Raw genomic sequence first — 72,089 nt, 5'->3', positions numbered from 1 at the left:
TCCGCTGTAGCATATGGACAAGTATGTCGTTGGTTTCTACTCATAGTATTCATGGCGAAGTTTCTCCTTCGTTAAATTGTTATATGGTTGGAATTGGAAAATGATACATGTAGTAATTGCTATAAATGTCTTGGGTAATGTGATACTTGGCAATTGTTGTGCTCATGGTTAAGCTCTTGCATCATATGCTTTGCACCCATTAATGAAGAAATACATAGAGCATGCTAAAATTTGGTTTGCATATTTGGTTTCTCTAAGGTCTAGATAATTTCTAGTATTGAGTTTGAACAACAAGGAAGACGGTGTAGAGTCTTATAATGTTTTCAATATGTCTTTTATGTGAGTTTTGCTGCACCGGTTCATCCTTGTGTTTGTTTCAAATAAGCCTTGCTAGCCTAAACCTTGTATCGAGAGGGAATACTTCTCATGCATCCAAAATACTTGAGCCAACCACTATGCCATTTGTGTCCACCATACCTACCTACTACATGGTATTTTCCGCCATTCCAAAGTAAATTGCTTGAGTGCTACCTTTAAAATTCCATCATTCACCTTTGCAATATATAGCTCATGGGACAAATAGCTTAAAAACTATTGTGGTATTGAATATGTAATTATGCACTTTATCTCTTATTAAGTTGCTTGTTGTGCGATAACCATGTTCACTGGGGACGCCATCAACTATTCATTGTTGAATTTCATGTGAGTTGCTATGCATGTCCGTCTTGTCTGAAGTAAGAGAGATCTACCACCTTATGGTTAAGCATGCATAATGTTAGAGAAGAACATTGGGCCGCTAACTAAAGCCATGATCCATGGTGGAAGTTTCAGTTTTGGACATATATCCTCAATCTCAAATGAGAAAATTATTAATTGTTGTTACATGCTTATGCATAAAAGAGGAGTCCATTATCTGTTGTCTATGTTGTCCCGGTATGGATGTCTAAGTTGAAGAATAATCAATAGCGAGAAATCCAATGCGAGCTTTCTCCTTAGACCTTTGTACGGGCGGCATAGAGGTACCCCTTTGTGACACTTGGTAAAAACATGTGCATTGTGATGATCCGGTAGTCCAAGCTAATTAGGACAAGGTGCGGGCACTATTAGTACACTATGCATGAGGCTTGCAACTTATAAGATATAATTTACATGATGCATATGCTTTATTACTACCGTTGACAAAATTGTTTCATGTTTTCAAAATCAAAGCTCTAGCACAAATATAGCAATCGATGCTTTTCCTCTATGGAGGACCATTCTTTTACTTTCAATGTTGAGTCAGTTCACCTATTTCTCTCCACCTCAAGAAGCAAACACTTGTGTGAACTGTGCATTGATTCCTACATACTTGCTTATTACACTTATTATATTACTCTATGTTGACAATTTCCATGAGATATACATGTTACAAGTTGAAAGCAACCGCTGAAACTTAATCTTCTTTTGTGTTGCTTCAATACCTTTACTTTGAATTATTGCTTTATGAGTTAACTCTTATGCAAGACTTAATTGATGCTTGTCTTGAAGTGCTATTCATGAAAAGTCTTTGCTTTATGATTCACTTGTTTACTCATGTCATATACATTGTTTTGATCGCTGCATTCACTACATATGCTTTACAAATAGTATGATCAAGATTATGATGGCATGTCACTCCGGAAATTATCCGTGTTATCGTTTTACCCGCTCGGGACGAGCAGAACTAAGCTTAGGGATGTTGATACGTCTCCGACGTATCGATAATTTCTTATGTTCCATGCCACATTATTGATGTTATCTACATGTTTTATGCACACTTTATGTCATATTCGTGCATTTTACGGAACTAACCTATTAACAAGATGCCGAAGTGCCGATTCTTTGTTTTACGCTGTTTTTGGTTTCGAAATCCTAGTAAGAAAATATTCTCGGAATTGGACGAAATCAAAGCCCAGGGGCCTATTTTTCCACGAAGCTTCCGGAAGTCCGAAGACGAAACGAAGAGGGGCCACGGGGTGGCCAAACCCTAGGGCGGCGCGGCCCCACCCCGGCCGCGCCGGCCTGTGGTTTGGGCCCCCGTGCCGCCTCTTGACTTGCCCTTCCGCCTACTTAAAGCCTCCGTGACGAAACCCCCGATGCCGAGAGCCACGATACGGAAAACCTTCCGGAGACGCCGCCAACGCCGATCCCATCTCGGGGGATCCAGGAGATCGCCTCCGGCACCCTGCCGGAGAGGGGAATCATCTCCCGGAGGACTCTACGCCGCCATGGTCGCCTCCGGAGTGATGTGTGAGTACTCTACCCCTGGACTATGGGTCCATAGCAGTAGCTAGATGGTTGTCTTCTCCCCATTGTGCTATCATTGTCGGATCTTGTGAGCTGCCTAACATGATCAAGATCATCTATACGTAATTCTATATGTTGCGTTTGTTGGGATCCGATGAATAGAGAATACTTGTTATGTTGATTATCAAAGTTATATCTACGTGTTGTTTATGATCTTGCATGCTTTCCGTTACTAGTAGATGCTCCGGCCAAGTAGATGCTTGTAACTCCAAGAGGGAGTACTTATGCTCGATAGTGGGTTCATGCTCGCATTGACACACGGGACGGTGACAGAAAGTTCTAAGGTTGTGTTGTGCTGTTGCCACTAGGGATAAAACATTGATGCTATGTCTAAGGATGTAGTTGTTGATTACATTACGCACCATACTTAATGCAATTGTCTCGTTGCTTTGCAACTTAATACTGGAGGGGTTCGGATGATAACTCGAAGGTGGACTTTTTAGGCATAGATGCGGTTGGATGGCGGTCTATGTACTTTGTCGTAATGCCCAATTAAATCTCACTATACTCATCATGATATGTATGTGCATGGTCATGCTCTCTTTATTTGTCAATTGCCCAACTGTAATTTGTTCACCCAACATGCTTGTTTATCTTATGGGAGAGACACCTCTAGTGAGCTGTGGACCCCGGTCCAATTCTCTTTACTGAAATACAATCTACTGCAATACTTGTTCTACTGTTTTCTACGCAAACAATCATCTTCCACACAATACGGTTAATCCTTTGTTACAGCAAGCCGGTGAGATTGACAACCTCATCTGTTTCGTTGGGGCAAAGTACTTTGATTGTGTTGTGCAGGTTCCACGTTGGCGCCGGAATCCCTGGTGTTGCGCCGCACTACATCCCGCCGCCATCAACCTTCAACGTGCTTCTTGACTCCTACTGGTTCGATAAACCTTGGTTTCTTACTGAGGGAAACTTGCTGCTGTACGCATCACACCTTCCACTTGGGGTTCCCAACAAGCGTGTGCTTTACGCGTCATCATTGATCACCTCCCACATCTGATCTTTGGACCAAGTCAAAGTGGGGAACCAGACTACAACAAATCTCTGCTGGAGGACACCAAATGCACGCTCGACGTCCTTTCGGCAACCTTCTTGTTCCTTGACAAACTCCACCTTCTTTGGGAGGGTTGGGCTTGAGATAGTGTTATCACCAGAATTTGACCGAGTCAGAGGTGGGCCGCGATCAAGATGGATTTGAAGGATATACATGGAAGAAATATGTGGATCGGCCTTTATATGCAAAATATGGGCTAGTTGGCCCGTGTATCTGTAACATAGTAGATTACGTGTCGTTTTAGTTAGAATTGGCCTCGTGCACGGTTGGGATTATTCCCACGTTAGAAAGTCCCCTGGACTATAAATATGTATCTAGGGTTTATGAAATAAACAACAACCAACGTTCAACCAACCAATCAATCTCGGCGCATCGCCAACTCCTTCGTCACGAGGGTTTCTACCGGTAAGCATCATGCTGCCTAGATCGCATCTTGCGATCTAGGCAGCAGAAGCTTCATGTTGTTCATGCGTTGCTCGTATCGAAGCCTTTTTGATGGCGAGCAACGTAGTTATCATAGATGTGTTAGGGTTAGCATAGTTCTTCGTGTAACATGCTATCGTAGTGCAACCCTTGCATGTCTAGCCGCCCTTACACCTATCTTAGGTGTAGGGGCGACACCGCTTGATCATTATTTAGTAGATCTGATCCGTTACGGTTGCTCCTTGTTCTACAAGGATTAGTTTAATATCTGCAATAGTTAGGCCTTACAAAGGGTTGGAGGATCCAGCGGCACGTAGGGTGTCGTTCGCTAGTCCTAGACAGGATGTTCCGGGATCAACCTCGTGTTGGTTTTTAGGCCCTATCTAGGATCGGCTTACGATCACCATGCGTGGCCGCGAGGCCCAATCGTGAGTAGGATGATCCGATTATGCGGTGAAAACCCTAAATCGTCGTAGATCGTATTAGCTTTATCTTGATCAAGCGGGACCACCATATATTCGTGCACCTCGTACGAATCATGGGTGGATCGGCTCCCCGAGCCGATTCACAGGATAACCTCGAGAGCCGATCGAGGCTCGTATTTAATGTTTACGTGTATGCCATGCAGGAAACTAAGCGAGGCATCTCCATCACCTTCCCGACCGGGTATAGGTCAGGTGGCACGCCCTTGCATCAGCATCGGACGTGTGTACCAGAGGCTTTGCGGGCCGTCGCTCGGAGGGACCTCGGCCAGCCGCAGCCCTAGGTTGTTCCCGGCTCTACTGTGTTGCCCGTCGCTGCCCGCCGGTGGGTTTTGGCAGCAACACATAGTCTTCACAAATGTTGCTCACTTTGGGTAGATACCATCTTCAAGATAGTATCCCTTGTTGTAGTGTCGGGCATTGATCACAAAGTTAACCGGGGGAGAATGACCCTCAACAAGCTTGTTGAGAATGACCCTCAACAAGCTTGGGTAGATACCTAAGAAGGTGTGCTAAATCCAGAGATCATGGGTAGAAACTGCCTCAAGTATCACAGTGCAGCATTTTTTGTGACCCTTGTACATTCCCTGTTAGGCAAACGGATAGTTCTTTCATTCCCAATGCATGCAGTCAATGCTTCCAAGGATCCCTGGAAATCCTCGAGTTTCATTCAAAGCGAGGATCTGAGTAGTGTCTTCGACAGTGGGTGATCTCAAGTAGATGTGCCCGAACACTGCTATCACCACCATGCATAATCGGTAGAAACAATCAAGGGCGGTGGACTCCGCCATCCGAAAATAGTCATTGGCAGAATCACCAGGAGCTCCATATGCCAGCACCCGCATAGCCACCGTGCACTTTTGGAGGGCGGAAAACCCTGCCATGCCGGTGCAATCCAACTTGCATCTGAAATAGGAGTCGTACTCTCGAAGGGCGTACACAATTCTCAACAAGAGCTTCCGGCTCATCCTGAAACGACGTCTAAAAACAGCCTCACCGTGCAATTGATTATCGGCGAAGTAGTCGGCGTAGAGCATGCAGTAGCCCTCCATTCGCTGCCTCAGCTTGCACTTCCGGCGACCTGGTGCCGACCCACCACGGCGACCAATGGCCTTCTCGATGTACAAGACGGACATGCAAGTTAGGATCAACATGTGCTCCTCGTCTTGGGCGGCGCCTGCCATCTCTTCTTCAAAAAGCTCGGCGTTGGAGTCCATGTCCGGCCAGACAATTGGACGAACAACTACCGGGCGTGTCGACGAGGCGCGACGCGAGGGAGTTTCCCGACGGCGGAAAATAGGCAGACGACACCACGGACGGCGGAATATAGGATGCTGGGTGGAGGGACGACGAAGTTCAGGCAGACCGACAGATTGACGAGGGGTGGTGCCGGTGGCGACGGAGCAATGAGAGGGGAGGAGGGATTTGCAATGTGAAAGTGGTGGGGTTCGTGTGTTCTCTCGCCGATAGAGCGGGCCCGTCCCCGCTTTTCTCTCGTCCGGAGACCCAGAATACAACCTATTTTTTTATAAAAAAATTTAAACCTGAGGAAATACAAAGTAATGTTACTTAATATTACCTCTCCATTTCAAACAGAACTTCACATGAGTATTTCGAACATGTGTATGTCAGGTAAAAAAAAACATGTGTATGTCTACACCGAATAAATTTTATGAGTTTCTGAAACATATAAGTAAAATTTTCAAGTATTTCGAAAACTAGGAGCACTGGTACCACCAAATAAACCTGCTCTCCTAAACTTCAGAGGTACTATACACTTGCATACATTTTCTATACATGCGTGATTTATATCGTTATATCTTTTGAAACTTAGAAATATATTTTTTACTCTCTCAAAACAGTTGGCTCAGATGTTCCCCGTTCTAAATATTCCTCCACATCGGGCATCGTGCACTCGTGCTTATCCACTGCCTTGCGCGTTCCCGTCAATTGGTCATCACTCCATCACGAATTGTTTCCCTCCCGGCACATGCTGCCTATGCATGCATGTCCTCTCCAATCACCTCAATCGAATCGTAGGGTTGTGTCACTTTGTCTCTCTGTAGACGGCACCTGTGAGCCTGTGACTGGCCAAAGGCGTAGGCGCCGGGGTTAAATATACCAACAGGCGGCGCCACCTCCCACGGGCCGGAGTCCAGCATATTCCTCTTCTACCCACCACAGCAACTTTGGCCTGACCTAGACACCGCTGAGCTCCGATCGAAATGGCGACCATCAGCACCACGAGCACCGCTCTGAGCATGAAGCTCCTGGTGGACACCAGGGCGCAGCGGGTGCTGTTCGCGGAGGCAAGCAAGGACGTGGTGGACTTCCTCTTCTCCCTCCTCGCCCTCCCGTTCGGTACCGCCGTGAAGCTGCTCGGGAAGGAGTCCATGGTCGGCTGCCTCGGCAGCCTCTACGGCAGCGTGGAGAAGCTCGACGGCACCTACGTCCAGCCCGGCGCCGCCAAGGACGCGCTCCTCCACCCGACCGTCCTTTCCCCGGCCTTCAGCAACAAAAGCTCCCTCCTCGGCTTGCCGGCGGCGGCGCTGTCCCCTGGGGCGACAAAGCCAAAGATGTTCTACAGATGCAACAAGGGATGCGGCCCGGTTGGCGGGTTCGGCGCTATTAGTACTTGCGGCAGCTGCCGTGGCTACATCACGGACGCTTACGCCACCGAGTGTCCCTCGTGCCGCAGCCAGATGACCACGAAGTTGACGCTCGTACCGGCCGAGTCGGAAGACCAGGTGGTGGCTCAGGCGGCGGCCGTCGTCAGCGGGAAGGGGTTCGTGCAGGGCATCGTGACGTACACGGTGATGGACGACCTCGCCGTGGCGCCCATGTCGTCTATCTCCAGCATCACGTTGCTCAACACCTTCGCCGTCAAGGACATCGGCGCGCTCCAGGAGAAGACGGTGCATCTCGGCTACAAGGAGGTGATCCATCATCACTTATCTCTTTCATCCACCTTTCTCTTTTCCATTTCTGTTGTCAAGCATCTGCAACAGCTTTCTCAGGCTGCAAATAACAACGTTTGCAGGGTTTGGAGATTCTGAAGGCGTCGCTGCAGTCCCAGACCGTCCTCACCGATGTCTTCCTTGGGAAGAAGATCAACAGTGGGGCTTGAAGTATAGGAGCTCGATCCATGAACATGTAGGCTTGATTAGGGTCCTTTTGGACGCAAAGGGGTGGGCTCGATTCATGTAGGCTAAGTAAGTTGCTCCTTTTGTGTGGGCGCAAAGGGGTGCTATCTCGGTCCATCTACTAGCTTATTCAGGTTGGTCTTCTGTGCGCGTGTGCTCGTGCCGGGGTACGTGTAAGCATCACGATCAGAACTATCTCTTGCAGACCTTGTTACGTTTCTTCGTGTACTTTCTCCGTTTCCAAAAAAAAAAAAACTGCTCAAATTTATCTAAATATAATTATATTTAGACATACTTCTAGTGTGTAGATATATCCATATCTTTTTTTTAGAGGGATATGTCCATATCTTAAAAAAGCTGAGCAGCTTTTTTAAAAAAAATGGGAGTAAGTATTGTATACGTACTCCCTTTGTTCAGTAACAAATGTGGCAATTTTTTCTAGATTGTGTTTTAGTGTTGAGATAAACTTAAGATTTTAATTTGTCAATGTGTGCACTAGGAGAATACTGTTTGAATACCTTGAATACTCACCTGTGTTCTTTGTGGAGTTGTGTCCTAACTTTGTGTGAAGGTTGGCCGCCTCAATCAGTCTTACTTAGTGGAGAAGGTGGGTATGTCTTTGTGGTGTGCTCAGAATAAGTAACGTCTTTGTGCCAGTTGGCATTTTTATGGTGTCACACCTCCTACACTTAGACGTACTTCCTCTTGTGAAAGAAACTACAGGAAACATATCACGACTTGTCTCTGCTTGCTCCCGGTTGTACTGCTTCCCTTTTCTCACACTTTTTTATTTTGTTTCCTTTTCCTTGTTTGCATCGCATATAGGTTCATCAATTACTTCAAGCTATCACTTTTACATTCCTGCTTCCGTTATAAAAATTGAAAAGGTAACAATTTGTGTAGCTCCTATTCAACCGCCCTTTTAGTCGATAGACTCACCCTTTCAGTATGGATCACGGCTCACATCTAGGTTATAACTCTTGCCGCTCTATCACAGAGGGTCGCGAGTTCGATTTCATTTCCCAACCAAGTATTGTTTGGCAAGTTTACTCTCTCTGCATGTGAAATTTTTGCTAAAAGTCGAAAAAACGGATGTCTGCGAGCGGAGTTCCAGCCCTTATTGGTCGTGGTTCCCAATCAGGTCGGCCGTTACCGTACGCCGCACACCCCCCACGCTCGGTATGAGCCTGCCTGGTCGGCCTAATTTGTGTTTTTCTTGTTTTTTTGTTTCGTTTTTTCTTTCCTTTTCGTTTTTCTTTATGTTTCTGTTTTTTTGTTTCTTTTTTACTTTCTCTCGATTTGGTAAATATTAAGATTACAAAATGTTGAGATTTTGAAAATGTTTGAATTGTTTAAAAATGTTCAATTTTAAAAGATGTTTAAATCTCAAAAAATGTTCAATCTCAAAAAGTGTTCATCTTTAAAAAATGTTCAAATCTCATAAATGTTCAGATTTTAAAATGTTTAGATTTTGAAAATGTTCAATTTTTAAAAAAATATTTAAATTTTAAAATATTCATATTTTATAAAATTTCACTTCATGATTTTTCTAAATAATCAGATTTTAAAAATTAATAATAAAATAATAAATAAAATAAAAATAGGGAATTAAGAAAACTACCCTATCGTGTTGGGCTGCGGCCCAACAGACCGCCACTGAGGCACCTCTGGGTGTGCGGTAGCACACAACTGCCACACGGGTCGGCGCATAGGAGCTCCCCTTGTTGGGTGTGAGCGTAAACCTCTAGCTACTGTGATGTGCAAGTGTTACATCATACTAGGATACTAGCAGGTGGCTGACTAATTTTTTTTGACTTGGCAGGTGGCTGACTAATCACTGGCGTGTATGTGTAATCTGGTGGTATTGCAGATGCTGCCGTTTGTAGTTGCCGGGATAATGCTAGCTAGCTTCTGCGCGCGCGTGCGTAATTTGGTCACTAGATTACTTTTGCGTTTTGCGAATCAGAAGAATACTTGGTTCGATGTGGCCAGTGGCCGCGATTGGATAATCCATCACCGTCTTTGATTCTCTACATACTGATGTTAATACATACGATGTTTCCGTTCCAGTGATCGATTAATAAAAAACAGGGTTGCTGCTCCCAACTGGATATGCAGAAATTCACAATAACAATTTAGTAAGTGCTCCATGTGCTAAATTAAGGTTCCATCACTTCTGAGATTCTCTTTAAAGGGGACTATTATTAGTACTTACTATTGTGTAATATTGTGGAACGATCATTGATATTTTCACAAAATGTTGTAAAATACTCATGCCATTATTCATTGAGAAAGGAAGTCCATGCTATAAATGACCGGCATGTCTGTTGTAAAATAGATATTCGCATCATTTTTCGCGAAAACGCAAAAACTTTGCGTTCGATTCATTGATAGAAAAAAGAGTTTACATTATAAGCCTAAGAGCATCTCTAGCAGATCCCCTGTTGTGGGTATACTTCATGAGTGTACCATCGACAGTGCCTAGACCCGGCAAACCCGGCCCATAGATGGTGATGGTGGCATATAGCCCATCGGACGGCCCAGTTGCTGTTGATCAAGATGGAGGAAGTCCAGCCAAGGAACATGGAGGCGGATCCCACCGACTTAACCTGGAAGTCGGATCCGGCCTGGCCCATCAGGGGTAGCCGAATCCAGTATGGCGTATAAGGGAAGTCGGATCCTTAACGTGCACGGCAGTGTAATATTCTGTAGTTAGGCAAGATTGTATTCCGGTTAGGACTCACCGTGGAAACCCTAGATCCTGGCGTCTTTATAAGCCGGATCCTGGGAGCCCTAGAGGCGAACAACCACAACTCATTGTAACAACGCGAAATCGCCCAGATCCGCATAATAACCGCCGATTTCCGGTTTGGATGGTAAAAAAGGACTGTTCAGATCCCGCATCAGACCCCCATTTACAAAAAAATCCGGGCTGCCTCGATTCGCGCCGCACGACCCCCAAGTTCCCGGGTCGGAGAGGCTGTGCGAGGGCGGCCTCCATCCATTTCCCCATCTTGGCGCGAAGGAAGTTTTAACTCGTCCCTTTCCCGCTTCCGCTTCACCCGCCGCTCCTGATTCCACCGCCCCCACCCATCTCCGGCCACCGGAGCCCCCGCGTCCGCCCAGACATGGACGCAATCGCCCCTCTGCTGCTCCCGAGCCAGGCCGCACCGTGCTCCCACTGGCCCCTGCGCTCCTGATGCAGTTGACCCTGCCGTCCCGACAAAGCAGGTGAAGTGGCCGAGCAGCAAGGTGGCGGCCGCGGCGCCGAAGAAGGCGGCCCCAGAGAAGGTTGCGAAGAAGCCACCGGTGGCAAAGATGGCTTCGCTGACTGCCTTGACAGCGGCGTTGGTGCCTAGACCGACGGAGCGCGCAAGGTGGTCGATGAAAGTCCCGCGGTTGATGACGCGCCGGAGTCGTACGTTGACATGCTCAACGATGCTGCCATGTACATTGACTCGTCGCCTCTTGCGGACTACGGTGACCGCAACGACGGATTGGAGGAGGGGTTTGAAGGCGAAGAGTTCGACGAAGAAGAAGACGCCGGCGGCGAGGGACAAGACGAATTGGAAGAGATCGAGGAGGGGGCGTTCGATGGGGCGTTGGCCAAGGCGAAGGGGAGAGCGATCCGTACCGGCAACTACTCCTAATTCGAAGACATGATCTTGATCCGTGCTTGGTAGGCGGTTTCGATGGATGCCGTGACCGGCACCGACCAAACCGGCAAGAGGTATTGGCAATGCATTGAGGATAAATTCTTCCAATTGATGCCGCCTCTCTCTACTACTCCGATCCGCTCCTACCGCTCGCTCCAAGGACGATGGGACACCATCAAGTTGAGGGACACCCTTCTTGAGCACAATCCGAAATGGAAGTTGAGGGAACAAGAGGAGTCACCGCCAAAGCACAAGCTTATCGAGTTTGGAGGATGCGGAGGATGATAGAAGTGGACAGGATGGAGAAGTTCGTGGACCAATTGCTGTTCTTGCGTGATAAGACTGCTTCCTTGGATGAGGCCCGGATCTTCATCAGCCATAGTGACAAAGGCAAGTCTTTCGCATGGATTCATCATGCCTTGAAGCAGAATGCTCGCATGCTTCATGTTTATGATGCCCATAGCCCTGTCAGGTTGGATAGCATACTATGTGTCCTGCTCAGCATCTTAAAAGAGTAAGGCTTGAATCTATCTCTTTGGTCGATGGGATCTTTGGGCCACTGAATTGCAACTTTCCTATGCTCGAACATTTAGAGATGGAGCTTTGCATTGTGTGGACAACAGTCTTTGGTCGATGGGATCTTTGGGCCACTGAATTGCAACTTTCCTATGCTCGAACATTTAGAGATGGAGCTTTGCATTGTGTGGACAACAGCTGAGATCATATCGAGGTCACTAAAGACTCTGTTAAAGAGATCGGTCTGTACACGTATCTGTATAGTAATCCTACGTGAATACAACTTGTTGTAATCTGTTGTGCTGCTATATAAACCACCCCGAAAACCCTAAACACGTTTCTCAACTTGGTATCAGAGCGATCGAGCGCCGTCGCGAGCTTTCTCCGCGCCGCCGCCGCACGATCCGATCTTCTCCGCGCGAAGTCCTCCACCGCGCAGAGCCATCTCGCCCGTAACGTCGCCGTAGTCCCCTGCCGTCGCCGCGTTCCCTCGCCTCGCTGCCGCGATGACGTCCGGAGCGATTCAAACCTCGCAGACATCGGGAGCGCTCGTCTCCTCCCCGATCTCGTCTGTCCCTGCTGGGGTCGTGCCCACCGTCCCGGTCCGCCTCGACTCCACCAACTTCATGCTGTGGAAAGGACTGGCTCTTCCCAACCTCTCCGGTGCTAGTCTCCGTGGTCACCTCGATGGAACCGAGGTCGAGCCCCCGATGACGATCAAGCAAGGCACCGGTGATGAGCAGATCGATGTGCCTAACCCTGACTATACTCGCTGGTGGATCGTTGATCAGCGGGTGGTTGGCGCACTCCTCGGCTCCATGGAGCCTGATATCGCATGCCAGCTGATTGGCTGCAAAAACACCGCTGCTGTTTGGGTGGCGGTTCACACCATGTCGGCGCCCAAAGCCGCGCCAGTGTTCGCCACATCCGTCGCCAGTTGCAGACGCTGCGCAAGGACGATCTGTCCGCGTCGCAGTACATGCACAAGATGAAGGCATTGGCCGATACCATGGCTGTGGCGGGCGCCCCTATTTCCAATGACGAGCTCGTGGACTACATCATCACCGGCCTTGGGAAGGCGTATAATTCCATTGCCGGGAACCTCACCATGAACAACCGATCCGTGCCCTACTCGGAGTTTTACTCCTCGGTGCTCTCTTTTGAGTCCCTTCAAGCGGCACAGGCACAGGAGGATGTTGACTTCATCTCCTCCGCTAATGCGGCTGCGCGCCCCAGCTCCTACAACAACCCTAGCCGGCCGCGTTCGTCGGATTTTGCTCCTGTTCAATACAGCGGGGGCTCCTCGGGTGGTTCCAATGCCTACTCGCAGCAAGGCCAAGGTCGTTCGTACAACGGCGGCAACCACCAAGGCGGCAATGACCGCCAGCAATCTCAATCTAGCGGGTATGGTGGTGGCAATGAGCGCCAACACAATGGCGGCAATGGTGGTGGTGGTCGCAACAAGAGGCAGCGCCCTCGCTGCCAAATCTGCAACTACTGGGGGCACCAGGCGTATCAATGCAAGAACCGCTTCAACCCCGACTTCCGCGCCGACAACAACTCCAACCAGCGTTCAGGCAATGGCGTCACCACCTCCCACAACCCTCCTCATTGGTTGATGGACTCTGGCGCGTCGGACCACTTCACCAACGACCTCGAGCGCCTCCACATTCATGAGCCCTACAATGGGAAGGACAATGTTCAAGTTGCCAATGGGACAGGTTTGTCTATTTCGCATATTGGTCATTCGACTTTAGCCGGTTCATCTCTTCACTTGAAAAACATTCTCCATGTTCCTGATATTAGTCAGCATCTTTTGTCCGTCTATCGCCTTGTCTGTGATAATTACGTGTTTGTTGAATTTCACCGTGATTTTTTCTGTGTTAAGGACAAGGCAACCCGGAGAATTCTTCTTCTCAGTAGGAGTCAAGATGGCCTTTATCCGATCCCATACACTCGAGCATCTCCCTCTTCACGTCGCCATGCTAGTTCCAGTGTCAAGGTGTCGTCGTCACGGTGGCATCAGCGTCTTGGTCATCCCTCAAATAAAGTAGTGCAGAGTCTTGTTCAGCACCATAGTTTGCCTTGTTTACCTTCAGACAATTTAGTTTGTGATGCTTGTCAACGTGCTAAAAGTCATCATTTATCTTATAATGCTTCTGAACGTGTTTCCACTATGCCTCTTGAATTGATCCACTCAGATGTTTGGGCTCCGGCTATCTCTTCGTCGGGTGGTTATAAATATTATGTTAGCTTCATTGATGACTATTCGCGTTTTTGTTGGATCTATCTTCTCAAACATAAATCTGATGTTGAACAAGTTTTCTACAACTTTCAGGCCCATGTTGAGCGCCTCTTAGACACAAAAATAAAGCTGTTCAGTCCGATTGGGGTGGTGAGTATCATCGGTTGCATCGCTATTTTCAGCGCATCGGTATCTCTCATCGGATGTCGTGTCCTCACACCTCCCAGCAGAACGGCATTGCTGAACGCAAGCATCGCCATCTTGTCAAAACAGGCCTGGCTCTTCTGGCCCATTCCTCTGTTCCCCTTCGCTTTTGGGATGAGGCTTTCCTCACTGCGTGTTATCTTATTAATAGGATGCCTACACCAGTGTTAGACCGTGATACTCCTATTCATCGTCTCTTGAAAATCCAGCCGAACTTTGATTTTCTTCGTACGTTTGGTTGTGCATGCTGGCCTAGTCTCCGCAAATATAATGCTCGCAAGCTAGCCTTCCGGTCGACTCAGTGCGTGTTCTTAGGCTATAGTTCCATGCATAAGGGCTACAAGTGTTTGGATCGCTCCACGGGTCGCATCTATGTCTCGCGTGATGCCATCTTTGACGAGTCGGTGTTTCCATGTGCCACTCCCGGTGTTAAAGTTGATCTCCCCACTCTTTCAAAGGCTATCACTTTCCCTTCCTCTGAACCGGCTACGAGTACCAATTTGCGTAAATATGACCTGTCTTATTTGTCGGCTGATCCTTTTCCTGTAGCTGGTGATGTTTCTGTGCAGGATACCGCCCCTGTGATCGACGTAGCTGCCTCCACGATCGACGTGCATGGCGCAGTGCCTGATCTGCATGGCTCGGGTGCGGCTCCCGAGGCTCCTGGCGCTGCGTCTGCGGGCGCGTCTGGCGCTGCGGGTGCTCCTTCGGAGGTTTCGGCCCACGGCCCATCTATGCCACCCTCGCCGTGCACGCCTCCTTCATCGACATCGTCGCCCTCGCCATCGCTCGGGATTTCTCCTGCGCAGTCCGTGTCGCCCGCTGCTGAGGCGTCCTCCGCCGCGACACCTTCGACTGATGCTCCTCCTGGTCACCAGATGGTTACTCGTCAGCGTGATCACACCCGTCGAGATAAGGTCTATACTGGTGGAACGGTGCGCTATAATCCTGCCCGGCGTGCGTTTTTTGCTGAACCCGTGTTGCACCGTGAAGCTCTCCATGAACCGGCCTGGCGGGCTGCTATGGCCGATGAATTTTCTGCTCTTTGCAAGACACAGACTTGGGTTCTTGTTCCACGTCCGCCTGGTGTTAATGTTGTGAGCTGCAAATGGGTGTTCAAGACCAAACATAAGCCTGATGGTTCAGTGGACAAGCATAAGGCTCGCCTGGTTGCCCGGGGTTTCACACAGCAGTATGGTATCGATTATGGAGACACTTTTAGTCCGGTTGTCAAACCTGCGACTGTGCGACTGGTTCTTTCTCTGGCTATGTCTCGAGGCTGGGCCCTACGGCAGATTGATGTCAGCAATGCATTTCTTCATGGATTTCTGACTGAGGAGGTTTATATGCAACAGCCCCCTGGGTTTGAAGATGCTCGTTATCCCTCTCATGTTTGTCGCCTGCAACGTGCTATCTATGGGCTCAAGCAGTCTCCTCGCGCTTGGTACGCGCGGCTTAGTGCTCTCTTATATCAGCTTGGCTTTGTTTCCTCTCGGGCGGATACGTCTTTGTTCATCTTCTCTCAAGCTGGCGTTCATATATACATGCTTGTTTACGTTGATGATATTGTCATTGCTGGCTCTAGTTCCCTGGCAGTTGATCGGCTGGTCAAGTCTCTCTCTCACACCTTTCCCATCAAAGATTTCGGTGTGTTGTCATATTTTCTTGGACTTGAAGCAACTTACAATTCCGGGGGCATGCAGCTGACACAACGCAAGTATGCACTTGATTTGCTTCATCGTGTCAGTATGGAGAATTGCAAGTCTACTTCTACTCCCCTTGTAGTTACAGAGAGGCTTGCCCGGGATACTGGTTCACCACTTGGTCCTGAAGATTCTTCCCGGTACCGCAGCATAGTTGGTGGTCTTCAGTATTTGACTCTTACTCGCCCGGATATCTCCTTTGCTATTAATAAAGTGTGTCAGTTTCTGTCTCAGCCCACTGAAGCTCATTGGGAAGCTGTTAAGCGTATTTTGCGCTATGTCAAGGGAACCTTGCATACAGGGTTGAAGTTCCATAAGTCGACATCTATGGGAATCAGCATATTTACAGATCGTCGCTCCACTGGAGGTTTTGCAATCTTTGTTGGACCAAACCTTGTGTCTTGGAGTTCTAAGAAGCAGCCTACAGTCTCTAGATCCAGTACAGAGGCTGAATATAAGGCGTTGGCTAATGGCGCTGCTGAAGCTATATGGGTTGAATCTTTACTCAAGGAACTAGGAGTTCCTCGGCGGCGAGTCCCAGTTTTATGGTGTGATAATTTGGGGGCCACCTATCTAACAGCAAATCCGGTGTTTCATGCTTGTACTAAGCACATAGAGATTGATTTTCATTTTGTGCGTGAGAGAGTTGCTGCTGGAGCGTTGGAGGTGAGATTTATCTCTTCAGGTGATCAACTGGCTGATGTTTTTACTAAACCAGCCACACGACAAATGTTGGACCGATTTTGTACCAATCTAAACCTTGTATGTAACCGTAGTTTAGATTGAGGGGGCGTGTTAAAGAGATCGGTCTGTACACGTATCTGTATAGTAATCCTACGTGTATACAACTTGTTGTAATCTGTTGTGCTGCTATATAAAGAGAGATACGGGTGGTCTGTATACCACACCGAAAACCCTAAACACGCTTCTCAACTGACTCTACATATCACCCGCTGCCGTTTTCTCAGGATCTCCTGATATGTGCCACAAACCTTACCCATCTCTCTATCCTTGATCCATTATGTTGTGGTGCTGTAGTAACCAGAGATCTGCCTTCTCTAATATCAGCTTCGATTACTCTATCTAATATCTTTCATGGCTATGGAGACAGAATAGTGGATCATCGCATACATGGCCTTTCACATGCCACAAAACTGGAGCACGCACCATTACCCGAGGTACGGTGGGTTCTTCTTTCACATCCTTACAAGTTTATGTGAATACTCGTTGCTTCTTGCTTGTTTAGTTAGTTGCTTCTCTGTTTTAAATCAAGACGCTATCTACTTCTTGAACTGATTGTTTTCTCTCCTACATGTTTTTTTACTCGCCTAGTTAGTTGTTTTTCACATGCCTCCCTTACGATGTTATTTTGCTCTCTCCTATATGTTGGCAAGCTAGTATGGAAACATTATATCATGAACTAGCTTGGTCTCTTGAAACTACTTAACATGACCGTTGTTGCCTCATTTCTGTTGAATATGAAGCTTGTGTTTGAGAGAAGTCTGCAAACATGCTCGATGTTCAGCAACCTGACTAGGTTGCGCTGGGTGATTGGTGCATGTCTGCTGGCTTTTACCCGTTGTTCCGCATTCTCCACCACTCGCCCAAGCTAAAGGAGCTAAGAGTTAAGCTCGAGATGGTAAGTATACTTACGCCTGGCCCCCTCCCAGATGTGTATGTCTAATTGGCAATGGTCTGCTGCAACAGCTGCAAAACCATCGATAGTTTGACACCCTGCAATGCAGGAACACTGTCAAACATGCAATGAGGCCGAGTCCTCTGCACTTATGTTGGTGCAGGCGTTACTACCGATCTTCATCCCAGATGGGAAAATCAGTATCGAGAGTTATTGATACTGGCTATGACATGTGGAAAACCATTAATATTGAGCTATTTGGTTCAAATAGACTTTTGATATGTGCCTCTCTTGCTGGCTATGTAATTATTGTTCACCAAGTCAAGGCATGTAGACCTTTCTTGTTATTTATGATACTACAATCTACAGAACCTAGTGAAATTGAAGGAATGTTCAGGGCCACCTGGAAATTTCCAAGCAACAGCCTTGTTCGTGTAGATTCCTGGAAACCAATTGAAAGTTTGGTTTGCAATCCATTAGTAAATACTGTCCTCATTAGTGTTAAATAGACACAGCGTCTGGTCTCAGGTTTTCACAAAGGGACCTTGCGTCAAGTGTCCTAGGAAGCCCAAATCCTGTGACGACCTCACTTGAAGGCAGAGAAGAGGCTGCCGGCGGGCAAGACCGCCTCCAAAGAGGGTGACGAGGGGAAGAAAGGGAAGAAGACTATGAGATCTACATCTTCAAGGTGCCGAAGCAAGTTCATCACGACATCGACATCTTCTCTAAGGCCATGTCCATCATGAACTCCTTCATCAATGAAATCTTTGAGAAGCTCGCCGGCGAGTCTGCAAAGCTGGCCCGGTACACCAAGAAGCCCACCATCACCTCCCGAGAGATCCAGACTTGTGTTCATCTCGTGGTACCAGGGAAGCTTGGCAAACACGCCGTCTCCCAGGGCACCAAGGCTGTCACCAAGTTCACATCTTCCTATACTATTCACTGTCAGTTTCAGGTTTCAGTCGTACGCTGTAGTTAGCTGTTCGTGTTTTTTTTCGAATTTGGTCAAATGTAAGAAGTGTGCTAGACTGCTAGTTGTGGGAACATCACTGTTATTTCAGTCTTGATCTGATTTTTTTGTGGTCGATTGTATCCTGGGTTGAACTGTAATTCTGCCTCCACCGCCAACTCCTACCTCACCGTGTTCAGTTCGTTCCGCTCTGTATCATCTTTACCAGACGCACGAGGCCACCATCCCCAGTTCCCTACCCAAATCGGCCCAAAGCCGCAGCCTGAGGCGACATCGCTACCCACCCCAGCTCTTCCCGCCGCCGACTCCTTGTCACAGGGCCACCACACCTCGTCGGCGCCCAAGGATGTGAGTCAGTTCCCTCCCTGCCTCCTTCTCAGGTACCACCTCTGGCTCGTCCGCGTCAAGCACCATCCCTGCCCCGACACCACTCTTCGGCTTCACATCATCATCAGTAAGCACAGCGACAAGTACCACCTCTTCCCGATGCTCATTTGATCCCCTCAAAATCCCCCAGTACTGCTACTGCTTCTGTCGCCCCACAGATGTTTGGTGGAATGCCAACACCACCATCTGACTATGAGAATTACGACTATGGGCATACAAACCCAGGTTCAGAGTTCATGCGTGCATGGTGAAAGCACAAATCTCTGTGAGCAACATGTTGATCAAGTGTCACAGTCTTATGGTTTTACCAGTCTCATTAGCCACAGTGTGTTCCTAGCAGATGGTGCCGAGCGTAGCAGCTACTATGCGCTACCAGAAAATTATGCCTTAGAGCGAGTTGTTTATGACCCGGTGTTCCCTGTCTATGATGATGAGGTAGAGGGTTGTTTCGGGTGTTCGCTAGCCATCCTGAGCACCCATATAAAGAGCAACAAGAAAGTGGACAGTTTCTCGTGGGTAACAATCGAGTGCTTATCTGAATTACACCTCTGGTGTCCTTGATTATACTCTTGATCAGCAACAAAAAGATGATGAGAAGGCACTAGTGAATCTACAGCAGCAGAGAGCCCCACCATTGCATATATTGGCAATTCGTGAGAGAAGACAAGTCTGGCATCCAGGAGCTACAAAATTCCCTATCATGTTCATGACTGCTCTTGGTGCTACAAAATTGCAGCGTGTAGATGGCTACAAGCCTGCAATGGTACAGATACTAGATGTGCAATTTGCTGCAAGAAGGACACCCATTTCTGAATCCGGTATCCTGTATTCATATGTTTTATTGTCTGGGATGAACAGAAATAAATGTACAGCAGCTAAGAGACCCACCGTTGAAGGTGTTGATAATTAATGAGAGAAGAAAAGAATGGGACCCAGGAGCTACACAATTACCTATCATGTACATGGCTGTTGCTGGTGCTACAAAATTGCAGCACGCAGATGCTTAACAGTCTGCAATGGTACAGATACTACCTCTACCTGTGTAGTGCGGTGCAAAAAGAGCACCCAATTTTGCTTCTGCTCTCATGTGTTACTGTGATTTTGATTTGCGATGGACAGAAGCTGCTCTTAATCTGGCTGTTCCATGTTCTAAAGTCACAAAAGTGCAAGTGACAGAACAAATGCATTGGCGGACCCAGAATTTTACCACGGGGTATGCCGCATAAAAAAATTGACGAGCGGTTCGGTAAATTCAGAAGCGATGGTAGAATGGGCTTCATGGAAAATTACAATGCACCTTGCATGCGGATTTCGCAGGGTGGCATCGATTGTTCAGGCTTCGTGGTTGTGAGCTGCCGGTGGCCGGTGAAGGGCGAAGTAGCAATCAACCTCGCGATGTTACGGCACACCGGCGCAAGTCAGTCGTCCCGACGTGCATCATCACTAGCGTCCAGGTGCCCTGATCAGCCAATCTTCTTCTCCTCCTAACCTGGTTGGGTGTGGCGGCGTGGTCCCTGGTAGTTTTTTTTTTTCTCGGCCGAGATGTTGGAATCTCGCCGAAATTAATGTTGCCTGTGTATCAGTCTGAGAATGCGAAAGACTTGTGCCATTTAATTTCTCAAATATCTAAAACTTGCTATAGGGCTATTGCAGAACACCACGCTTTTTTTAGATCAATAGTACTCCAAAAAGGAGAACCCCAGTTCCATTACTCCAATGAAACCCAGGCAGGCTGATATATGATTCAGTACAGGTTCCGGAAAAGTAAAGACTGAGAAAAATAAGCCACCATGGTTTTTGCCTTTTGCATTTGTTTGATACATATAAATTTTATTGTTGCAGGATCATATCTTGCGCCAGCATGTTTATTCAATGCCGCTCCGAATGGCTTGAGTCCAGGCTTCTCTTCCTGCTCTGCATTTCACTATGAGTTAGCAACAAAGGTAATGTATGCATCTCTGATTGCATGCATCTCTGCCGCTGCATCTCTTGTCAATGTTCTGTCTCGGGGCTGTTGCTTTGAACAGGATATGCCAAGCCTGAAGACAGAAACCAAACACTCATGGATTCTAGTAGTAACGTTATCACATTGTTCTCCGTGCAGCCATATTGATGGGTCAGCTATCTCCAACGTTCTATCTTGAAGAGCATCCTCACAAAACTTGTGCAGACCCAATGAATCTCTAAATGTGTCATCTGTTGGGCTTCTTCCGGCGAACATCTCAAGCAGCAATATGCCAAGACTGTAAATATCACCAGGAGGTGAGACCGCAGAGCCTTCTCCATACTCTACAATTATGCAACATTTTTTTATTAGCAAGCCAAATTTGTTTGAATTTAAAAAAAATCACACATATATGGAGAAGAAAACGAAAATAAAAGGATGAAACTAGAAGAATTTCAGTCACCTGGAGCAACATAGCCTATGGAACCTCTAATTCCCATTGAGCTATACGAGTTTTGCATCATCTCACTTGTATTTTCTTGAATGATCCTTGATATGCCAAAGTCTCATGTCGTCAGCAAGAAGAATGTTGCTTGGCTTCAGATCACAATGGATTACCAATGGTTGACAGTAGTTGTGGAGATATTCTACTGCGTCCACAATATTGACAGCAATCTCAAGCCTCTGGACAAAGCTGACTGTGTTATTTGCACTTGGCTCTTGAGATTTTGGGTGAAGCCAACCATCCAAATTGCCATTGGGCATGAACTCAAAAACTAATGCCTTGAACTCTTGACCTTGGTGGTTGATGCTTGAACAAGAAGTAATGATCTTTAGGAGATAATGGTGTCGTATCCTTCTCACGGCCTCGCATTCAGCCTCAAAGCTCTTGGAATACCTGGATTGACCAAGGTCAAACACCTTGACAGCCAGGGTTCTTCCCTCATTGTCCAAGACACATTTATAAACTGTACCATAACTTCCTTTGCCAAGGAAATTATCATCTGAAAAACCGTTAGTTCCTCGCAATAGTGCATGATAGGAGATTCTCTCGTAATGGTCCTCACCGATTGAATATTGCACTATCGTCTTATGGCCTTGTTTGAGCTTCTTGTGAAATATCCAAACAAGAAGAATAACTGAAAGTGACAAGAAGATTGCTCCAATTGCTGCTAGAGAAACTACAAGAGACTTTCGCATCCTTTTTTTGTCCTTGCTTAAGGGGCCTGTGAGGCATGGAGCCAAGTGAAGTTGAGGTACACCACCGCACAGATTAATATTGCCAGCAACTGCTATGTAAGTGATGTTTCTGAAAACGCCTCCATCTGGCACCCCGCCTTGCAAACCATTGAAGGATACATCCAGTTTGGATAACGATGTCAAATTCTGTAGAACTAATGGGATTGATCCTGACAAGTTGTTGTGTGCTAGGTATAATTCCTGAAGGTTTCCAATACTTCCAAGGGCATCAGGAATATTGCCAGAGAACTTATTCATGGTCAGGTTAAGTTTACCGAGCCCCTTTATATTCTTCAGTGACTGAGGTATGCTTCCGTCAAAGGAGTTATTGTCTAACAAAAGCCATTCCAACACAACGCAGTTCTGAATACTATCGGGTATCTTGCCAGACAACTGGTTTCCTGATAGAATCAGTTGGTTAAGGTTTGCCAAGCTACCAACTTCATGAGAAAGGGGTCCAGTTAAGGAATTGTATGACAAATCCAAGTACCAAGAAAGTCCAGGTAATCTCAAAATCTCACTAGGTATTGAACCATTAAGTCTGTAATTTGTTGACAAATCAAGTACATAGAGTTTTTTCAACTCCCCCAAGCTTGCCGGAATGGGTCCTTCCAAGTTGTCACAGAATGCTAGAAGCTTGTTTAACTGTGAAAGGTTCAATAGTGATGACGGTATGTGGCCAGACAAGCTACTGTTATACAAGGCTAGCTCAATCAAGTTTTCTAGTTTACCAATACTCTCTGGAATCACTCCGGATATGGAAGTATTTGCTATGGCAAGCATGTTGAGACCAACCAAATTGCCAATGTCTGCAGGAATTCCCCCAGAGACCCTACTATCTATTATGTATAACTTCTGGAGAGTTGTTGAGAGGTTCACAATTGAACCCGGTAGTTGTCCTCCAAAAGAGGAGCCACCAAGTACCAAGTACCTCAGCTGGCTGCAGTTTGCCAAAGAAGTAATGAATTCCCACCCTTTGTTGTCATTCACTTCAAGCCTATTGTATGCCAAGTCCAGAATTTGAAGGGTTCCAAGCATCCCCAAAGTGGGAGGCACATACCCACTAAATTCATTGGTCCCGAGTAGAAGTTCTCTTATATAAGATAGATTGGATACTGAGGATGGGACAGCTCCCGTGAAGTAGTTAGCATTCAAGTTAAGAATTTGCATCTTTGGAAACTTGTTGCTGATATCAGCAGGAATTGTTCCAAACAACATATTTCCCCGCAATTGAAGCTTTTCCAGCGACGACAAGTTGTAGAGAGAAGGTGGAAGCATACCAGATAGGTCATTCATGTAAAGTATGATCCGCTTCATGCTCTGGATGCTGCCGATCCCTTGTGGGATTGAGCCCATGAGCTGGTTATTGGAGAGATCAAGGTTTTGCAGATGGGACAAATTGGTCAGGGATGCAGGGATGGGCCCTGTGAGGCTGTTGTTACTCAGCGAGATCTCTTTCAGTGACGTGAGCCTTTCGCCAAGCTCAGCCGGAATGCCCCCATCAAGATTGTTGCTGTCTAGTGCCATGATGGTCATTCCGACGCAAGAGCTCAGGTTCAGAGGAAGCATACCAGAGAAGGAGTTGTAACCCAGGTCGAGCGTCTGCAAGTGTTGGAGCCGGCCGAGGCTCGCTGGAATCTCCCCACGGAGCCAGTTGAAGCTCAGGTTGAGTGTCCTTAGGAACGTGAGGTTCCCAAGGGCTGTGGAGAGTGCTCCAGCGAGGGCCCTGCTGTGCAAGATCAGCGCCACCACCCGCGTGGGCCTTCGATGACTGCATGTCACTCCTTCCCAGCTGCAGAAGTCGGCACTGCTGTTCCAAGAGACCAGCGAGCCACTGTCACTGACCTGTTCTTTGAAAGCAAGCAGTGTGGTCTCGTCCTGAGCCCTCGCCATGGCGATCATCAGGACGGCTACAAGTGACCCCTGCAAGATCATGACCCCCATTGCCATGTTTCTCTAGGTTTGGTTGGCAAGTAGTAGCGTCTGATTCCCTTGTGGCTCCAAGAAGCAATTTATACCCTATCCTCTTTTTAACAGCTTTACACTGTTTCAGCAGCCCTACTAAGTTTGCAGCGACTACAACACTGCGTCTATGGAAGACTGGGGTTAATGCTTCTTGTTCTCTTTGCGGTGACAATGACATTGTAACCCACTGGAAGAACCTTTAGACATGTTGATAATGGAGTATCGCTTGGGTGGATCTTCTTTTCTCTTAGTTGGTGATGTGTCACAACGCACCTGTGGTGACACTGTATCTTCGTTGTGACTGCGAAAACAAGAAAGTTCCCAATTGCTATAAAGAGTCCATGCGCTCTCTGTCGCCAGCGCACTCGCTAATGTCTGTAGCTACCAAGTTTGACTGGTTGCATATTATGTGCACATTGCCAACTGAATATTTCGTAATTGCCCAAATAATTTAACGTCAGTGAGTTCAGAAATCAATAAATCTATACAAAATTTGAAATTATAATTGCTTATATTTTTTGAACCGAGCTTCAAATGTTTGGTCTGTTATGAACCATTTTCCTTTGAAAGAGCGTTTCAAACCAGGCTAATATTGCTTTATTCATCTCAAAACATATTGGTTATATTCTACTTCATTTTGATGATGCATGTTCTGAAACATTTAAATCCATAAAATAGTATTGTTGTTTTGGGAGATGTTTTCTTTTTCTACTGTATTTCTTGTGTTCAGCTTGTCTGATAGTAATAATGATGCAAGCACGTTATGCTTCATCATTGCTTGAATTTCCAAATCAACCCGAGGAAAAATATGAACTTGTGACCCCAAATACTGGTCCATATATATTTTTTCAAAAGGGAGGATATCGCCTGAGCCTCTAAATTAATTGATGCACACAACCACACATTATCCATTATTCAAAAGCTAGAAAAGGTGGAAAGTATGAAGTAAATTGGGACACAGTTTGTCGACCAAAAAGGCTTGGTGGCCTTAGGGTTCTTGATATGGACAAATTCATGCGCTTCGTTTCTGATTGTCATGGCTAGAGTGGAAAGATCCTGACAAAATTTAAATGTGTTTGGCAAACCCTTGTACCGAGACTGGAAATGTGAAAATAACTCGGGAAATTTCTGTTTGCATGCCGTGTCACGATATTCTACACATGGTACATGGAGAATGCTTCATGTGAAATCTGAACTGTTATCTTCTGATTTACTTTAAGCAATGAAATAATGTTGCCAGCATGTGTACCGTTTTGAGAACTTGAAATACTTGTACCACTTGATCTATGAAATCTCTAGGACTTGCTATAATGCTATAGTGCTATTTCAGAATATCAGCATTCTGCAGTTAAATTTATTTGATACACTTGTAAAGAAACATAACTCTCAAAAGTGAGTATAACTGCTAACTGAAATGATACATACAAATTTGTTATTTCAGGATCCTGTTCAATGCCATTTTGAATGGCTTCAGTCAAGGCTTCTCTTTCTGCTCTGTGTTCCACTACAAGCTAGCAACAAACGCGATGTATGCGTCTCTGCCGCTGCATCTCTTGCCAATGTTCGGTCTCGGGGCTGTTGCTTTGAGCAGGATATCCCAAGCCTGAAGACAGAAACCAAACACTCCTGGATTCTACTAGTAACATTATCATGTGCTTCTCCATGTAGCCAGATTTTTGGGTCAACTATCTCCAAGGTTCTATCTGGAAGAGCATCCGCGGCAAACTTGTGCAGACCCAATGAATCTCTAAACGTGTCATCTGTTGGGTTCTTACCGGTAAACATCTCAAGCAGCAATATGCCAAGACTGTAAATATCACCAGGAGGTGAGACCACTGAGCTTTCTCCACACTCTACAATTATGCAACAATTTTTTGGTTAGTATATCATATTTGTGTGGAAATGGAAAAGGTGAATGTGGTAGAATTTTAGTCACCTGGAGCAACATATCCTATGGAACCTCTAATTCCCATTGAGCTATATGAGTTTTGCACCCCCCCCCCGCTTGTATTTTCTTGAATTATCCTTGATATGCCAAAGTCTCCAACTCGGGCGCTCATGTCGTCAGCAAGAAGGATGTTGCTTGGCTTAAGATCACAATGGATTACCAATGGTTGACAGTAGTTGTGGAGATATTCTACCGCGTCCAAAATATTGACAGCAGTCTCAAGCCTCTGGACAAGGCTGAGCGTGTTGTTTGCACTTGGCTCTTGATATTTTGGGTGAATCCAACCATCCAAATTGCCATTGGGCATGAACTCAAAAACCATTGCCTTGAACTCTTGACCTTGGTGGTTGACACTTGAACAAGAAGTAATGATCTTTATGAGATAACGGTGACGTATCGTTCTCATGGCCTCACATTCAGCCTCAAAGCTCTTGGAATACCTGGATTGACCAAGGTTAAAAACCTTGACAGCCAAGGTTCTTTCCTCGTTTTGGCCAAAATACACTTGTAAACTGCATCATAACTTCCCCTCCCGAGCAAATTATCATCTGAAAATCCATTAGTTCCTCTCAATAATGCATGATAGGGAATTCTCTCATAATGGTCCTCGGCGATTGAACATTGCACTATTGTCTTCTGGCCCTTTTTGAGATTCTTGCGAAGTATCCAAACAAGAAGAATGACTGAAAATGATGATAGGATTGCTCCTGTTGTTGCTAGAGAAATTACAAAAGACTTTGACATCTTTCTCCTTTTCTTGTTCCAGGAGCTTGTGGAGCACGGAGCCAAGTGAAGTTTAGGTGTACCACCACACAGATTGATATTCCCAGCAACTGATGTATAACTGATGTTTCTGAAAACACCTACATCTGGCACCTCGCCTTGCAAATTATTGAAGGATACATCCAATTTGGACAATGATGTCAAATTCTTCAGAACTGCTGGGATTGATCCGGACAATTTGTTGTGTGCTAAGTATATCTCCTGCAGGTTTTCAATGCTACCAAGGAACTCAGGAATATTACCAGAGAACTTATTCATGGTCAAGTTCAGTTTATTGAGCCCCTTTAGATTCTTAAATGATTGGGGTATGCTTCCCTCAAACGAATTATCGTCTAATAATAACCATTCCAACACTACACATTTCTGAATGCTGTCAGGTATCTTGCCAGACAACTGGTTTCCTGATAGAATCAGCTGGTTAAGATTGGCCAAAGTACCAACTTCATCAGGAAGGGGTCCAGAAAACGAATTGTATGACAAGTCCAAGTACCAAGAGAGGTCAGGCAATCTCAAAATCTCTCTGGGTATTGAACCGTTAAGTTTATAATTTGTTGACAAATCCAGTACAAAAAGGTTTTTCAACTCCCCTAGGCTTGCTGGAATTGGTCCCTCCAAGTTGCCATAGTATGCATAAAGCCTGTTCAACTGCGTGAGGTTTCCTAGTGATGCAGGTATCAGGCCGGACAAGCTATTGTTGTACAAGCCTAGCTCGATCATGTTCGATAGCTTACCAATGCTCTCCGGAATCTCTCCGGATATGAAAGTATTTGTTATCTGAAGCCTGTTGAGACCAATCAAATTGCCGATGTCTGCAGGAATACTCCCAGATACCCTATTGTCGGCAATGGTTAATTGCTGAAGAGTTGTTGAGAGGTTTGTAATGGAAGCAGGTAATTGTCCTCCAAAAGAGTAGCCACCGAGTACCAAGTTCTGCAGCTGGCTGCAGTTTGCCAAAGAAGTGATGAATTCCCAACCCTTGTTGTCATTCACTTCAAGCTTGTTGTCACTCAGGCTCAGAGACTGGAGAGCTCCCAGCCTCCCCAAAGTGGTAGGCACATACCCACTAAATTTATTTCCGCTGAGGCCAAGTACAGTGAGAGAAGATAGATTGGATATTGAGGAAGGGATGGGTCCAGTGAATTGATTACCACCCAAGCCAAAACCAGACATCTTGGGGAACTTGTTGCCAATATCATCTGGAATGCTTCCGTACAACATATTTATCCCTACGTCAAATGATTTGATCGATGACCAGTTGTAGAGAGAAGGTGGAATCGTACCAGAGAGATTGTTGTTGAAGAGACTGAATTGCTGCGTTCTCCGTATGCTGCCAAGCCCTGCTGGGATTGAGCCCACAAGCTGGTTATTGTTGAGTTGAAGGTCTTGCAGATAGGACAGGTTACCTAGTGATGCCGGGATTGGCCCTGTGAAGCTGTTGTTACGCAGCCAGAGTGCTGCCAGGGACATGAGCTTTTCACCGAGCTCAGCTGGGATGCGTCCACCAAGCTTGTTGTCGTGCAATCCCATGGTGGTCATGCTGATGCAGGAGCTCAGGTTCACGGGTAACGTGCCAGACAAGGAGTTTTCATACAAGTCGAGTCTCTGCAGGCGGCGGAGGCGACCAAGGCTCGCGGGAATCTCCCCATGGAGCCAGTTGTAGCTCAGGTCGAGCTTCCGCAGGAACGTGAGATTCCCAAGGGCCGGGGAGAGTGCTCCTGCGAGACCGCTGCCATTCAAGCTCAGCGCAACCACTCGTGCGATCCTCCGGTGGCTGCATGGCACACCTTCCCAGCTGCAGAAGGTGGTACTGCTGTTCTTGCTTGTGTTCCGGCTGTAAGCTGTTTGTAATATGCACGTTGTATCTGCCGTTGTGGCGTTATTAATTTAACGCAGGGCTAAGGCCTTATGTTTAAAAGGAGGCCAGCGAGCCGCCATTACTGAGTTGTGCTTTGAAAGCAACCAACTCAGCCTCGTCACTAGCACTCACCACGGTGATCATCAGGACGGCGAAGTGAGCATAGCAAGCTCATGGCTATGACCCCCATTGCGGTGCCCCTCTTGGTTTGATGGCCGAGTAGTATTTTGTTGGCTATGCGTGCTTGCCTTGTGGCGTCTAAGACATGCTTTATACTTTCCCTTTTTGGCAACTTGGCATGATCATCGGTTGGATGTCAAAGCTGCATACTGCTGAACGAGAAGTATCAGACTATCCGTCAGCAATAGCTGCTGAGTGTAGGGATATGGATCGGCAAAACGGCAAATATGGTAGCAGGTCGTAAGTGTAGTCCTCTTTCTCTGACTTTGGATTCTCTGTCTGAACTCCAATGAGCAGAACGATGGATCCACTGGTTCCTGGCGTCCCTGGCAAGTCCCGGGATATATGCAATGCGTTCACACTGGATTTTCAGCTGCTGAAAGCCTGCAACAGCCTACAGCCGGTGCATGAATGTTACTATGTTTGTTTGCAAGGGAATATGTAGTTTTGTTGACGACGCTATCTGTAGGATTTGCCGAGCACTGAAACTTTCTGGATATTACTGTCAGTAATGAAGCATTGCATTGTGCCCGGGAGTATATGCTTCCGGTTTTTTTAATAACTTTTAAACACAGTATAAAATGTCAGAAAATTCCGAACAAAAAATTGAGGTGTGCATTACATAATCCGTGCTCCTGAAGTCGTTTCAAAGAAAACTGACATTTTATGTGTCATGTGTAAAGATAAATTTTGGTGTTCAAAAAAAGCTTTTCACGAGACATTTTTTTAATCCTTTTTTACACACGACACAAAGAACTTTATTTTTTTTCACAAAACTTAGTGTGCGCGCATATAATGTTAACATATAAATGCCAATTTTTTGTTCAGATCGTTTTAACATTTAAAAATGTTTTTCTCGGGTAGCAGGAGCATATGCTCCCAAGTTCAAAAGTGAATTTCTACATTGTATTGATCTTGCTTTCTTTAAGTACTCGAGTTTCAAATTAGTTTCCTATTTTCGATAGGCCCCAAGCGTGTTCATCAGCAATTTAGCGAGATTCATGGATTTGTCTGATCGTCTCTGCAGTTCTACGGTTTTTGTAGGCACTTGCGCTCCCCTCTAATAAACTAGCAAAGAAGGCGCGGCGGCACGCCGCGCCGGATCGTGGTAATTATCTAGTTAATTTTGTTACTTAGTAAGAATCGTTTCTATGTTTATGCTGGAAGTTGTGACTATGCACACACGAATCTAGTCGTCTTCTGAGAACTTTCTTCGACTTAGGGTTTTTGCTGGCGCGAAATTCTTGCGTTTTGTTCTTCTAGATGATTGGAGACAACCTGGAATTATAAGAATACATGATTCGTCAGAAAGCCAACGAAAGATGTTTTATTAGGACAACCCAAGTCTACCTCATCGATTGTAGAACCTGATGATGGTACACTTCATGGTGTAGGATTCATAGACGGCGGCAGAGTTGAAGGTTCACCAGTGCCTGAACCTGGTTTCGAGCTTGAGGAATGGGGGGACTCTCATTGTTTTGACTTGCTGCAGGATCAGTCTTGCCTTGTCGCATGGTTACATTGGCCTCGATAATTGGTTCAGCAATCTGCATTTAAAGGTGACTGCACAACAAGTCTAATGATTCACGCCTTGGGGTGACAGTGACATTGAACTCTTTTTCCACAACAGCAAGCAAATCCCGGGGCACTGCGTTGGATTGTCCTCTCTTTTCCAAGGACAATAGCTCCTCGGGGACCCAACAAATATAAGTCAGCCAATTTTGCAGTCTGAATATCTGCTGAGTCAGCGTCAACTGCTCGGACAATGAATCTGTACCTCATAGAGTAATAACAAAAGAATGAAAGTAGTCATGTAAGGATTTATCATAAACAGGATAGAAAGTTGTGTACAATGAATAGTGCGGAAATCAAGAAGACACGATTCATATATGACAGCCATACCTTGGCAGAGGCTGTAGGGCACCGAGGACATTTGTAAACTCCATCCTCTAACGTTAATTTCTTCCAGCATTCTGTGCAGTTTATATAATACCACCCATTTTATGTGAGAACTTCAGTGATTCTAACAGATATCTTGTAGCGCACACCCTGAACATGTGCACCAACATTTATAGCGAAGAGAATGCGAGCAAATATTTCAGAAGTACAGGAGTTCACTGACTAATTTCATATAACTTCTTTGGACTTGTACACATAACTTCTTTCTCTATCAATGCATCGAAACTCAAGGATTTTGCGTTTTCGCGAAAAAATGCTAGACTAATATTTCAGAAGAAGTACATGAGTTTACTGACTAATTTCATATTAGTTTGTTTTCAATGCTTTAATTAAAACGCATGAAAACATTAATCCTTAACCTTGTATATGTACGCTCTTTAAAATTAAATTTCATATGAAACCCAGAAACACAGAAGACCTGAACATGTAATTGGTATAGTATACACAGAAGACCTGAATATATAGGCAGTTCAAAGTGGAAATGTACATTTAAACTGGGCATGATTATTTTTTAGAACTGGTAAAGTAAATATTATGGTTCTATGCGGTGATAACACATGGAGTTGTGCAAACGAAAAAAGCATTAACTAAAATTGATGTCCTAACAACAGGCTGATAGAATTGAGAAACATGTTTTTGTCTCAATGGTAAGAATATAGAAGGTTTTGTCATCTTTTATATCCTTCATTTTCTCTAACTTGATTGTAAAACGATAATCTAAATATCTTGAGCAACATTTCAGACCTCAGAAGTCCTGACACAACCACAACAGCATCTCAAAATTGTCTATAACTTCATTTGGTATGCACATTGGGTGGAATAATGATGTAAATAAAGAGCACGTCGATCTACTATACTAATACCGTGCCAACCTACCAAACCAGCATCTTTGCCCTCTCGCTTCTTCATGTTGTTATGGCAGCATGATTATAATATAACAAATAAACGGTGAGTGCCGCTTAGAAGATAATTGCGGGCTTTGCTCATGGTGAACAATAATTTCTTATATCACTTCAAAGCTTACTGGCCACGTATGAAAACTGAGCATAGCATATATCATTTGGTTTGAATGTTGATATTTCTGTGATTGCTGATACAGTTGGCTCAGCGCGATTCTGGTTTCCGTTTTGTAGCTCGATACGCCATGGTAAATGTTTTGACTGGGAGCATGTGCACGGCACGCACGTTACTAAACAAACAGCAAATGGCAATAGACCTCTTGCGAGCGCTGACTAATCGGAAGACAAACCGTTCTCGAGCAGCAGCTATTTCTGGAATTGGCACATTAACATGCCACCTTGTGACGGATGTACTTTTGAAGGCACCTAGAGAACACCAATTGTTAGAATTGCCAGAAGACACAAGAAGAAGGAATGGAAAAAATGGGTACTCAAGGAGAAGGGAAAACAGAGTCCATTGTGTATCACCTGAGTACTGACTGACTGTCATGCCAACAAATAAAACGATAACAGGTTCTTCACTTGATGCCTCCAAAAATCCATCAGCATCAAATAAATCAGCTTGCTCACCCCATAAGGTAACAATAGCATGTTCGCTTCATGGAACAGAACATGCATGAATTAGAGAGCAATTAGTAGAAGCAAGTGTATGGCTGGCAAAACAGAACCAGAAATAACAGTGACCCGCACCTGCCATCTGTGATGTACACTTGCCCTTTATGACTCTTAGCTTTCCCAGATGGAGGCAGTATATCTGTAACTTTGTTCACTGATCCAACAATGTCTGCAGATGTAGACAAAGCAAGTGAATTACAGTAGCATATTGAAAATGACAAAATAAAGTAATGCTTGAATTTTTAATGTTTGTACCAGGTAATACGTTATTTCGATCGATGCGATCTGAAAACATGCTGAAAGGAAGAGCATTGTCGGCGATCATAGGAAAATTCTCCGGCGGTGGCACGACCTCCGTTATATTAGTCGTCATAGTGAAACAGATTCTCAAAGGATGGTCCACTGACTGGTAACTCTTTTTTGGATCATATAAATCAAATCTGGCGATAGTGTATACAGAGCCTTCCTTCAGTTGATCTCTAAATTGTTCCACTCTATTACCAGGAACCAAACCTTCCATTACAGTTTTCTGTGGATCATCCAAAAAGAAAAAAAGTATCTAGGATTTCCAGTGAGAGAAGGGGAAAAATGTGGAAAATATAGAAGTGATGCAGCTAACAAATCATGTTAGGCATTGGCAAAGATATAGAAGCATTCTTATCTCTGAAACTCGTGCGACTAAGGCATATGAACAATGTGGATCAGCTATTGGGTAAAAAAGGGAGCAATTTAATGAACTGAGTATAATTGATACCGCTGAATTTTAAGGAAGGTACCTATGACTAAACCTTCCATGTTGGGGGGATAACCCCCGGTATGCCAAAGGCATGCCAAACCGGATGGTTTGAGCCATCGAGATACCGGTTTAATATTCTTACCGGAAGGTAAGGTAGGAATTTGAGCCAAGTGAAGCCAAGCCGGCATCCCCAAGGGGGTATGCCGTAACCCGGTAAAGAAGATACCGGGATCGAAGGGCTGTCGGCGGGGACTGGTCAAAGATTCTCTTCGAGCAAGAAGACAAGGATGAGCTAAGCAAAGTGGCTTTAATCGAGCCACGGCGCCAAAGAGAAGGATGACGCTAAAAGAAGCCGGAGGACATCAGCAGCCACGATTAAAGAGGACCCGGCGTCATCCGTGATTAAAGTAGCTTTGTAAAGTAGTTTGTCTAGTCAAAGATGCCATTAGGGTTTCTTGCCTCGTAAGCCACCCTCTCCCCTATATAAGGAGAGGGGGCAGCCCTCCTTACGGGCATGCACGCATGGTTGTAGCAAGGCACGAACCACAAACCTGTAACTTGTGAGAATCAATGAACATGGTGATCTAGAGCGAGTTCTTCCTTGTGTATTTCTTCTTCAACCTCTGGCCTTGGCCAAGTTCTTGAGGAAACCATCCGGAAGTTCATCCCACCTGATCACAAACCCTCCCCGAATCCTCTAGCGTCCATTCGGCCCCAATCTAAGCCATCCTATGGCATCTGCTCGTTCACCACGACGACAGTTGGCGCCCACCGTGGGGCATGAAGTGGCGCTTGATGGAGTTCACATTCGGGCGGGCATCCTCGACGTCGCCGGCCAGCGTACGGTCTCCGCGTTGGTGCAGCGCATCTACGCCATGGACTTCATCAACGACAACGCGGGCTGCTTCGCCAACGGCGGCATCTTCCCCAAGAACGGCCGCATCATCGAGTTCGGCAGCCACCGCATCTACTTCGGCACCGTTCTGTGCGCCGGTGCCTCTCGCCGGTGCTTGGTGGCGCCGGATCCACCAAGATGGCTACATGCGAGGCTGCGGCTCCGGGGAGCGTGGAGGTGATGATGGCCGGCGCGGTCGACGCCGGCAAAGAAGCCGTGGGTGAAGGCGGCCGGGCGTGCGGTTTCGACCCGTGCGGCCAAGCCACCGGCCGGAGCGATGCGCGAGCGCGGCGGGAGCATCATCCGCACCACCGGAGACACCGCTCCAAGCGGCGATGAACGTCCTCGCCACCCCCATCGCACAGAACATCGACCCGGCAGTGGCTCAGGCGGAGCTGGAGGCGCAGCGCCAGAAGATGCTCGAGAGCGGCAAGGACATCGTCAGGGCGCAGCGCGAGCTGAACCTAACAGTACGTGAGTATAACGCTGCCCATGGCTTTGCTTCGTTAGCGCGCATGCTTGCTAGGATGCCGGAAACCGGCTAAAGGCTCGCAATCTAGATCAGGATCTGCGCAAAGAAATTGCTGCCGGCAAAAGCACATCCGCGTCTCGTGAGCATTGTAGAGAAACCTAAGTACGAGTAGCCGGATAAAACAATAAAAGCTGCTAAAGCTGCCGTAGCGCTATGTGACTCGCTTTCGGGGACGCTACGGCAAAACGAGCAAGAGCGTGTCCGGGAACTTCTTGAAACTATCGAGCAGCAAAATGTCGAGCGGCTTGATAAGCTAAACAAGGCTGTGGCTTCAAAATCCGTGCGTTCGACAAGGAATGCCGGTAGCAAGTCCCATGGGCAGGCATCGTCACCCCATCCGGACAGGAGAAGAGAAAAAGACGTGAACGCACAGCAGATGACTGTGTACGATCCGGTTCTTGCCGGAAAACAACAAGCCGGGCAACATGATGCCGGTAGAAAAAGCCAAGGGGCAGAGCGAGGCTACGCCGAGGCGGCTATGCCGGGAAACAATCATGCTTCGGTAGATACGAGACCGGGCAAAATTATCGACCGCAAGGGCAACGTATGAGGAGGAAGAAATGGATCCCCGAGGATGCCGAGCAGGCAAGGGCCGCGATACCGGAATGTTATGATGAAGCTGATTCTGCAAGACCGGCAGCTTTCCGGAACGCATTGGGAGAACGCCTGGGAGAAAGATACTTACCGGAACGGGATGCGAGGCACCGTCTGGATAGATTGTACTTGTCAGAAATAGTCGAGGAGGAAGGTCCCCCAGGACCAAAGTGCTTTGGCCCAAGGATCATGAAAGAAAGGCCACCAGTGCGCAACTTTATGTTGCCCCGTGACACGAAAACATACGATGGCACTACGAAGCCGGAAGACTGGCTCGCGGATTACGTAACCGCGGTATACGTCGCAGGCGGTGGAGGAACCGTAGCAGGAGGAGGAAATCGGCGTTGGGCCGTGAGGATTATACCATCGTTTTTGGTTGGACCGGCAAGAATCTGGCTAAACAACTTGCCGGCAGGAAGCATCAATGGCTGGCTGGATTTCGAGGAGGCTTTTGTGAGCAATTTCAGCAGCACCTATCAAAGGCCAAATAGGCCGTAGCAACTCGCTCTGTGCGTACAGCGCCCAAACGAAACAGACCGGGATTATCTAGCCCGGTGGAACACTACAAGGAACTCCTGTGAAGGGGTAATCGAGGCACAGGCCATTGCTTGGTTTAGCAGTGGGTGCAGGAGAGGTTCACCGTTGTGGCAAAAGCTGCGGCGAAACATGCCGACAACGTTGGCGGAGATGATACGTGTGGCGGATAGCTATGCGTTGGGAGACCCAACGCGGCCGGCGATGCAACCTGAGCCGGAGTAGCTGCGCCACGAGCAACACCGGATAACCGGAATAACAAAAGAAGAGAAGATTTTCCGGATCGAAGGTACGGTCCGCGAGTAAGTTGCTTCTTGTGCAGGGAAAACTCCGAGGCCGGCGGCAATCGGAGGCAAAGAACCGGATCGCGGCCATGGGCGGGTCCTAAGAAACAATGGGTGGAAAAGAAACCCCGGGTCCGAAAAGAAACCGGCAAGAACCCGCAAAGTACACCATGGAAGCTGCCATGGACCAACCTTGCCGGTGGCACACACCGAATCCGGCACATCCGTCAAACCATCCGACGAAGGATTGTACCTGGACCAAGTACTTGATGCAAAAGGGAACGATAAAAGATGCACAGACCACCACAAGACATGCTTGCGGCAATAACGACTACCACCACCACCGCCACTTACCGGGCAAACGCCTTACCGGTGCGGCCAAACCGGCGAGCGGTATCAGCGGGTTAACCGGGTGGAACAAAATAATGATCAACCACCTCCACGGCACCTTTAGGCCGGAATGTTTACGAGGGTCCGGATATGTCTTGTGTGGTCTTTGTCAACGAGCCAACAGACAGGCAAAGTGTACACCGCCGCTCCATGGAGGTCAATGCCGTGATGCCGGCAGTCCCCAAGTACATGTTGTGGTCAGATCAGGAAATTACCTGGTCATTTAAGGATCACCCTAAGATCATGCCGAATCCGGGTGGATATGCTCTTGTTGTGGACCCAATCATGAAAGGGCCACAAACTCTAGTAAAGTTCAGCAAGGTGCTGATAGATAACGACGGCGACATAAACATCATGTACAAGCACACCATGCGTACGTTGGGCATAACAGAAAACATGCTTCAGCCAACGCGCACAACGTTCCACGGGATCGTTCCTGGCTTGTCATGTGCCCCGATAGGAAAAGTTCGGGTGGACGTGGCATTTGGAGGACGTGACAATTGCCGGGTTGAAAATGTTGAGTTTGAGGTGGTGGACCTAGATAGTCCTTACCATGCGTTGTTGGGAAGACCAGCATTGGCAGCTTTCATGGCTACCACTCATACGGCTTACCTCAAGATGAAGATGCCGGCACCTCGTGGACCCTTGACTGTGGTGGGAAACTATAAGGTCTCACTGGAAACTGCATCTGCCGGATCGAACCTAGCGGAATCGCTGGTGATCGCGGAGGAAAAGAAAAGGATGCAAACAGCGGTTGCGCTGGCTCAGTCCTCACAGTTGAGCTTAGCGGCGATGAGTGGAAATTTGGGCTCACCGGCGTTCAAGCCGACGAACGAAACAAAGGACATTGTGCTGGATCCGGCTTACCCAAAGCGCACCGTTCGCATTGGTACCGGACTCGATCAAGCATAGGAAAGCGCGCTCGTCAGCTTCCTCCGTGAGAATCGGAATATCTTTGCCTGGTCAACTGATGATTTGGTAGGTGTTCCGAGGGAGCTGGCTGAGCACTCTTTAAACGTCCGGAAAGATGCCAAGCCGGTGCGACAACCCTTGCGCCGTTTCGCTGAAGATAGAAGAAAGATCATAGGAGAAGAGGTAACCAAACTGCTTGTTGCCGGATTCATTGTGGAGGTCACGCACACAGAGTGGCTGGCCAATCCGGTAATGGTTGAAAAGAAAAAAGATGAGAACCTGGAGGCAAAAGCTCCGAAGGTGTGGCGCATGTGCATCGACTACACCAACCTAAACAAGGCTTGCCCAAGAGACCCTTTTCCTTTGCCACGGATCGATCAAGTGATTGATTCAACCGGCTGGGTGTGAGTTGTTGTCCTTCCCGGATGCCTATTCCGGTTTCCACCAAATTCCCTTGAAAAAGGAAGATCAAATAAAAGCTGCGTTCATTACCCCGCACGGGCTTATTGCTATGTCACTATGCCCTTTGGTTTGCGCAACGCCGGTGCAACGTACCGCATTTGTATGCAAAAGTGCTTGTTTGATCGAGATTGGAAAGAATGTGCAAGTCTATGTAGACGACATTGTGATAAAAACTAAGGTAAAGAACACCTTAATCGATGACATCCGAGCAAACATTCGATAACCTAAGACGGTTCCGGATGAAACTTAATCCGGCAAAATGCACCTTTGGTGTCCCTGCTAAGCAAGCTGCTTCGGTTTCCTGGTGTCAAGCCGGGGCATAGAAGTCAATCCGGTAAAGATCCAGGCGATAGAAAGAATGACTCGTCCCTCGAGAGCTAAAAGATGTGCAAAAGTTCTACCGGAGCTTGGCATCGCTAAGCCGGTTCGTGAGCAGGTTGGGAGAAAAAGCTCTGCCACTCTATGCTCTGATGAAAAAATCCGACAAGTTCGTCTGGACCCCTCGAGCAGACGCAGCGTTTAAGGAACTGAAAACAATGCTAGCCACGAGCACCTATACTGGCTTCACCTCTAGAGAGAGCCTATGCTATTATACATAGCGGCAACAAACCGGGTTGTGAGCGTAGTGGTTGTAGTTGAAAGAGAAGAGGAAGGAAAAACCGTCCAGAGGCCGGTATACTACCTGAGCGAGGTGCTCTCCCTCTCAAAACAAAACTACCCTCATTTCCAAAAGATGACTTATGGCGTGTACATGGCCGCCACCAAACTCAAGCACTACTTTGAGGAACATCCTATGAAAGTGGTGAGTGAAGCACCAATTTCTGATATCATGTGCAACAAGGATGCTAGCGGAAGGATTGCAAAGTGGGCAATCCAGATATCACCATACGTGCCGGCATACGAAAGAAGGGATGCCATCAAGTCACAAGCTTTGGCTGACTTCCTAGTCGATTGGGCGGAGATGCAATACAAACCGCCAGATCAAAGGATAGAATACTGGAAAATGCACTTTGATGGATCCAAGCTCAAAGAGGGTCTAGGTGCCGGTGTGGTACTCACCTCACCAAAAGGAGATCACCTCCGGTATGTTTTGCAAGTACATTTCAGGGCATCGAATAATGTCGCTGAATATGAAGCTTTGATCCATGGGCTTAAGGTCGCAAAAGAAATCGGTGCACACCGGATCATTTGCTATGGAGATTCGAGATCTTGTGGTACGACGGTGTTCCGGAGATTGGGATGCAAAAGATGCCAACATGGCCTCGTACCGGTTTCACGTGCAAAAGATTGCCGGATTCTTCGAAGGGTGTGAGTTTCACCATGTGCCGCGCGCAGAAAATGAAGCCGCGGATGCTTTGTCCAAGCTGGGCTCATCCAGGCAAGAAATTCCTCCAGGAATAGCCTTAGCCCACCTAAGAGCACCATCGATCAAACCAAGCCTGGAGTCAGAATCAATTTTTGTACCGGAATCACATATAGTACCCATGGATATTGATGAAGGAAACCCGGGGACTGCTCCGGCAAGCTCGGGGACTGCTATACCCATACCGGAAGAAATGATGCTGGTAGATAGCATGGAGATAGATGCACCGGTGTTTTTGGTTCGAGAGACACCATCGTGGGTTAAACCTATTAAGGAATTCCTGATCAATGGCATCTTGCCGGATGACGAAAATGAATCAAGGAGAATACAAAGAAGGTCCAAAGCATACACATTCATCAACGGTGAGGTGTACAAGAGAAGCGTTACCGGTGTCCTTCAAAGATGTGTGGAACCGGAAGAAGGAAAAGAAATGCTTGAGGAAATTCACCAAGGAGAATGTGGGCATCATGCTTCATCAAGGGCGCTGGTAGCAAAAGTATTCCGGCATGGGTTTTATTGGCCCACTGCTTTGGAAAACGCTGAGGATTTGGTAAGAAAATGCAACGGGTGCCAGAGGTACGCCAAGCAAAATCATACCCCAGCATCCGGTTTAAAGACAATACCGTTAACATGGCCGTTCGCCGTTTGGTGCCTTGACATGGTTGGCCCATTCAAAACTGCAAGAAGCAGCATGACCCATATCTTAGTCATGGTGGATAAGTTCACCAAATGGCTAGAAGTAAAACCTATCGCAAAGTGTGATGGGCATACAGCGGTGAAATTCTTAAAAGATGTCATTTTGCGGTATGGATACCCGCACAAGATCATCACCGATAATGGAACCAACTTTGCTCAAGGTGAGTTCAAAAGGTTCTGTGAGGACAACAACATCCGGTTGGATTTGTGCTCAGTGGCACACCCACAAGGCAATGGCCAAGTGGAAAGAATGAATGCTTTGGTGCTTTCCGGTATCAAGCCTAGACTCATCGATGCAGTGGAAAAGTCACCGGGATGTTGGCTCGATGAGCTACCATCAGTTCTGTGGAGTATAAGAACGACTCCAAACCGGTCTACCGGATACACTCCTTTCTTCATGGTTTATGGAGCAGAGGCAGTTATACCAACCGACATCATTCATGATTCACCAAGGGTACAGCTCTATACTGAGCAAGAGGTCAAAGAGGCCAGAGAAAATGATGTTGACTTGCTAGAAGAAGCAAGAGAGCTAGCTTTGGCAAGAACAGCCATTTACCAAGCAAAACCTCGGACGCTATCATAACCTGGAAGGTTAACCCGAGAGTTTTCCGGAAGGAGATCTTGTGCTACGCCTAGTGCAGCAGCACCGAAGGCCGGCATAAGCTTTTGCCACCATGGGAAGGTCCCTTCATTGTAAGCAAGGTGCTTCACAATGATGCATATTACTTGATCGATGCACAGGAGTGGAAAAAAGGAAAGGCGGACAGGTCCGGAGAGGAAAGCAAGCGTCCATGGAACGTAGCTCTGTTGCGTCCTTTCTACTCTTGAAGTGGTGGTGTAAGAAGTTCCTTTTTGTACCTCATATGTTATGAATAAACGATGCCGGAACCTTGAATGAATCTCGGGGACTACCCCAATAAGGTTGCATGTAACTTGTTTATTTTTTCGGTTCTACGGTTGCTTATTGAATGTTTTTTCTTTTCGGTTTAGTAGTGTGCTAAATCCTACCGGAGTCTTCGACTCTACTCGTCGTCCGCAAACCGGCTTCATGGCAAGCAAGATAAACCGGTAGGAGATAAGCACATGAACTGCGAAGAGGAGAGCGAGGAAAGAACAATCCGGAAAATTTAACTAACCCCGGTTTAACCGGTTTTTGCAAAATTTCGAAGTTATTTCTAATTTCAAGAAAATGCTTGTTTGGTGAAAGAACCTTGTGCTCATACGCCAAAGAACGCCCAGAGAAGGCAGGCAGAGCCAAGGCAAAAGAACCAAGTGTGCATCGAATTGGATGCGGAAACAATTTGGAAATCTTTGCAGTGCAGGATAAAAGCAAAACCAAAAAGCAAATATGCCAAGACAAACTTAAGATAATTAGCAACCGGTATAACTTACCGGCATAAAATGTTGTACGGCAACCACAAGCAGACTTAAAGTTTTACATCATACGCCCGGCATACCGGAAGCGAATTTAACGAGCATTGTTTTAAGATAAACAGGACCAACAGACATATCAAAGGCAAACTTTCAGTAGAAGATCATCAGGCAGCAGGGGCTTCCGGAGGAGCGTCGCCAGCACCAGCGTCGTCCAGAGGCTCCTCGTCGGCTTCATCCTCCTCCTCGTCGAGATAGTCCTTGACGTCAGGAGGGGGAGGGATGAAGGTGCGCATGTCGGCGTACTCCGCAATGTGGTACGCGCGATCCTGCCGCTTAGCGGTGAGGATCGGGTCCAGATCGGTTTCCGCGCCTTCGCGCACGCCGGTAAGGGCGTCCAGGTTAAGCTCCGGGTACCAGGAGCAAGCGACGCGGAGAGCAGAGTCCGCTCCAGCACGGGCAGCAGAGCACTGCCACTCGCGGATCCTCTTGCCGGCGCCCATGAGACGGTCGCTGATGAGGGAGAAGGTGTCCGGCACCACCTCGCCAGGCCACAGAATCCTGAAGAGCTGGGTAGCTACATCAGGGATGTCAGACAAATTGCGATCTATTGCGCGCATGTGAGACACCCGCGCGTTCAGCGCGACCAGGTGGTCATAGGGCGTCCATGGCACGGCGAGATTCGCTTGGCCTTGGGTAGTGCGGTGCTCGTCAACTTTCTTGACAGCATACCTCTGGGAGTCCGGAAAGAGGCCTGTGCAAAGAAAGAAAAAGGGTAAGGAAAGAAATCCGGAAGAAAATGCATCCGGAAGAAAAAGGAATCCGGAAGGAAAGATGCATCCGGAAGGAAAGATGTAACCGGGAGGCAAGATAGCGAAAGAGAAAATGGAGTCGGAAGAAACAAGCATCGTATGCAGTAGTCAAAGAGTGCAAAAGGAAAGAACTTACGGTAGGCAAGGGTATCAGTTTGCTGGATCAACTGGTTGCACCCCTTCTGCTCCTCCTCCAGGCGCGCAGCTCTCTCCTCGGCACCCTTCCGGGCCTTGGCCAGCTCCTCCAGCTCAGCTCGCAACACCACAGTGGCATTGCTGGCGTCCTCCAGAGCCTCGTCCAACTTGGCCGCTGCAGCCGCTTCAGCGGCTTTGAGGGCCTTGGCGTGGTCAAGCCCCAGCTGAATGAACTTGGACTTGAGCTCCTGGTAGCTGGTCTTGTGGGCGCTCAGCTCCTCCTGGTGCTGCCGGATGAGCTGGTCCTTCTCCCCTGTAACCGGAAAAGAGAGTGTTAACAAGGTTATGCTAATAAAGATGAAAAGGAAACCGAGTAACAGGAGAAAGAAGAAAATCATACGTTGGGCGGTGGCGAGCTGCTCCCTGAGAGCATCGATGGAAGCTTCCGGGATCACTGTTAAGCAAAAATTATAAATATCAGAAGGAAAAAAGGGTTTCCGGTAAAAAGATGCCGGTTGTACAAAATTACCTTGGCACTTATCGTGTGCCTCAGCGAGCTCCCGATGCTCCCATAGAAGCTCCTCGAAGAGGGCCTTCCGAGCGTCAGCCGTGAGCTGTTCAAGGAAAAGAAATAAGTTCAGTGTTGCGCTAAGAACAAAGTTCTTAACCCGAAACTCGGGGACTGGCAGTGCCGGTTTCGCGCATTTCTAAGATAAGTTTTGCGCTAAGAACAAAGTTCTTAACCCGAAACTCGGGGACTGGCAGTGCCGGTTTTGCGCGTTTCTAAGATAGGTTGTGCGCTAAGAAGAAGGTGTTTAACCCGAAACTCGGGGACTGGCAGTGCCGGTTTCACGCAAAATTTTAAACTTAAGTTTTGCACTAAGAGCTGCGCTCTCACCACAAAACTCGGGGACTGGGAAGATAGACAAGAGAGAAACCGGCATGAACTAAAGATAGAGCAAAGCCGGAAGCAAGGAAACTGGTAAAGATTGAAAAAAGTTAGTGGAACGTACCATCAGGTTGTTCGTGGAATCGTACCACGCGCTGTCGAGCTCTTTCACGCGCCGCGAAGCCGCATGAAGTGCTCCTCGAAGACCGGTCCCCGACAGGTCGGTGCCGGCAGCCTGTCCTTGCCCGGCCGCGGGTCGCCGGAGTCATGTCCGCGGCGTTCCACTTTTGGGCGTAGGGCGGAAGATGCCCCGAGTCCCGGCCTTGGCGCCGGAACTCGGTAATACGGCCAAGGAGGCCGGTGGCCTTCGTGGCGGTATCCTTGGCGGCCTTGGCGACGTGCGCACTGCGGGCTGCCGGCCGCCGGAAGGGCGGCTGGAGGCCGTCGCCTTCCCCTTGATCGGCTCGGAGGTCTTGGGCGGCGGCGCAGTTGGAGCGGCCCCGGAGGGCTTGGCGCGAGGAGCGTCCGCGGCGGCATGAGGATGGTTCGTGGAGAAGGGGAGCGCTAGGCGCCTCACCCGATTTGGAGCCTTCCGGCGCGAAGATTCCGGCGCGGAAGTTGTCATCTTTTCAAGGACGGGAGGAGCAGGAGGCTCCGCCCGCCCGCAGCTTCTTCTTCTTCGGCGCCGATGTTGCTGGCGCCGGTATCTTGGTTCTCAGGGAAAGAGGAAAGGTCCTCCTCCGTGCGGTGATCTGATGATGAAGGGGCCGCACGCCCCGAATTTGTTGTGCCCCCGAAAGCGAGAGCGGAGGTGTTACGGCACCAGATGGTGCCGGGCCTGAGTGAGGAGGAGGGGTTGAGGTCCTTGCGGATCCTTCAGAGCCCGATGGCCTTGGGCCAAGCTTGAGCGCAGGGCTGAGAAAAAGAAAAGACAAATAGTTGGAAAAAAGCAACCGGAAAAAGAACTTGGCAAAAAGAGGCAAGCAAGAAAGTAAAAAAACTTACCCGGAAGCAGTCGGCATCACCTTGCGCCCGTAGCGGCGCACGCCCACTTCCTTCTCCCCCAAGGGCTCAGTCCGGAAGCGCTTGGAGGGAGGGGCCTGGCTGGAACCGGCATTAGATGCCAGCTGCTTGTTCTTTTGGCCTTGGGCCATGAGTTTGTCCACAAACTCCTGGCCGGCCTCAGCGCGCAGGGGCGGCGCACGCTCGTGGATCTGTAAGTTGAACATAGCTAAGGAAAAACTCGCAAGAAGGCGATAGCGGAAAAGTACAAGAAACCGGAAAAGAAAATACCTCGAGCATGGTCAGGTCATCGGAGGACCCGGTTGGCTCCGGCGGGTCCCGGCCAAGGCGCGCAGCCGGAGTCCTGCCCATCTTCAGATCCTTCCAAAAAATATAGGGGTCTGGGTCGAAGGAGTCAAGGGCGCGCTTCACCGGAATCCCGCGTCGCTCTGCCTCGATGAGGGGGAAGCGGTCCTTGGCCTGAAACACGAAAAAAGAAGGTTAACAAAGGCAGAAAGTTACCGGCAAAGACAATCCCAATTGCGTAATCCCTTACTTCTTGGGTCGGAGGGTTAGTAGTGCTGAGGGGAAGCAAGCCCCATTCCCAATCAAACGGCATAGCAGTTTGGCAAATCTGCTTAGCCTTGCGAACAACATCCTTCTTGCTAAGAGGACGACTTGTGATCTTGGTAGGATCGTCAGGGCCGTACATCTCGCTCATCCTATGCACGCGGCGCTTCAGAGGAAGCACCCGGCGCGATATAAAAGTCCGGATGATATCATCAGAGCAGATCTTGGTCTCCTTCTTCAGAGAAGCCAAGAAGCATACTACCCGGTTGGTTTCGGCGTGATCCGTCTTCGGGTTGTAGCTCCAATTGGTTATGCTAGGAGGCCCCGCTTGGAACGGAGGAAGATCAATAAGATTGGCGCGGCCCTCGTTCTTCACATAGAAAAAGGTTCCTTGCCAAGCGCGGCAAGATTCGAGGCCGGCAAACTTAAGAAAAGTGCTCCCTTGACGGGAGCCAACGATGCAAGATCCGCACTCCACAGGCGGTTTGGGCTTAGGGATTTCCTTGCCCTGGACGGAGTTTATCCGCAAACAAAAGAAGCGGGCAAACGTCTCATGAGTGGGACGAATGCCGATATAGGCCTCCATGAAGGTGGCATAGCAAGAAAGGTAGAAGATGGTGTTGCCAGGAAGGTGGTGAGGTTGGAGTTCATAGAAATCTAAGAACTCCCGGAAGAAAGGGGAGGCAGGAAGGCCGAAGCCGCGCTCAAAGTGAGCGAGAAAAACAACATATTCACCGGGCTCGGGGTCCGGTTCGATTTCGTCACCAGGAATCCAGCAGACTACTCCTTCCGGAATCCGGCGGGACCGGTATAACCAGTCGATCTCATACTCAGTGACATTGGAACCCATCCAGGCTCCGCGAGTGATTGGGGAAGGCTCTGCGCCGGAAGATTGGCTAGAGCTACTAGAGGCTTGGCCAGAGCTACTCGCTTCTTGGCTACCGGAAGCTTGACTAAAGCTACCGGATTCTAGATGGCCACCGGACTCTTGGCGGCTACCGGATTCCCGCTGGTTGCCGGAATCGGTGTCCATCGGATCTGAAGCCGTGGATTCGCCGGGAGATTGTCTACGGCGCTTAACAGAAAGGGAAGAAGAAGATGCGGAGGAAGATTCCTCGTCAGACATTGGATGGCTAAGCAGAAAAACAGAAATCCCACACTTGAACCCCACGTGAAGATCTACGAGTAAGAAGAAAACCAAAGAAAAAGAAGGAATAAGAACACCGTAGACCCAAGATCTGAAAAGCAAGCAAACGGCGAGCAAAGTAAGATTGCTACCAACCTTGAGCGGCGCGGTCGCTGAGGAAGACTTCCACCGGCGAAGGAGAGGGCCTGCGGTCGCCAACGACCACCGTCGACGGCGAGGCGGAGAAGCTCGCGAAGAAGCACGAATGCAGCGGGCGCGGTGAAGATGCTGCTGAAGATTCCCGCACGGCGAGGTCCGGCGGAAGAACGGCGTGAGTTCGCCGGGCGCCGGAGCTTGAACGAGCGACGACGGACGGAGAGCGGCGGAAGCGCAAAGGCGAGGAGCACTGTGCGCGAAGGATGGGGAATGCGAAGAAGATGAAGAAGAAGGGGCGGTTGTGCTTATAAAGGAGAGAGAAGGTGGGCTGAAAACCGCTGGGCCGCGGCGGTTCGCCTCGCGGGCCGCGGTGGTTCGCACCACGGGCCGCCACGTGGCGAGGAGATACACGCGAAAAAATGGACGCCACACGGAGGCACACACGGGATCCAAAGCGGTAGTGGGATCCGCAGTGGGGCATTTAATGACCGCGCGGGAGTCGAAGCGAAGTGACAACTGACACTGGCGTGGCAGTTAACAGTGCGCATGTCACTGACAGGCACGGGGCCCAAAATATTCTCGACTTCGCCGAGGAAGGAGTAAATGCAAATGATGCCGGAAAAGAGAGATGCCGGAAGATGTCTTGTGAAGAAAAGAGAAGATAAAGAAAGGCAAAGATGCCGGATCCAAGCTCAGACCGGAGAGATTAAACCGGTATCCTGAAAAGATGAAAACCTGGCATTGTCTGTAGGATAGAATCCTCCAGGCTATACCAGCTTCGGGGACTAATGTTGGGGGGATAACCCCCGGTATGCCAAAGGCATGCCAAACCGGATGGTTTGAGCCATCGAGATACCGGTTTAATATTCTTACCGGAAGGTAAGGTAGGAGTTTGAGCCAAGTGAAGCCAAGCCGGCATCCCCAAGGGGGTATGCTGTAACCCGATAAAGAAGATACCGGATCGAAGGCCTGTCAGCGGGACTCGGTCAAAGATTCTCTTCGAGCAAGAAGACAAGGATGAGCTAAGCAAAGTGGCTTTAATCAGAGCCCTGGCGCCAAAGAGAAGGATGACGCTAAAAGAAGCTGGAGGACATCAGCAGCCCTGATTAAAGAGGACCCCGGCGTCATCTGTGATTAAAGTAGCTTTGTAAAGTAGTTTGTCTAGTCAAAGATGCCATTAGGGTTTCTTGCCCTGTAAGCCACCCTCTCCCCTATATAAGGAGAGGGGGCAGCCCTCCTTACGGGCATGCACGCATGGTTGTAGCAAGGCACGAACCACAAACCTGTAACTTGTGAGAATCAATGAACATGGTGATCTAGAGCGAGTTCTTCCTTGTGTCTTTCTTCTTCAACCTCTGGCCTTGGCCAAGTTCTTGAGGAAACCATCCGGAAGTTCATCCCACCTGATCACAAACCCTCCCCCGAATCCTCTAGCGTCCATTCGGCCCCAATCTAAGCCATCCTATGGCATCTGCTCGTTCACCACGACGACATTCCACGATTGAAGATGTGTTGACAATGTGCAGCGGTTGGATGATAAATAAATTGAGAAAAAGAAAAGAGATAAGTACACATTTGTGAAACAGGACAACAGAGAACAAAAGAATGTTGGGGAAAATAGGAGAAAGCGCACAGCTAACTAATCATGACAGATATGACAGAAAGCTGAACCTTAACCACAGCCCACACGAATAAAATTGCTAGAGTGGAAGGAGCAAGATGTATACGCCTCCCACATAAGCTAACCGAACAAGTAAGACATAATGCACATGACCAAAAATGTTTCCCAGTTGATAGGGGCTTGGCCGCTATGATGTTGGTAAAACTGTAAGATTAGGGTAGTGGCAGCATAGTACTCATAAAGGCACACAATCCAAATTGTAGCTCAGATTTCTTGCACCTTTTAGAAACAGGCAACTTGCCATGTAGCCTCAAGAAAAATAGTATCTAGTAGACTATTATAAGGAGGACACTTCCAAAAGCCATTCATGGAAAACATTATGTATGCCTGATAGATGATTGCCTTACCATGTCACCAAACACAAACAACAAGTATTTGTAGCTGAGCAATATTATTACCATCGAGCCATGCTAATCTTGAGAATTTATGTCGATAGGTATGAGGTTTACCTGGGGGTGAACAGACTAAAACCTCAGCAAATATCATATACTGGACTAAGGCCTGAAATGGGCACAAACTGCATTGTTGATTTAGAAAAAAAATGTTATTAATGGAGTTAGTAGAATGATGTCACAAGAACAAAGTTGCACTCTTAATTATTAAGTGAACAGTAGTGTATTCCAAAGACTCGGATGGATGCAGTAAATAAATGCTTAATTAGCATGCTCCAAAATTATTAGCAAATCCCTATACTATGTATGGACAGAAAAATACATCTAATGAGGCAGACGTATCACTATACTACAACACATAGGGGCAAATCAGAATTGAACTGAAGTTACTAAATATTTCAGTTGAGCAAAAGAACACTTGGACGTATCACTAACTGTTACATGATTTCATCAAGAAAATGAGGCAGACTTCAAAAGGCCAAGATCAAGCTGAGTCGTCTACTTCAATAAGCCATCATTACAAATGACATGCTAAGCATACATCCTGAACACCACACTATATTGAAGTCCATAACAAATGATGCCTGTAGAGTATACATACAATAAATTTGCTCATTGTAAGATATGGGCACCATAAACCCCAAGCTTACTTCCACCATTAATAATCATTTAATTAATCCAAAACACGACCAGATTAACCACAAATCTGCACAATTAACAACTATATTCAAACCAATCGACCAGCAAAATGTGCAATCACGTAGGTTTCAGCAAAATTCAGTAAGAGGTCGCACTGTATGAATCAACTCAATATGGAGAACAAAACTATAATTCCATAAATAACTTACCTTTGCTTGTTGTCGGCCCTGGGCGGTGCTGCAGCTGTCGGGGAAGCCATGCCCTCGAGCTAATCATCTTCTTTGTCATTTGACAATTAACCCATTTCATATCCTCTTTCAATATAGTTACATCTTCATTGTCATTCAACAACTATGTCTGATTTTCCTCAATTATTTGTTTTTTCTCTTCAACTTTGACTTCCTCCATCTACAGAACAGAATAAATTACTTTTAACAGAACATTATGGATTGTAAGTGGCAATTTCTTATCTGGTAATCAGTAAAATGTCTCCACTCGCCCTGCTATATAAAATCTACCACTTTAAAAGAGAACCTAATGCAAAGGCAGGCAAGATTTTGATGCATTAATTCCTGCAGGAAATATTCACCTTTTGAGAACTAAAAGAGGAAGCAAAGACTGGCAAAAAATTAAATGGGATCTTGTGAAGTCATGGCCATTATTTTCTAGGTATATAGCTTACTGTATTGTTCAGTATTTATCACAACATATATATGTATAGAGACATGGTAATAGATATTCTGATGTATGTGCAAATCTCGATGGTATACTCTGCACGGGGACGCACTGCTTATATCGGTTGCTTTCTTGGGAGCGCATTCAATCTTCGGAGGCCTCCGGATCTTTCGATCGCTGTGGGCGGTGACCGTTGAAGGTACCTCTGCTCTAGCAATTCTAGAAAACAACAAAAGGGGATGTCTGTTTAAGGGAATGTTGACACATCCATGCCTCAAGATAGATACTAACCTGCCTACAAATAGTTTGGTATAGTACAAACCTTTATGACAACGACAGCAACAGAAACCTGCTATGCAAAAGAAGCAAAGTAGATCTCTCAACAGGCATACAGTAGATGTCTTGAGTGTTTTTAGCCCTGAGCTTCTTGTTGATCTCTAAAGCTCTAAAATACTGAATTTTCCATGTCAGAAATGCAATAAAGATGGTGAAAAAATTCAGCCACAGTTAGGATTATCCCATTATAATTATGCAAGGAGCAATCGCTGGATTTAATTTCCATGATCCAGGACATGAACCAATAGGCAAACACATAAAAACAAATTGTCCAGTCTTAACCGGCAATGGTCACCATCTAACTAAGTTACTTTTTTGTGTGAATTATAAGTTAAACATCTGTATCCAGACAAAGATGAACTATCCATAACACTTTACCTTGCTCCAGAAGAGCATATATTTAAACCAGACATGCACCATTATAAGTGATTTTGCCTGAACATTCCAAGCAGAATGCAGTTTCCTTGTCATTAATTTAAGCAACTACTTGAGTACTAATTCTTACCACAGGAAGCTCTGCATGTCCACGCTGGCTCCCGGCGCCACGCGACAGTGGCGTCGTTTGCCAAGGCAGTTGCAGCCTACTCCTCAGCGACCAGACAAGGGGATTTCCTAACTTAGACCATGGATTCTTGAATTCAATGGACTGAAAAGAGAGAATAAAAGACTGGAAAATTAAAGAGATGAGTGGGGGGAGCGTCATCCATAGCAACATACAGAGGTTTTGCGCGACCGATGGCAGCCATCCAGCGTCTGCAACAGACGGACGCGAGGGAAGAACCTCTGGCCTTCGCCGTGTCCACCTCCGCTGCAGCCAGTGACGGACCGTCGCCGTTTCCTTCGCAGATTAGCACGGACGACAATGGCCACCTGTCTGACCTCTCGACGCGCTGATATGACGCCGCGCCCACCTGCCACAGCCACCGCTTCAGGGGCAAGACAACTTATGGCGAGGAATCGTGGCAGAGAAGCCAGAACAGGGGCGCGGCGGGAAGGCATTCGGAGGAGTAACCGACTCAGGCCACGACCGTCGGGAAGGTGGGAGTTCGGCCAGCAGGGTGGATGACCTCGTCATCAGATCCGAAAATTCCGTGTTCACCGAAAAGAAAATCCCCATATTTACACCGAAAACACGAACAGAAAAAGAAAGCCTAAGAAACAGTGAAATCGAACAGTGCGTCGCGACTGTCTCCATCCTCGTCGGCCGCTCCGCTCTCATCATCGGGCCGTCTTCATCCGCATCGGCCGCTCCGCTCTCATCGTCGGACCGTGGTCAATGCGGCTGTATATGTCCTCGCTGCACCCGCTGTTTGATGAGAGCGAGAGAGGGAGAGGATGCCACAGAGAGAAAACCGGGAGGAGGAGGGAGCAGTCAGGCAGCATACCTGCGCCTCATGTCACCTGCAAGGCTCCCGTGCGCCGAGGCCGCTGGGACCTTGACTTTTTCCGGCGATAGCTCTGCCTTGAGCATCTTCGCTGCCGCGGCGTCGCGGAGGCGGATGGCGAAGGCGAAGCCCCAGCATCCATCTCGGGATGGAGAATACGATACGGATGTCCTCCTTTGTGCCACCAGCCGAGCAGGGAAGAAGAGACGGCCTCCTCGGCCACCATCAGCTTTCGCAACATCACGGAGACGGACGGCGACACACGGTCTTGCTCACCAGAATGTCGCACTGGTCGATGACGGCGGCCGCAGGCACCTCTCCAACGATTGATTTCGCGACCCGGCTGGGGCATAGCCTGGCGGCGAGAGACTACACGCAGGCATCTGCAGCAACTCTAGAGCACCGTTGAGTGACCACACAATGGATCAGCCGTCGAGGCCGCCAGGCCGGGGCAGGGGCCGCTTCCAGGTGAGGAGCTGCATCGGAGCTTCGTGTAGGAGAGGCATGGTGGGATTGATGGAAAAAATTAATGAAAAAGATAAGGTCACCAGCACCGCTTTGACCGCCCAGCAAAATTCCACCGTCCGACAATCAGAACAGAGCTGGCCTACCACCACCTCAGACTATTGCAGCTATGGTCACACCAATAATACTCCAAAGCAGATGAAAGGTACTTCCAAAAATATAAGACGGCCCAGGAACTGCACACAAGAAAACCACCACGAAAATTAACTACAAAATTACAGACGTGTCAAAACGCTGTGAGTCTAAACATAAATCAAAATTCTAGCAAAAATCGAAGTTGTTCATCTTTAGTATAGTAGATATCTCTAATGGCAAAACAAGTATCTGGCCGTTCAAATTAACAGAAGGCGTATTTCGCTACGTAAACCCCATTTCAAAGGCGTAAAACTGCCACCGGGTCAAGGGCAACGTGCGTCCAACGAGCCCAATTGGTGTCCGGCGAGTCTGGATTGCGAAGACTTGCAAAGACTAGCACTTCCCGTGCATTGCTACAGATATACCAAGCAATCAACACATCTTTTTTAGCAAAAAAATTAAAGTTCGTTATTATTGAAAACAATGATCAACGAAAACAGGTTATTCTTACACATTCAAATTAAAACATGTTTAGTCTTTTCGAGAAAACAATCAATTCTTCATAAGAGAGAACATATAATAACTCATTTCACCGTGTACTTGCTATGTCACCCCATCTCTTGATTCTTTGTAATGATGGAGATTTTTTGCGGTATCTTCTTACTAATAAATGGAAAAGGTAAAAATGGTATATGTGCACTTTTTTCTATTATAAGTGGCAGGAGTCCACTGTCTCCATCCACAAAAGAGTGTACGTAGGGGTTTTCGAAGACAGATTATCAAGTGGAGAGAAAATTATATTGGGAATATGCAAATTAACAACTCTATCCTCTTTAATTATTTCACTTCCAATAAGCTAAGCGCATGCAGAATATTAAGATAACATGTGTTGAATATTATTAGGTTTGATTTCATGCGATGAGAGAGAAATAATTTTTACTACTTTAAAATGCATTGGGAAGGTAAAAATACACTCTTTTATAGACAAAGTTTAAGTGCAAACGTCCACTTATTTGAGGACGGGGAGAGAACACCTTTATTAATTTAAACACACTTACATCATCCATCAAGGGTAGAATAAAAATGGGTGGCTCCTCAAACCAAACGGATGGTTGAGTGACAAACTCCTTAGGTACAACATGAGCTACCTTATTAACTTCTCTAGGATAAAAGGAAAACTATTGAATTATCCCCCCTTAGTCTTCTATGTGATTTGAGAATCAGGCGGATCTCGCTGCCATGTTGGCCTTGACGACGCCGAAGAAGGACGGCTCTGGGCTGTCCTCCTCCGCCTCATTGATAGAACTTAATCTAGTCATTATGTAAATTCATTGTTTGTTGATCATGTTCATCGATGCATGTCTAACTTGTGCCAAGTGAACCTGATGTAACATTGTATATGTGTGTGGGGAAATGCCACATTGCGGTATGGTTGTCCATGCTTAGTCAGGTGCAGTGCAATGTGAGTTGATGTTCTTCAACGCATCGTGCCTCCTCCGGCTGCTTCATCCATAGAGGGCAGTGGTTTGACTCCGGGCGGCACCCGTGGTGGTTCTTGGCGGTGGCGGTCAGCGGCCGGTGGCCGGTGGCCGGAGTTGGAGGTGATGTTGCTGCCCATCGTCTTCCCCTAGCTCCCGCGGCGACCCAGAGTGGTCTCAGTCTGGTGGCTCTCGATCTACAGCGGACGTGTACCTCCGGTGTTGCGCGTTCGGGAGGGGGGGAGGGTTGCTGAGCGGTGTTCATGGCACCATGATGCTGGATGGAGCTATCTTCTCCGGTGTGCTTTTTCCTCCACGTGGTGTGGTGCTTCCGAAATGGGGTCGAAGGGTTCTCCACCTCCAGTTATGGTGGATAGGTGGTTGTTGGTGCTAACGACGGGTATGAACGTGAAGCAGCTCCCTTGGCGGGTTTCGGTGTGGCATGTTGGCATAGGCCGGTGGGAGCTCACAGGTGGCCTTCTTCTTGAGGCAGCGCAAGGGCTGAGAGGAATCCCAGGCGGTGGCCCAGCGACAAGGCAAGTATGCTGGGTGTGTGGTGCCATTCTTCACGGTGTGAGGTGCTGCTTCTGATGCTTCTTTGAGGTTCTTGGCGGGCGATGGCGGAGAAATGCGGCAAGACTTGCTTAGCTTAGAGGGGTTAGGCGCTCTTAGGTGTTCCAGTCTAGCAAGCCTTTCTCTTAGAAAGGAGGAGTTCTGGGCGATAACTCTATCCCATCTGTCGGGTCGGTGTTGATGACGGTGGCATCTACGGAAGTCATTTACCTACTTGGAGGCATCGTCGTGGACTTTCTCTTCCATTGTGTATGACTTGGGCTCTCGAGGTGAAAACCCAAGCTTCGGTTAGCTGGAGCGGGTGATCATGGCGCCATCGGCACCTCCCTCTTATGGGCGTCGCCTTGGTGAGTCAGCTTCCTCGGCTATACGTACGTGGCTTCTCTTGCGTTGGGGTTGATGGTTGCCAGGGTAGCGACCACGGATGGTGGTTGTGAGTGGAGGCGGTGACCTCGTGATCCAAGGAGGGCTGAAGCTTCTCATGGAGCGGGAAGGTAGCTCGCATGGCTTGGGTGGAAATCTTGTGTCGTCAGTGCATCGAGGTTGTTGGCTAGGTCGACGCGCCTCATAGGCTATGGTTTGACTTTTAGGCCGAGGCGCTGCCTCCGTATGTTGGCATGATGGTTGTGGTCTGCGAGCGGTCTACCTTTGGGCTACGGATGACTGGGCCGCGTGGCATCGTGGCTCGAGTGCGAGTGGTGGTACGTCGGGATGGCGGTCCGTTGGGCGTGGCAGAGTGGCTGGATGTCGGACTGCGGCCCCGAAACTTTGTCAGTGTGAGGGCTCCTCGGAGGGTTGACTTCTTCATTTATGTTCGAGTGTTCCATGTCTGCTCCTCCCATAGCAATCATGGTGTCTTCTCTTCAACGATGATGTTATGATGTCTATCTTCGATGTAGTGGTGTTTTGATAGGGCTTGGCCCGGTGGATAGTGTGGGCTCCGTTTTTTTAGATAATTAGCTATGCATCTTCTTAATTAATGGATGAAAAAAGCTTTTGCCTTCATTTTTCTAGAGTACAAAAAATTGGTTGAACCTTGCATATGTTGCAAAGTGCCCAGGCAGAAGAAATCACGTACTTTTTTTTTGAACAAAAGAAATCACGTACCGACGAGCGCCTTCAGAATCATCAACTAAATAGTAAAGCCGGCGATCGCCTTAAAGCACCCACAATTCAAAGCGCTTATGTAGATGCTTAAGTATAACTATTTTAGAAATACAGGATTACCTAAGCGTCTTCCTCTCCAACGCTGCTAAATTAAGACGCCTTCAAGATTAAGCGTCCATCTAACAACTGACCCGGCCGAAATCAGCTCAGCTTCCGCCACGCAACAGCTAGCGTCTGACGCTTCCGCCTTTCACACAACGAACAGAAAAATCCATGGAGCGCCAGGCGCAAACCTTTGCGTCGATAGCATAGTTGTCCAGAAATGAAGCTAGCAACTGCCGAAAGATCAGGGTTTTCATCCCAGCGCCCACTTTTAAGTGTCGCATTGTGGATGCTCTTATACGTACGTATACTCCTGACACAGTTACTCTCTATCCTATATTATTTGTTGTTGATTTGGTTATATCTAGGTATATAACCAAATCCGCAACAACTAATATGGAATGGACAGAGCACGTACAAGTCATGCACAAACACACTTAAAAAGTCCTAATTATCTGGGCCTGTATCTTTGATCTGGATAGATAGTAGTATTGCACTTGTAATATAACTACATATTCGGATTAATTCCAACAGAATATTCGGGCATGGGCATCACATTTTTTCATAAACAAAGCAAGTCAAAATGGCACGGGAACAAACTAGGACCAGCAACAAGACAGACGCTAAAACTATTGCTCAAGGGCTGCACACCCATCAACATGCTTTCAGAATCTCCAAACCAAGCAGTCAGCGATCAATATGTTTTCCGCTTCTTGGCAAAGAAGACGTCAGTGAGAACGGTCTTGGACTGCAGCGACGCCTTCAGAATCGCCAGACCCTGCGGATCAGTATGCATTAAACTCACTCATTCATTCATGTGTTTAACAAATCAGGAGAGTGATTTTCAGCTTAATAGAATAGCAAATGCATAGCTCTCTATTTACCATATTTTCAGCTGGTTGATTCATGTATCGATTTTAGCTTTTCTGTGATTGTAATAAGTGATAATGGATCTATCGTGACTTGATATTTTGTAATAAAGAAAGCCGTGTGCATCTATTGATGCAGAGGCTAGAACTATGCTCCTTTATCGGAAAAAAAACAAATCAGAGAGTGGTGTTCGAATGCTCACCTCCGTGGAGCCGATCCGCACGGTCTTCTCCTTTAGCGCACCGAAGTCCGTGACGCCGAGGGAGATGAGCAGGGCCATGCTGGAGATGGAGGACATGGGGGTCACTTTGAGGTTATCCGTCACCGTGTACGTGACGATGCCCTGCACGAACCCTCTCGCGCCTCCGGTGGCGGCCTGCCGGGATTCAACGGAAGCAGGCCGCACGCACTGGATGACATCCTTCATCGGAGTGCGACATTTCGGGCACTTGGTGCCCCTCACGTCCGTCATGTATCTGAGACTCTGACAATGGCCACACCTGAAGAATCCCTTTGGGGATGGATCTGGCTGGCGGAGGAGGGAGATGTTGGAGGCCGCCGCCTGCGAGGAGACAGTCGGGTGGAGGAGCGCATACAGGTCGTCTTCGCTCAGGACGTAGGCGCCGTCGATCTTGACGACGCTGGAGTGGAGGTTGCCAACGCTGCCGACCATGGAACCTGACCCGAGCAGCCTAACGGCCGTGGCGATGGGCAGGACGAGGAGGGAGAAGAGGAAGTCGACGACGTCCTTGTTCACCTCTGCGAAAAGCACGCGCTGGGCCTTGGTGTCGATGAGGAGCTTCATGCTCAGCGCGGGTCTCGTGGTGGCGGCGGTGAACGACATCTTGGAAATCTCTCGGACGGAACGAATAGGTTTGGAAAACTACACACCTTAACTTGAGGCCATCATCTCCCGTCAGATTATATAGAGGGGTACACAAGCCTTCTTAAGCAAGGAGGATCCTAACAAGATAAGAACTGAATCAATCTGCAAATATTCTGTTGTTGTACTTCTATACATGAAATACGCTATATCAGGTAGGAGTATAATTTAGGGAGTCGCAGTCGCTAAATATCCCAGTCACGTCTTTCAAACGGCCGTTTAGGGACGCCGGCGAGGGTTGACGCTTTTGTGGGATGGCTCTGCCCAACGGCATCCCTAAACCAGGTTTAAAAAAACTTAAACTTAACTAAAATTCACCGAAAACAGCTAATTGCATTCAAATTTTGTTAAATTTACAAGTTTGAATGAAATGCGTTGAAATTTAAACACCTATACCAATTACGACGTGGGCTGACTCCAGAACAACTCCAGAGTAGGAAAGGGAAAGCCCTCGAGCTCTAGCAGCTCACTACGGGAAAAGGAGGCATTGCCGTGCGGCACATTGCACGGCAAAGGCGCCTAAATGCACGGCAAAGCCTTTGCCGTGCAAAGACCTTTGCCGTGCGAGTGATTCATTGCCGTGCGTGCACCGCGTTGCCGTGAGCCATGCCTTTGCCGTGCGGGCTAGGTGGTTGCCGTGCGAGCAGACTTTGCAGTGCGGCCACCTCTTTGCCGTGCGGTAGGTCGTTGCCGTGCGTGCACCTGTGCCGTCGGACAACCCTTTGCCGTGCGGCCACGCTCCAGCCCGTACGGCAAAAGTCCCTCCAGGCACGCAGAGCACCATGCCAGGTCTACAGGTGGGCGACACGTGGCCCTTTGCCGTGTGTATGCACACGGCAAAGTGACCAAAAGTCCATTGCCGTGTGCATACACACGGCAAAGGCCCCTGGTTTTTCCATTTTTTTCTGTTTTTCTTTAATCCCTGCATTTCAAAATTGCATTTCACATATATATAACATATACAACATATATATTCACCATAGCATCACCAAACACATCAACAACACCACAAATACATCGAGCACACATAGTTCATGCATAACAAAGTGCAATGTCCATTATTACAATCCATAACAAGTGCGAACAATCCATTACAACGACGACGAGTGCACGAAAACCATACCATCAACCTTGTCCTCCTCCGCTTCCGCCGGCCTCATCGTCATTGCCTTGTGACATATAATCTATAAGCAGGTTGATGGAATGAACATTTGCATTTGCATATTGAACACTTGAACAAGTACAAGTAGCGGGTTGGGCACAAGAGGACTCACCGCGGTTCATGCTCCGGATGATGTTCATGTTGTTGACGGTGATAGGTGTCCCCGGGGTCTGAGTGGGCGGTGGCGGCATCCACGGCATGGAGTAAGGTGGAGGAGCGGGAAGACTCCCCGGTGTAGAAGTCGAAACCGTCCGGCTCATCGGCCGGCTCATACGTGCTGCTGTCGCTGCTGCATCATCTGCTGCTGCTGTTGCATCTGCTGCATCATCTGTGTCTGCTGTTGCTGGTACTCTAGAATCTGCTGCTCCATCTGCGCCCTTTGCTCCTGGGCGGCCTGCTCCTTCGCTGCCATCTCCTCCTACGTTGTGTTGCCGCGATGTCATTAACATTTCAATGGAAAGCATGTAAAGGAAATGTAGAGGCCCGAGGAAGAACATACCCGTAACCGCTCGACAGCCTAGATCCGAAGCCCGTGGCCGGGGCTCTACCTCGGGCTGGCCGCTCTTACGACCACGACGGATCTGGCGGAGAGAGGGAACCTTCGCTGGGTCGACGCACCCGTCACCAAACCATAGGCGGCCATGCTTCAAGCCTTCTCCCGCAAGCACCGCGACCTCAGGTTCAAAGTCCTCGGCCTCTGGGTTGGCGTCCTCGCCGTACTTCTCGCTTGAACTTGGAGACATACGACGTGCACTCGGGTCTCGGATTGCGGGTTAACCCACACGGACCCGTCTCGGGATCGGGCGTCTTCCTTTGCTTCATCTTCTTTAGCACGGCAAAGATGTTAGGCTTCGCTCCTCGTCCCGACTTCCCGCAAAAGAGAACATGTAATTGAGTGAAGTGGCACACCCTTGCGGAGTTAACAAATATATAACATGAATTCAAAGAATGAAGGAACCATTAATTTGCTCACCTCCTTCTGCAGGTGAAGAGAGATGGGGATGCTGCCTTGGATATGCGATCCACCTCGCATCTCTCGCCCGCTTCTTCTTGCCCTCCTCGTGCTTCTTGAGGTACCGGGGGCATGTCCACCACATGACCATCGCAAGAAAGCACCTCTCGTCGTTGCCGACGTACTGAGGAGGGTTCTACATGCACAAGATAAACCCATTATGGTAAAATAAACTACATGGCGATAAAGAAATCAATAACACATAAATGCAAATATCTGCAAGACATCGCCACGGCTGCATGAGCGTGTCGCGAGCGTCCTCCTTAGTCATGTGGACGAAGCGGTCGGCGTGCCGGTCGCGGACGCATTGAACACGTGCCTCGTAGTGCATGCCGCTCACCCTCTTCCTTGCAAGGCTGGTGTAGGACATCATCGCACGCATTCTCCTTGCCCTCGGCCCTCTTGAAGTATTTCGCAACCATGCACATAGGTAAAACAAGGGGCATTAGTGCAATTATTGTGAACCAAGGAGAGTGTATGAATGGTAAGAAGTCAAAAGTCATGTACCCGAATTTGGCAACAACCAAATCCGCCGCGGTGCCGCGGCCAAGAGGATCTTCCGCGAGGCCGTAGTGCGCCCACCTCCAAGCTACGTCGCAGCCACCGAGTAGGGAGATTGACTATCCTGGGAAATACCATCTAAGTAGGCCCCCAAGGATGTTCGAGTACCCACGTGGCGGCTTCGCGACGGGCCTTCATCTCGGAACGAGCTGCACCATGAAACGACAACATCAATATGTATGTGATAATAATTTTGATAATGACAAAATTGCGATAACGAAATGCCAAAAATTAACATGTACCTCCTTCCATAGGGCTGTAGAACAACGTGCCTGTAGCGCCAGTCCTTCAGCGCGGGGAGCTGTGTTATCCCACGCCGATATGGCTTCCTATCACGTGGCCTCAGCCTCTCCACAGCTGGAACGTACTGGTAATCCTCCGGCGCTTTCCAATGTAGGTTTTGACCAGGATCGAACACTAAGTTCCCCAACCCCTCATCCTCCGAGAGATCCTCCTCCCCACCCCCCTCCTCCTCCTGGTCCTCCCCAACCCCCTCCTCCTCCTGGTCCTCCCCACCCCCCTCCTCCTCCTGGTCCTCCCCACCCCCGTGGTGCTCCTGGTCCTCCTCCTCGTCATTATCATCGGCTGCGGGAGGGGGGCTAGGACTAGGAGTGAGTACCCGCGTCGCATTCTTCCTACGCGGCCGCCCCGTGGGAGCGACAGGAGGGGGGCTAGGAGGGGGTAGTAGCTCGGCCCCGCCTCGAAGTCCCTACACCTACCAAGTCCTTGAGCTTCTTTTTAAGACCGCCACCCCTTTTTTTGGCGGCATGCTTCAATCACCTGCAAACACAAATGAAGAGAGTGGTTTATTAGTACGCAATATTGTAAAGAGATAAATATTAGTGAAAGCAACAAAAATATAAGTAGATGAACATTAATGAAAGCAACAATAATGCAAAAGGATGAACATTAATTAGTGGAAGCAACAAATAGCTAGCATAGAGTTCTCTCAAACATAGCACGGAGTTCTTACAAATAATCTAGCTAGACAATCACTATTACACAGAGTTATTACAAACAGGCTAGCCTCACAATTACTACTACATAGATCGTAGCTCTGTGTCGCCATCCGTGATTGGACCGCGTGTCTCCTCATCGTCATCGGGTTCGGCGAACCAATAATCATCAATGAAACCCGGAGGTGGTCCATCCGCATCGAGGTCAATCCCTGCTCCGAACGCCTCGAACAAACTCGGGTCTTCCGGGGCACAAACATCCTCGGCTTCATCTTCTCGCATTGTCCCCATCCATGCCCGCATCTTCTTGTTCATCGTCTACGACCATGTCATCGATAGTCGGCAAGGCGATTGTGAAATGCCCGGGGAGCCCTTCTTCCTGATAGAACTCGACACTCTTTGCTGAGGGGTCTACGCGGCGGCAATCGTCCTTGTTTGGCGGGGGCGGCCTATTGCGTGAAGGCATCGTCATCACAACATCCCATCCATGTAGACGTTTTGTCGGGTTTCTGCACGCGTACGGGAGATAGAATACTTGAAAGGCCTGGGTAGCCAAGATGTACACATCCTCGCCCTTATAAACAGAGTTCCTTTCAACTTTGACCAACCCAATTTCAGGATCCCGTCTCACCCGACGTGGGTCAAACCAATGATATTTGAAGACGACGGGATTTAGCCCTTTCTGAAACCCGTAATTCAGCTCGTATATATCCTCGACTCTTCCATAGTAATGGAGCCCATCGTCACCTTGACATACCACCCCTCTATTTATTGTCTTCGCGTTGGGCCGGCTTGTTGTGTATTTATGGGTCTGGAAGCGATACCCGTTCACGTCATAGGAGTTGAACGCTTCGAGGGAATGGTCAAAGCCCCTAGCAATTTTTCTTAGCTCTGACTTCATCTCTTTGTCAGTTCTTGCCTACAAGTTTAGCACGAGAAGTTTAGAACGAGAAATGACCGATAAATGTCGAAAGTGCTAGCTAATTTGGATAGAAAAGTACCAAATTACGTGAACCGACCTATCGAAACCGAAACCGCCGCCCTTATCGAAAATTTGCTTGGATTCTTCCGGGTAGGCTCCCTGTGGGTATTCTTCCAATGTATAGCCTTGAATTGCCTATACCGATGAAAAGAGGAAGAGTTAGCCACGCAAATACGAGTGAATGTTTGCGAATAACTAAATGGTTCGCACTTACTTGATGTACGGCTTCACTTCGACCATGGTTTTCAAGACATACGAGTGGATCAAGGTCCGCTCCTGCCGGTCCGTTCTGTACGGCTTCGAGCCACTTGACTTGCCACCAAGCCCCACGAAGATGCTAAGCTTGGGTACTTCTTCATTGTTGGCGGCATTGTAACGGAGGACCGGGTTGTGCTTTGTGGGAATGTTGGGATCATAGTGCTTAGTGGTGAAGTTTGCCACCTCCACGTTCGTGACTACCTCGATATGGATGCTTCGATCTTGCATTTATTGCCAGTCATTTGACGAAGCTTTTGTGTTTCTCTCTCGGGACCAAACTGCCAACGGCCCCACCCGGCCCCCCTTTAAGCATTCCTCCGCGAGGTGCGGGATCATATGTTGCATCGGATTAAAGAACCCTGGAGGAAAGATCTTCTCTAGATCGCAAAGCAACACGGGTGCCTCTTCATCCAGACTTCTCAATCACTTTAGTGTCTAACTCCCTAGCACAAATCTGGCGGAAGAAAAACTCAACCTCGCTAGCACTCGCCAAGTCTTCTCAGGGACATAGCCTCGAATCATCACCGGCATTATCCGCTCAAGCCATATGTGGTAGTCATGACTCTTCAGCCCTTGTACTCACAACGTTTCAATGTTCAGACCCCTCATCCAGTTGGCTGCGAACCCATCAGGAAAAAACAAGGAGTCCTTCATCCATTGGAAGACCTCCTTTTTTTGGGCCTTTGTGAGGCAGAACGGAGCGTGTGGCTTAGTCCAAGTTTTTTTGGCACCATGAGGTGGCTGCATGTTCAACTCCGGCCTATCGCACCACATTTCTTGATCAATTCGAGCCTTTATGTTATCCTTCGTCTTCTCGGTGTCCACAATCGTGCTCCAAATGGCTTCACCGATATTCTTCTCGGTGTGCATTACATCAATGTTATGCGGGAGCTCGAGAAACTCAAAGTAAGGGAGCTTCCATAAGCACGGCTTGTGAGTCCATTGGTGTGTCTCCCCATATCCCAAGAAACCATTCCCATCGTGGCTAGGCTTAAGAGCATCTAACTCGGCCTTGATTTCCGTTCCGGTCTTCGGAATTGGCTTCGGGCCACGGACAACACGGCCTTTCTTGAAACTCTTTACATCACTCCCGTATGCATGCCTCCGCTCAAGGAACTGTCGAGCTTCATCAAAGCATGAATACTTGCCTCCCTTGTTTAGCCGAAGAAAGTCACGGCCTGCTCGCACCGTGGGCAAGGCCACTTCCCATGTGTACACCACCCGCGGAACAAAGCATGTCGCCGGCAGGTCATGCGGGGACGTGTGGTACCACACATACATATCGAAGTACTCCTTCTTTGATGCGTCATATGTTCGGATCCCGCGACCTTCCCAGCCCACGAACCAAGTCATCCACCAGCGGTTCCAGGTACACATTCATGTTCTTGCCCGGTATTTGGGCCCCGGGATTATCATAGACACAAACATGTTCTCCGATCTCATGCGGACGCCGGGGGAGGTTCATGGGAATAACAAACACCGGCCAACAACCGTATACTGCAGCCGACATACCATATGGATTGAACCCATCGGTTGATATCGCAATCGCTACGCTCCTCGGGTCACCTCGCTTTCGAGTGGAAATTTCTTGACAAAGTTCTTCCATGCGAGTACCATCCGACGGATGTATCATCTTGTCGGTGTATCTCGTTTCCTTCCACGGCCCACCTCATCAGTGGCAGTATCCTCGGTCATGAAGAGCCGCCGGATCCTCGGTAGAACCGGAAGATAGCGGAGGATATTCTTGGCAACCGTGGTCCGCCTCTTCCGACCATCACCATTGCGGTCTACCTCAAAGTACCTAGAGGAATTGCATTTGATGCAATAATTTGTGTCGCGCGTTCTCCTCTCCGAATAGCATGCATCCCTTTGGACAAGCGTGTATCCGCTGAGATGACATCTTAAGGTCACCGAGCAATTTGGTCGAATAGTAGAAGTTTTGCGGCAAGAGGTGCCCTTTCGGCAGAAGGCTGCCTACGATGACCAGAAGTTCATCGAACCCATCTCTCGCACAAGTTCCTATGGCACTTCAAGGCCATAAGGCGAGCGATGGCATCTAGTTGGGTAACCTCCGTATTTTCATGTAGCGGTTTCTCGCGAAGCAAACAGAGCCTCATAATACTCCTTTGTGTTTTCCTCTCGGGTCCTCACTTGTCTCCGCATCCTGAGGTGTCTCCACCTCTACATGAGGGCTTTCAGGCACATTACCATTAGCCAAGTTTTCTAAGCACCTATCAAAACCAGGTGTCATATTCCCCCTAGGTTGAATCTCGCCGCACCTCCTTCCTAGCACGTTTCTTTGCCTTTTCTCCATGGTAAGTCCAAATCCCGTAGGACGGTGTGAACCCAAATTTGATCGAGTGCATACTCATAGTTTCCTTGTCCTGTGCCTTTCGGTTAGCGCACTTACTACAAGGGCACCAAACACTTATAGGTCTCGCTAGGGATGGCAAACGCCCTATCCACAAACCGCTCTGTCTTTTCTCCCCATTCATCAGTATAGTTCCACCGACCGATTCTCGCCATCGTACATCCAGCCACGATTATCCATCCTCTAATCAGGCAACAAAACAGACGAACATAGCATTTATATATCAAATAGGAAATAAATGCATCATATATTTATTTATTTTACGCGTGCATCAACCTCGAAACTCTACTAGGTGGGCTCCTAGCAGCCGCCGGATCCGTAGATTGAGTACGTTCTCCCGGCTCTACCCCGATCCGAGACGGAATTTCGGCAGCACCTCCCCGCTGCTCTCCCGATACACGTCTCGGCAAAAAGCCGAGAGGGGTGTGCATCCGGAGAACAAGGGGAGGCGCTACCGAAATCCTGTCTCCGATCGGGGTAGAGCACGGAGAACGTACCCAACTACGCATCCGCCGGCTGTCCCGATAAATGCCGTAAGAGTTACGGTTCATAATATGCGAGACCACTAATGCATATTTATCCGCGTAACCCTTACGGTCGGGAAGAGACGCCTAGGTATCGCGACAGACTTGGTGATCTAGACATAAAGAAAAACCTAGGTACAAGAGAGGCGAACGGATTCTCACCCTCGAAGCGTGACCGACAGCCGGCGAAGAAGACCAACGACCCTCTGAGAGAATCGTCGAAGAAGATCCGAAACGCCCCGTCAAACACCCCCGCGACGCCGCCCCTCGTGTCCACCTCGAAGCATCGCCTGCATAACGAAAAAATAAAATAGTCATGCAAGTGAACAAGAATTTTTTTACAATAGTGGTATAACAATATTACTTCACCATAAAGAATTTCCTTCCGGCACATTATCTTATTTTTGCCATAAGGGTCTAGAAACGCGCTACAATTCCAGCCCGCACCCGCCCGAGGTCTTTTCTTCATTAGACCATTCGGAGGTCGTGACCTCCGTATTCGCTGGAATCCATGAACCGGTACTCACAAAACCTCACTGTGCCCGATCTCCCCGCATGTGCCTAGTTCCCCTTCAACTAGCCACACCCGCACTCCACGGCCGGCGCCTCCCACTCGCCACCGCATGTCCATCTTCTCAACATTTCGTTCATACTAAAATCCTATTTCTGATTTACACTACATTAACTTAACTAAATCATATACTACACAATAAAATCAACACTAAATCCTACATTACAATCTACACTAGTAATATCTTACCTATAGGTGATGGCGGACAGAGCTGAACCAGGTGGTGGCGGCCGGAGCTGAGGTGGGTGGTGGCGGGTGGTGGTGGCCGGGGGCGAGCAGCACGGCCAGGGGCAGCAGCAGGGACCAGAGGTGGTGGTGGCGGCTCGACGAGGCAGCAGGGACCAGGGGCGCGCGGCAGCCCCAAGCTACCGAGCTCGGGCGCGCGGCGGCAATGGCACGGGCAGCAGCAGCGGCGCGGGCGTGGTGGCCGCCAGAGCTGCTCGCAGGGGAGGAGAAAGGGGCGGCCGGCCACGGGCAGCAGCAGTGGCGCGAGCAGCAGGACCCGAAGTGGGGCCTCGCCGGCGGCGAATTCGTGCGCGGTGGCAGGGGGAGGCACGGGCCGGCGTGGGTGGTGGCGGCGGCGCGGGCCGGCGTGGGTGGAGGCGGCGGCGTGTGTAGTGGAGGGTGGCGGCGGCGCGGGGTACTGAGGAGGGGGACAACGCGCGTCTCTGATTCGATCTGGTCGGAACGCGCGTGTTAGATTTAGGTGCCTTTGCCGTGCGGCCACCTTTGCCGTGCGGCAAAAGTTCTTTGCCGTGCGCCACGGTCTTTGCCGTGCGGCAAAAACTCTTTGCCATGCGTTTTGCACCTTTGCCGTGCGTGTGCGCACGACAACGTTTTTTTATTTAAATTTTACCATTTTGTCATATATGAACATTTAGTTTTATTTCAGATTAAATTAAACCTGTTTTTCCAACATGAGTACTTTCATTTAAAAAGTTCTTATCATGTTTTATTAAAAATATAGGGGTGCAAACTCGATCGCCTAAATACTAACCCTAACTGCCGGTACACACACACATACCACTGTTTTGAGGGGAGGAGGGGGAGAACAACCGCCGGAGGCTACCATGTGCCAAAGGGTCCCAATCTTGGTTCTCCTTGTGTATATGTACTAAACAAACCTAAACAAATGAAAAGTTACATCGGTGATCCCTCGCGCGGAGAAATCTAGGGGGTAGACCCGCCGGGGCACACGTTCCGTTGTTTTGGGGGGAGGAGGGGGATAACGACCGTCGGAGCACCGGAACCCCACCAAATCTTGCATGTGGACCTATGATATGTGTCAAAGTGTGGTGCAAGGTCTAATGGTGCAAAAGTAGCTCCCCTAAACCCTAAACCCTAAACTGGGGAGGCTTCGAGCCCTAAACCCCTCTAAATCCCTAAACCACGACGCCGGAGCTGCAGAACCATGCATCATAAACCCTAACTCTAACCCTAAACCCTAAACATATACCTAACCATAAATACTTACCTTTAACCTAAACCCTAGCCCTAGCCCCTAAACCCTAGCCCTAACCCTACACCTAACCCTAACCAGTAGATCAGGCACACCCTCGATAGTGTGATAATGGCTCTAGCTGCGGGTATATGTGCCAAAGGGTCCCAATCTTGGTTCTCCATGTGTATATGTACTAAACAAACCTAAAAGAATGAAAAGTTACATTGGTGCACCCTCGCGCGAGAAATCTAGGGGGTAGACCCGCAGGGCACACGTTCCGTTGTTTTGGGGGGGGGGGGGATAACGACCGCCGGAGCACCGGAACCCCACCAAATCTTGCATGTGTACCTATGATATGTGTCAAAGTGTGGTGCAAGGTCTAATGGTGCAAAAGTAGCTCCCCTAAACCCTAAACTGGGGAGGCTTCGAGCCCTAAACCCCTCTAAATCCCTAAACCACGACGCCGGAGCTGCAGAACCATGCATCATAAACCCTAACCCTAACCCTAAACCCTAAACCTATACCTAACCATAAATACTTACCTTTAACCTAAACCCTAGCCCTAGCCCCTAAACCCTAGCCCTAACCCTACACCTAACCCTAACCACTAGATCAGGCACACCCTCGATCGTGTGATAATGGCTCTAGCTGCTGGTATATGTGCCAAAGGGTCCCAATCTTGGTTCTCCATGTGTATATGTACTAAACAAAACTAAAAGAATGAAAATGTACATTGGTGCACCCTCGCGCGGAGAAATCTAGGGGGGTAGACCCGCCGGGGCACACGTTTCGTTGTTTTGGGGGGGAGGAGGGGGATAACGACCGCCAGAGCACCGGAACCCCTCCAAATCTTGCATGTGGACCTATGATATGTGTCAAAGTGTGGTGCAAGGTCTAATGGTGCAAAAGTAGCTCCCCTAAACCCTAAACCCTAAACTGGGGAGGCTTCGAGCCCTAAACCCCTCTAAATCCCTAAACCACGACGCTGGAGCTGCAGAACCATGCATCATAAACCCTAACCCTAACCCTAAACCCTAAACCTATACCTAACCATAAATTCTTACCTTTAACCTAAACCCTAGCCCTAGCCCCTAAACCCTAGCCCTAACCCTACACCTAACCCTAACCAGTAGATCAGGCACACCCTCGATCGTGTGATAATGGCTCTAGCTGCGGTATATGTGCCAAAGGGTCCCAATCTTGGTTCTCCATGTGTATATGTACTAAACAAACCTAAAAGAATGAAAAGTTACATTGGTGCACCCTCGCGCGGAGAAATCTAGGGGGGTAGACCCGCCGGGGCACACGTTCCGTTGTTTTGGGGGAGGAGGGGGATAACGACCGCCGGAGTACCGAAACCCCACCAAACCTTGCATGTGGACCTATGATATGTGTCAAAGTGTGGTGCAAGGTCTAATGGTGCAAAAGTAGCTCCCCTAAACCCTAAACCCTAAACTGGGGAGGCTTCGAGCCCTAAACCCCTCTAAATCCCTAAACCACGACGCCGGAGTCGCAGAACCATGCATCATAAACCCTAACCCTAACCCTAAACCCTAAACCAATACCTAACCATAAATACTTACCTTTAACCTAAACCCTAGCCCTAGCCCCTAAACCCTAGCCCTAACCCTACACCTAACCCTAGCCAGTAGATCAGGCACACCCTCGATCGTGTGATAATGGTTCTAGCTGCGGGTATATGTGCCAAAGGGTCCCAATCTTGGTTCTCCATGTGTATATGTACTAAACAAACCTAAATGAATGAAAAGTTACATTGGTGCACCCTCGCGCGGAGAAATCTAGGGGGTAGACCCGCCGGGCACACGTTCCGTTGTTTTGGGGGAGGAGGGGGATAACGACCGCCGAGCACCGGAACCCTGCCAAATCTTGCATGTGGACCTATGATATGTGTAAAAGTGTGGTGCAAGGTCTAATGGTGCAAAAGTAGCTCCCCTAAACCCTAAACCCTAAGCCGGGAGGCTTCGAGCCCTAAACCCCTCTAAATCCCTAAACCACGACGCCGGAGCTGCAGAACCATGCATCATAAACCCTAACCCTAACCCTAAACCCTATACCTATACCTAACCATAAATACTTACCTTTAACCTAAACCCTTGCCCTAGCCCCTAAACCCTAGCCCTAACCCTACACCTAACCCTAACCAGTAGATCAGGCACACCCTCGATCGTGTGATAATGGCTCTAGCTGCGGGTATATGTGCCAAAGGGTCCCAATCTTGGTTCTCCATGTGTATATGTACTAATAAAACCTAAAAGAATGAAAATGTACATTGGTGCACCCTCGTGCGGAGAAATCTAGGGGGTAGACCCGCCGGGGCACACGTTCTGTTGTTTTGGGGGGGAGGGGGATAACGACCGCCGGAGCACCGGAACCCCACCAAATCTGGCATGTGGGCCTATGATATGTGTCAAAGTGTGGTGCAAGGTCTAATGGTGCAAAAGTAGCTCCCCTAAACCCTAAACCCTAAACTGGGGAGGCTTCGAGCCCTAAACCCCTCTAAATCCCTAAACCACGACGCTGAGTCGCAGAACCATGCATCATAAACCCTAACCCTAACCCTAAACCCTAAACCTATACCTAACCATAAATACTTACCTTTAACCTAAACCCTAGCCCTACCCCTAAACCCTAGCCCTAACCCTACACCAAACCCTAACCGAGTAGATCGTGCACACCCTCGATCGTGTGATAATGGCTCTAGCTGCGGGTATATGTGCCAAAGGGTCCCAATCTTGGTTCTCCATGTGTATATGTCCTAAAAAAACCTAAAAGAATGAAAAGTTACATTGGTGCACCCTCGCGTGGAGAAATCTAGGGGGTAGACCCGCCGGGCACACGTTCCGCCTGTTTTGGGGGGAGGAGGGGAGAACGACCGCCGGAGCACCGGAACCCCACCAAACCTTGCATGTGGACCTATGATATGTGTCAAAGTGTGGTGCAAGGTATAATGGTGCAAAAGTAGCTCCCCTAAACCCTAGACCCTAGCCCTAACCCTACGCCGAACCCTAACTAGTAGATCAGGCACACCCTCGATCGTGTGATAATGGCTCGAGATGCGGGTGTATGTGCGTAAGGGTCCCAATCTTGGTTCTCCATGTGTATATGTCCTAAACAAACCTAAAAGAATGAAAATGTACATTGGTGCACCCTCGCGCGGAGAAATCTAGGGGGTAGACCCGCCGGGGCACGCGTTCCGCTGTTTTGGGGGGGAGGAGGGGGAGAACGACCGCCGAACACCGAAACCCCACCAAATCTTGCATGTGGGCCTATGCTATGTGTCAAAGTGTGATGCAAGGTGTAATTGTGCAAAAGTAGCTCCCCGGTGTGACCTTCCTCACATTTGGGCGATAACACTTAGCAGATTTTCCGAAGCGCGTATTAATTGCTCCGAAACCCTGATATATATGGGGGACGAACATGGAGAGTAATTTTGTAGTGCACATTGTCTTAATTAACACTAATAAATATTCATCAAAAAGTGAAACTAATAAAAAAAAATATAAGTATGAGATGAAATAAAATAGAAAGAAAAAACCAATAAAATGAAGTATGGCGCACGACAAAGAAGGAGTCGCACGGCAAAGGCCCCTTTGCCGTGCAATTTGTCTTGCTGCACGGCAAAGGGTGCGCCACGGCAACGTCCAGACCCTTTTGCCGTGCATCTTTACTTTGCCGTGCGGTGTGCAGGATCTTTGCCGTGATGCTTTTCTTTGCCGTGCGCCACTGAAGAGTATGCCGTGCGGCTGTTCGTTGCCGTGTGCTGCTAGAAATCATTGCCGTGCGGTACGTCTTTGCCGTGCGTCCTGCTTGCCCCGCACGGCAAAGATTTCTTTGCCATGCAGCGGCTCACGGCAATGATTGCCTGCACGGCAGCGGCAATTTTTCCCGTAGTGGCTGTCCCGCGTGCATTGGCTTAAGAAAGGTCGACGGGCTCCTCCTCCTCCTCCTTGATGGCTGGGCTGCCACTCATGCGCCGTCACTGCTCCTACTCCCACCGTGCCGGCAGCGCTAGTTCCTTCACTGGCCGTAAGTCGACGAGTGGCGGCTGTGCTCTGGGGGTAGGGGTTTGAGAGGCGGCTAGTGGAGTGAGCTGTCACAATGCTGCTGAGACCGTAAGTCAACGAGTCTTGGCGGCTAGTTGAACTCCTCGCAACACCTAGCCGCATATTCCTAAACCTAGCCACCTCCTTGATTCTTCCCCTTTTATAAGTTGGTTCCCCTTCCTCCAGCCAGCCTCATCTGCGTCGGGAGGGGTGGGAAACCCGGTCTATGAGTTGAGTTTTCAATGAAAGTGGTGTTTTCAATAGATATGGTTAGGGTTTTGGTTTATCTGTCTTTGTTTCCGCCTTCATGTCAATGCGGATGGCATCATCTACAATACATAATTTTCGTCCCTTCATTCGACGAAGATATCTCCTTCCAGATGTCAATGAAGTTATTGAAATATTAAAGTTTTATAGGTGCGGTGTTTCAGATCTTGCTTCGCCAGATCACTTTTGGAACTTCTATCAAGGTTGTGAAGAGGAGGATGGTCCTCACAATTTTCTCCTCGGATGCTACATCTTCTATAATGGTTGTTTATAATTGTCCCCTCCCCCCCCCCCCCAACGATGTAGAAAAAGCAATTCGGTTATTGTTCCCCCTAATATAGATGCTAGTACTATGCGATGTGTGTTGATTGTTTTAATGGTTGCACACGTGCAGGTAGCCTTGGCATTGCAGCTCGTAAAATTATGGAAGAACCTTCATTGGTGTATGGTTTCTCCGTTCAATTGCCTTCAGAGAAGTGCAAGATTGTGCCACTAAAAGAAGGACTTTGAAGACCTCGAAGATTTGCTAGTTTCTTTTAGGCTTTATTTTTTTAATCGCTATAGACAACTCATGTATCTATATTGTGTACTATTTTCTACTATAAATATATATAGTAGAATGTTACTTGTGAAACTGCATTTTGTTTTGGCATAGAACAAGGAAAAGAAAACAAACATAGAAGAATATAAGCTATCAATTAGTCTCAATAAAACAACAAGTAGTCTAAGAAAATATAGAAAGATAAGTTTCACCGGAAATTCAATTCGGCTCCCGGGTGCGTATGCTCCCTCTACCAACAAAATATATTTCGAAGTGTGGAAAAATTTTGATAAAAAATTCTACATGTACATCTTCATAATATATGTGTATGCGTCAAGTTTCACGAAAAAATAATATTTTTTGTGGCCTATGTAAAAAAGAGAAAACTTATCCCGTGAAAAGCATCGTTTTCAGCACTGAATTTTGTCTTTTTTACACACGTCGCATGATAAGTTCATTTTTTATGAAACAACTTTGTGAGCGCGTAGCACGTGAAGATGTACGTGCGAATTTTTCGTTTCAATTTTTTTAAAATTTAAAATATGTGTAAGATGCATTTCAAAATATAGGGATCATATGCTCCCATGTTCTTAGATATGGCCAGTTGCAAATCTCATTTTTTTAAAGGAGTGGACCAATATAACTATTGATGTTTCTTATTTTAAACTTAGATATAGTTTAACTTATTTTAGATATGTTCAATTACATTTAACAAAAACATGCAACTAAAATATATCAATAAGTGCAGCTATCAAACTACGAACAAGTATAAAGAAGATCATAAACTATAAATCTATGTTACAAAAATCATGCTAATAAATAGAAGAATATACGTTTATCAAAAGTGTGCAATATCTGCATAATCTAGACAAAAGAGGATATTTGCACATAATCATTACCTATATAACGGCTGCAAGCCTTTGCTTGCACCTCAGCCCTCAACGCCTTGTTCACGAGCATGAACTATGCTCAATATTTTTTTACTTTTTTAGATTTTT

At 48.0% G+C, this 72,089-nt stretch overlaps 1 protein-coding gene and 2 pseudogenes across 13 annotated transcripts; all 3 read right to left on the bottom strand.

Annotated features, from left to right (window-relative positions):
* Positions 1-20,451: 20,451 nt before the first annotated feature.
* LOC124663246 lies at positions 20,452-23,887 on the bottom strand (annotated as a pseudogene).
* Positions 23,888-25,372: 1,485 nt separating this feature from the next.
* LOC124664643 lies at positions 25,373-28,663 on the bottom strand (annotated as a pseudogene).
* Positions 28,664-29,896: 1,233 nt separating this feature from the next.
* Positions 29,897-50,444, bottom strand: LOC124668180 (replication protein A 70 kDa DNA-binding subunit-like). 13 transcript variants are annotated; one of them, XR_006991584.1, is made up of 10 exons: positions 49,370-50,444; positions 49,143-49,266; positions 48,582-48,780; positions 48,175-48,439; positions 47,153-47,858; positions 32,457-32,989; positions 32,277-32,370; positions 32,055-32,182; positions 30,571-31,952; positions 29,897-30,445 (listed from the first exon to the last, which is right to left on the bottom strand). XR_006991584.1 is itself a non-coding variant. In XM_047205357.1 (6 exons), exons 2-5 carry the CDS (start codon positions 32,719-32,721, stop codon positions 31,732-31,734), a joined length of 708 nt encoding a protein of 235 aa, XP_047061313.1. In that variant the 5' UTR covers positions 32,722-32,989; positions 47,153-48,571; the 3' UTR covers positions 29,897-30,445; positions 30,571-31,731. The 13 variants fall into 13 exon arrangements, 1 of the variants encoding a protein (XP_047061313.1); XR_006991587.1 differs by having other exon boundaries at positions 32,457-32,730; positions 47,791-47,858; XR_006991580.1 differs by having other exon boundaries at positions 47,153-48,439; positions 49,370-49,500; positions 49,889-50,444.
* Between the last annotated feature and the right edge of the window lie 21,645 nt (positions 50,445-72,089).

This window comes from Lolium rigidum, chromosome 6 (genome assembly GCF_022539505.1).
Source record: "Lolium rigidum isolate FL_2022 chromosome 6, APGP_CSIRO_Lrig_0.1, whole genome shotgun sequence".
NCBI classification, from domain to species: Eukaryota; Viridiplantae; Streptophyta; class Magnoliopsida; order Poales; family Poaceae; genus Lolium; species Lolium rigidum.
The sequence above is the reverse complement of the archived record's forward strand: the minus strand, read 5'-3'. Positions and strand labels throughout refer to the sequence as shown.

What these genes read in the sequence shown, in the direction of transcription:
- LOC124668180 (XM_047205357.1), bottom strand. Translation starts at nt 32,721, where the DNA reads ATGGAAGGTTTGGTTCCTGGTAATAGAGTGGAACAATTTAGAGATCAA. An exon ending in TCGAAATAACGTATTACCTG is followed by an intron (nt 32,371 to 32,456) that starts GTACAAACATTA and finishes CTACATCTGCAG; the next exon opens with ACATTGTTGGATCAGTGAAC. An exon ending in GACAGTCAGTCAGTACTCAG is followed by an intron (nt 31,953 to 32,054) that starts GTGATACACAAT and finishes GGTGTTCTCTAG; the next exon opens with GTGCCTTCAAAAGTACATCC.